Source organism: Periophthalmus magnuspinnatus, chromosome 7 (assembly GCF_009829125.3).
Source record: "Periophthalmus magnuspinnatus isolate fPerMag1 chromosome 7, fPerMag1.2.pri, whole genome shotgun sequence".
NCBI lineage: Eukaryota > Metazoa > Chordata > Actinopteri > Gobiiformes > Gobiidae > Periophthalmus > Periophthalmus magnuspinnatus.
In genome coordinates this window covers 20,671,889-20,732,836 of record NC_047132.1, presented here as the reverse complement: position 1 = coordinate 20,732,836, position 60,948 = coordinate 20,671,889, and the positions used below count along the sequence as shown (strand labels likewise).

At 37.9% G+C, this 60,948-nt stretch overlaps 2 protein-coding genes across 2 annotated transcripts; both read right to left on the bottom strand.

Annotated features, from left to right (window-relative positions):
* Positions 1-393: 393 nt before the first annotated feature.
* ctnnbl1 (catenin, beta like 1) lies at positions 394-49,463 on the bottom strand. Its single transcript, XM_033969870.2, has 16 exons — positions 49,338-49,463; positions 46,987-47,193; positions 45,875-45,981; positions 45,237-45,376; positions 44,410-44,507; positions 41,190-41,283; positions 39,201-39,292; positions 38,816-38,888; positions 37,687-37,745; positions 36,581-36,729; positions 33,688-33,869; positions 23,317-23,414; positions 21,960-22,040; positions 8,108-8,245; positions 7,810-7,882; positions 394-1,714 (listed from the first exon to the last, which is right to left on the bottom strand). Exons 1-16 carry the CDS (start codon positions 49,365-49,367, stop codon positions 1,626-1,628), a joined length of 1,710 nt encoding a protein of 569 aa, XP_033825761.1. The 5' UTR covers positions 49,368-49,463; the 3' UTR covers positions 394-1,625.
* Positions 49,464-50,062: 599 nt separating this feature from the next.
* Positions 50,063-52,400, bottom strand: LOC129456351 (uncharacterized). The gene is made up of 5 exons (XM_055222756.1): positions 52,236-52,400; positions 51,692-51,898; positions 51,336-51,571; positions 50,943-51,190; positions 50,063-50,266 (listed from the first exon to the last, which is right to left on the bottom strand). The coding sequence occupies exons 1-5, from the start codon at positions 52,385-52,387 to the stop codon at positions 50,063-50,065; spliced, it is 1,047 nt and encodes a 348-aa protein (XP_055078731.1). The 5' UTR covers positions 52,388-52,400.
* Positions 52,401-60,948: the final 8,548 nt, after the last annotated feature.

The window sequence follows — 60,948 nt, the reverse complement described above, 5'->3', positions numbered from 1 at the left end:
TCCAGGTATGTTTTTGATGAGGAAACATTCTAAAATAGATCAGAAAACTGCATAATATGGGCCCTTTAAACATCTTGATACAGCACATACCCCTGTGTTTTTGTCCAAAATAGTTCCTTTATATAGAGGTGCCAGACTGCCATATTATTACAGTGCAGACTTGTTTGTGTATCCCTCCTCCACAGTGCGAGCCTCAGCACAGAGCCAGCAGCAGTGGGTTTATACTGTGTGTGTGGCTCCAGCCGTGAGCAGGTTCACTCCAATCATCAACAAGTCTCCATCTGTGCAACAGTAACCAAGAGAATCCACTGGTAATGACACTCATATGCACCAGTGCTTACCAACAAGCCCAGGCAATCCCCATAAACCGCGGCATTAATCAAACACGCCCAACACGAGCGCACGACTTTATTAGCAAATGTTTTTATTGGAAAATATCTTACACGCAAATTCAAAACAAACAGGTGAAGAGAGGGCAACGATGTTTACACAATATGTTGGAGATTACGAAAGCAAATCTACCGGCACAGTCGCTTAGCATTTTGTTATATTTTCGAATTTGACAGCACACATTTACAAGCATCAGCGCCTTAGAATGTATCCAGACTCTATTCTCCAAACTGCAGCAGAAGCTAATGAGTTATCTCAGGTCAAGACAACAATGTGGCTCTGTTCAATCTACGGCCATTAACACTGGCTTTAACAGCAGATAATGAGATTCTTAGTAGACTGCAAAGATAATAGCTTTTGACGGATTCAAGGTGGAAGGATTAGTTTGTGCAGGAAGGCTTTTTTGGATGTTGAAAGAATAACTTGAAAGTTATTAATCATAAAAATTATTATCGTTGCCTGTACTTTTGAAAGTTCAAAGGTTACTTATCATATAGAAAGTAGAAAACACTTGGACTGTCTCGTAATGTGGTAAATGTCTGTGCCGTCTAACTTTTAATTGCATACAACTTGTTCTGTGTCCCGGTGTAAGAGTTTTTAACTGGGGTTGGACATTTTTATTTTATCTAACAAGGGTTTATTGTCCAGTGTTTTATATAATAATATAAAGAGATGATATTTGCTCTTCAAAGACTTTTTCTTAATAAAACTAGCTCACCAAAACACTTTTTAATGGGTTGTTAAACAAAGTACTTTATGGAGTTAATGAACTATATGTACTTCTATTAAGCTTTGATAACGTTTCAGCAACTTTTAGCACTCAGGGTACAATTATTCATTGTGATTCTCATAAAATGAAGATAAATGCCCTTTTGCATCTAAAGTCTATGTATTAATTAATTGAACATGATTCATAATCATAATTTATTTTTATTCCCAACAGAAAAGCAACATTATTTTGCCATGTCTGTAAATGTGCTGCTGTAAATGTGCTGCCGTTTTGTATTTATTTGTGAGGGTTTTTTTTTTTAACGAGTTGTACAAAAAAAGACAGATATAATAAACAAAAAAATAATAAAACTAATTGAACAATTCCGGCATGCTAGTCCATTAACGAGCATGTGGTCTAGAGGAATGTCTGTCAAGGAAAAGCATTCCAGACAAAACATGAAAGAGCTACTGTCCAAATTCAAAAGTTGCTGCATGGTGCCGGTAAAAAAGTACTAAAAATAATATTAGAAAGAGTCCAGGAGGTCCATGATCCTCTTCCGCTCAGCTTCTTTGAACTCCTCAGTCTTTCCATCGCCAATGCTCTCTGCATACTCTGGAAAACACCAAGAGATAGACTTTTCACTAGACTGTATGGCTTGCATAAAAATGCCAGAGAAAGGCAATATTTTACTAAGAAGACAGCAAGACTCTACAAAAGGAGATTGCAAAATCCACAATTGGCTCTGTGCACAACTCACTGTTAATGTCACTACTTCCAATTGAATTGGTATAATAAATACTTCAGGAAGTGGCAGAGAATTGCGGGTGGATGTCACTGACAACATGCTAAAGACTCAAATTAGGTGAAATCATCATTGCAGAACACTTCTGAGTCTCAATACTAATGCTAATGCTAATGCTAATTTGGAGACATAATAAATATAATAACGCTACAAACTGAAGTAATCTACATACAAAACAATCTACTAGTTTTGACTTGAAATTTTAATAGGTTGTTTGTTTTATGTTTTCAGTTTGAATAAGTTAGCATTAGCTTTGAGACACAGTGAGCTCCCCAGTGTGGTGTGCTGCTGTGCACAGAGCCTATTCTCAGACCCAGCCAATCAACCAATTTAAATCTTTGTAAAACACATACCTACATAAATATTCATGTTGTTATTTGACAGTTCTCCTGAGTCAAGTGCATCTTTAAGGACAACAAGTTAACTTTCTGCTATATATTTCACACACTGAGTTAATAAAGAAGACATTAAGTGGAACACCAAATCCCAGTCAGTGGTTTTATTGCTTTGCCTTGTAGAAGAGGAAAAAGTAGCTCTGTTCAATATGTGTTGTTGTATAAAGCTTAATACAACCCTGTAGGTCTCAGAAGAGCGGTGGCTCCACAGTCTGGTACAGTATGTCTTGTGTCTACAAACACAGTGCAGGCAGAGCGTACTGCAGAGCAGAGAGGACACTTGATTGTGCCGTTTCCTTCATATTCTCTGGTTCCTCCCACACAAGGCCTTCTGAGAGACGCTGCTCCATTTGTGAGTCTAATGTAGAGCAGGAGAAGGTGCAGCAGCCTCACAAGGGAGGGCCTCTCGAGCAGGATTACACACAGAACAGGGATGTTCATAATCATACAAGACGGTCAGGAGCAATACAAGACCATGTAGAAATACAGGCTATAATGGAGGATACATCATCTGGTGTCAAAGGAAAACAGTAGCACAAAAGGATGGGCATCTGGTGTAAAAAGGAAGACAAAAAAAAAAAACTATATTCCATAATAACATATTTATGCAATTAAGTGTTTTCATTACTCAAAAATACCTTGAGAAATGCATATTATTACTGTGTGCAGAGCTGCCTCTTCAAAGACTTTACCTGAAACTTGGCCTAGTTCCGTCCCCTGTTTGTCTTCCCAGAAATAGAAAAGTTTAATGCCATATTGTGGAACATTTCATTTCATCTCCATGAAGATAAAGCATACAGTAATTACATGGTAGCTTTGATATTATTGTTGTGTATGTGACAGGTTAGACTACTCATTTCACTAAAACATCATCATACTTAAGATTTTGTTTAGAATTTTACCTGTAGTCTTTTCTAGTTTGGTTGGTGAAGTTTATAATTTTACTTCCTGGTTGGACATAAACAGTGATATGACATATGAAGAGGTAATTCCAAAACTGTTAACTAGCAACCATAATGTAAACAAGTGACAAAACCTTTTATAAATTACACAAAAGTTATGATTTGACAAATACAAATAAATAACAACACCTCCTTTCTTATTTTCTTAAATCAATGTTTAAACTGTCAGAAAAGTCCCTGCCTTGTGCCTAAGTTGGCTCTGCATTTTGGATGAAATTAATACAACTCATAATTAGAAAAATATACAAATCTGCCAAATAGTTCCCAACATTGACCCACAACGTGGGAAATATATATACATGAGTTTAACAAGGAAAGATGCAGACATGTAAAGGTACTTGGTCTGAAGAGGACCACAGAATCCAAGGTCTGCTTTATATAAAAGATTCTATGTAGGGCCCTCATGTGTGGTACAGTGAGGATGCTACAGAGGCAGAAGTGACAGGATGTTGAGCGGTGCGGCAGGTCTGCAGACACATACAGGGACATGAAAAACCCTGGCCTCTCTCTGACAGCCCTCTGCCTGCTCCCACTCTATAAATGGAGAGGCGATGTGCACGGTTCACACGGGTCAGACATCACTGACTCTTAACTCTGTGTAAAGCTGTCTGGTGGCAGCCTGCTGTCACCACGGCAACCGCACAGGACCCTACAGGACAGTAGTGAAAGGGGCATTACTGAGGTCAGGGACAGGTCTAGAGAAAAGAGGAGAGAGGAGCAGACAGGACCAGTGCTGCAGGTGGAATGACATTGTGTCAAGGGTTGGCAATAACCATTTTAAAGAAAGTCAATTTCCACATTGTCAAGATCCAGTTGTTTTATGACTCTGTATGAACTGCAGAAACTTCACTGCATATGCTGGAGTTTTGGAACATTTTGGTGAAACATGTATTACTGCTTATTAAACTGCTTTTCTGGGAGACCTTTTATGAGCATCAAGACAAGACAAAAAAAGCTTTACCTGAAGATTGCTGGAACAACAATTCTGATATAATTGTTTTTTATATATATTGTGTGTATGAAACAATTTGGTTAAAATATATTTAAAAAGTAAACAGGAATCAGTGCTGAAGCAGAAGCAGCTGTCCTTTAACTGAAGCCAGAAAATGAAGTAAATAGAGCCAAAACTTGCATGTGCACTAATTGAAAACTGTCAAAGCAGCGGCCGAGGCTGAGCACTTAATTTGAGTGCCTACATTTATGGACCATCTCCTGAGAAGTTTTATAGATAATTACTGAGACAATGGATTTTCCCCAAAATCAGCCCATTTAACAGAACTCTTTCACTTCATGACATCTTCTACCATTAGTGATTAACTTCAGGATGCCTCAAACTGACAAATCTTAGACCATTTTGTCCATCTCGGCACACTGGAAGCACTATTAGATGAAGTTACAAAAAGAACATCATAATTGTGCAGAAATGTGGTGCTAAGTAGATGCCAAGTTGAAATGTGCCAATTAAAAACAGTGTATGCTCACTTGGTGGAACAAAGCCAGCCACTAGCTATTTTCACAGCAAACACATCAGTGGTGGCAATCTAGTGTGTGACGTTTTCCAAATTAAAATGCCAAGAGATTTTCAATTTTCAGAAAATAGCAAAAACTTTATGACACTTTGGCTATGAAGTTTTTTTATTTGCTAAACCATGGCAAAAAGTGGTAATGCATTATTTTACTATACCTCAGTATAAACTACATACGACAGTGGCTCAGTGGTTAGAGTGTTGGTCCCCCAACCCGAAGGTCGGAGGATCGAGTCCTGCTCGGACCATGTTCTGTCGTTGTGTCCTTAGGCAAGACACTTCACCCACAAGTGGTGTGTGCTGGAATGATAGGTGGTGGTCGGAGGGGCCGATGACGCAGATTGGCAGCCTCGCTTCCGTCAGTCTGCCCCAGGGCAGCTGTGGCTACAATAGTAGCTTACCATCACCAAGTGTGGAAATGAATGAATAATGACTATAGTGTAGCGCTTTGAGAGGCTTTGACAAGCTTGTAAAGCGCATTACAAGTGTAAGCCATTATTATTATTATTACCTTAACCCTTACAACTGTGTAACTCATCCTAGTATACCCGACCCTACTAATATGATAACCTCAAATATAAATGCATGGCCCGAAAGGTTTTCAAGGTAAAATTAAATACAATGCAGAACATAATCATATAAAAAATACATTAAGTGCGTGATGGAAAGGGTTTTTTTTTTTAGTGTTGAATCAGTATCACCAAATATATGATATATTTAATAAGACCTCTAATGTAAGCTATACACACAAATGTGTTCAAAATCATAAAAAAACATGTATTTTGCATGAGGTCACAATATCCCTGACCTATTCAAATACAACATACTCATATTGCAGAACAAGGGAATGCATGCCTGTTTTATCTGTTAATATTCTCACTAGCTACAATACAAACATACATAAATAATTTGTAATGAATAAACAATAAATGCTAAAATCAGTATTCACATCCTCAAGAGCACCTCACTTATTCACATGCTAATGCCATTAGGAGCAGGACGCCGGGTCAATGGCATTCTGTATGCAATTAACCTTTGAGTACAGTTTCACATTAACTGGGGAAATTCAAACAAGGACCAACCAGTAGAGGTGAATGCAAGGCCAAATGCACCGGCAGCAGACAGACAGCTGTGGAGCGCCACCAGGGCTGTGCCATAGCTAGGGCTGGGTTCCATAAGTGTTCAATTGGTATCAACTGTGGTGTTTTAAGAAAGTTTATATTCTACAAGCATCAAAATAATTTAGTTCTTTTAAGAACGGGTTTTGATACATGCCATGTTTCCAAGACTGAGAATTAAACACACATTGTTTTCTGTTTAAATCCATTTTAATATTATTATTTATATATATATATATATATATATATATATATATATATATATATATATATATATATATTATATATATATATATATATATATATATATATATATATATATATATATATATAAATAAATAATATTTTATATGCTATAGTATATAGTTTTATAGTTGGATAATGACTTAACCTTGCATAAATATTAGGTTACAGTGTCAAGCCAAAAAAAAAATAAGGAATGCCATTGGTTGTCTCAGTGTAATACACCCCAAAGGCCACTGACATTTGAATTTAAATATGGCAGCAGATTGCTAGCATCATTTAGACAATTTTTATGCTATTTGCCTGCTCCTGCTTTGCACTAGAACATGTTTGATCGACCTTGATACAACCTTGTTTCTCATACTATAAAAACCTCAGGTGTAAAACCTAAATGTATTGTAACTTTCACATTGTAAAGAGTCACAACAATATACATCTATTCAAACTGCCATTGTTATTGAAAGAAAACCACGTCCAAATGGTGACTATTGAATGTATGCAAATGTGAAGATGGAGGAGACAAAAGCTTCACCGTGAGTCAGACGTCCCCAGACAGAAGAGGACAGTAGTGACTGCAGTAAAGCCCTGTACTGACACACTGTATAGAGCATGACTGATGGCTCTATCTGTACTGCTGCATGCCACACAGAGCCAGAGCCTAAGAACTGCCTCATAATACAAACATACACAGTAAGGGTGGTACAATGCAACATGGGTGGAAGATATAAAGGAAAACAAACAGTATATAGCGGCAGGGAGACTTTGCCGAAAGACATACCCACACAAAGATTGCTGACAAAGTTCACTTGAAATGTGCTGATGGTTTGAACTCTATCATTTGAAATCAAACATAGAGCAGAAACTTAGAATTTTCTCAAAGTCGTTGTTTTGGCAAAAAATATTTGTATTGTTCCAACATAACCACTCTGCAATACAAACAGCAAATGCCTCCTATCCAACCAGCACATCCAAACACAGTGATTATGCCAGCACTCCCAAATCACTGCCAGAATAGAAAGCAAGTGGAAATTAGAGTTTGTGAATATAGTGTTTTATAATAAGTAAATACGGTTTGACTTATTCAGTTTTGCTAAGCCTATAAGAAGTAGGCAGTACTGAGAGGAGAATCACTGCCTCTGAATGAACAGGCCAGTAAAAAGCGGTCCATCAGCTGTAACTAAGCAGCTTTAGACGGCTCACGGCCCAGCAGTGATCACTGAGCTGTGAGAGTCTCACACCACAGCAAAGTCAGAGTCCACACCAACACTGCTTTAGCCAAAGGACTACTGGACAAATATACTTGGAAAAAAACTCAAAATTTGGTTTGGTGTGTTGCTTTGACTACAAATGTGTATGACTTAACTTAAACTGCAACACTGAATTGAATGTATTCCTTAGTCCTTTTTTTTTTTACTAAGAAGGGATGTCAAAAGTATTGATACCCAGTTACAAATTAATACTAAAACTAAAACTAGTATCAACAATAATTTATAGAAACTTAATGTATATCTGAACCCCACATGGTATTATTATCATATTAAAGAAAGTCTGTTTATATATATATAAAAAAAGAGAGAATATTGAGTTTGAAAGTTAAGTATAGGGAGAACACTAGTAGAACAGCTCATTAGAGCAAAGTAATGCTAACATGAAGTACTAACCTCTCATAATATGTCGTATCACTTTGACAGAGCCTCCTCTGACGTTCAGAATCTGCTGGACTCTTTGTTGCAACTAAAGAAAAGAGAAAGAATTTTAGATTTACTAGACAAGCCAAACATACAAAGCATAGAAAAACACATTGTTATGATTTTAGATCATTTAACCACATAAATCTGTCACAATTTTTTGAGTGTACTTGCATTACTTTCATGTGACAGTACTTTTTATTGATTGAGTTGCTTAACTAACTTTCTTCATTCCTACATGCAACTTTTCAAAGTATATATTTGTAAGTACTTGTGCTATTCCCGAGTTGCTGATCTCCACCATAATGTAGCAGATGAGCTGTAAAACAAACAGCCCAGCGTCCAGCCTTCTGAGGTAGAACTCGTCCTCCATGCTGTCGTCCAGGATCTCCCCTCGCCGCACCATCTCCTGCGAGAACAAATAAATAAAAATGAATTAATAAAAAGCAGGCTGGAACAATGGAAACATGCTGTTCTGCATGACTACACCCAATAAATCACAATTTATCCTCCACAACTGCAAAGTGATTCAACTAACACACAAACGCAGGTGCTTAAGTTTCGTTTAAGTGTTGTTTTTCAGCTTTCCCACAAATCTATTTTTCCCATTCAGCAGACACGCAGATCAATTGAATTCTCTGCTAAAGTGTGGGGTCCCCTCGCTGCTGCTGCTCCGGGGCCGGCACGTACACGCTAGGCCCGTTGTAGTTATCCATCTTAACAGGCTTGTCAGTATGCCAATAACGCAGCGCTGCCAATAGGAGCCCCGTCCACATTAATCATCATTAGTGATCAGTGAGCAGAGCTGGGGGGAGACGCAAACTCAACTGGAATCCATTGGAGTGGTGCAGAACTACAGAGCTAAGGTGCATTGTGAAAAAGACTGCCAAGACTGTAGTCGTAATTTTCAATAGTATATTAAAGGCATTATTAGCAATATGCAGGTTTCATATGATGTTATTGCATTCTATATAATTGACTAATAATTGAGAGATTACGGTGGAAATAAGTAAACAATGTAAAGATGAATTTGTTGTTGAATGGCAATAATCAAGTGTATTTGCATATATCTCAATATCTCACCAATTTCAACCATTTCAATGAGTACAATAATTAATTACAATCAAAGTGAAATTGCAATTTTGATGGCCCCAATAAGCAATTTTCCCCAAAACAACAAAATCTCCTGTCTTATTCTGAAAAAACAAAAAAACTGTTAACCCTGAACAAACATGTTCTGAAATGTGATTTTTTGTATTCACTTTCAGTTCATATATTCTTTTTTGGCATTTCTTCAACAAGCGTTTAAAATGTAAACTTTGAACAGAATCATTATATTATTAAATATAATGCAAATTTACTCGTAATTGCAATGCTGGTAAAAAAAACTCCAATTATATATTTTCACAAATCGTTCAGCCTAATTCCAACAATCAAATCAAAGAAGAGAAATATCAATTATTGGGTGGATGTAATCGCTGACAAGAGAAGTTCTTTAATATGTGTGTTGTCTGCCCATAAAATTTTTTAGATGATTTTCATTTGAGTATCTATAGCAACCACTAAATTGAATAGTCACTAAATGGAAACAATGTCGTTTCTTTTTTGAAGTTTTGAAGCAAGATACCTCATCAAACCAGTTTATAGAGTAAATGCAATCAGTGAGGGTGGCACAAGATGTTCTCTTTGCCTAGGCCAATAGAATGTTTCTTCTTTTCTATGCAGATTTGGAAACACATTATTCAATATGTAACCATGATTTAGTTGAAAAGTTATCGGCCTGAAATCAAAATAATGTATGGCTGAAACGAAAAATGACTATGCAAATAGTTTTCTCATTTAGCATGATAAAGTAGCTTGCCATTTGCCTGATACCTCTGTTCCATGTATATTTATCTGCGGTGTAGCACCTGTGGATTTATGCATTTTTCTAAATCACAAGCATTAGCAAAAATGTATTAAAATGGCTACAGCATATTGCATGTATGTGTGTGGCTGAACTGCACCAAATAGTGTAGGCAGAAGGCTCATCTTCATTTGAATAATACATGATATATGCTAAATCTGGCTTATAGAAGTATAAGCTCTATACCCTACAGCTTGAGACAGTAAATCAACAAAAAGGGCAGCATTTCAAAGTGTTGCTAATGAAAACAAATAGCTCAGAGTGCTGAGGTAAAGGCTACTACACATGGCATTTGCGCTGTGATGATCTAATCGGAGAGAAAATTAAAACTTTCAAAAGGCCTTGTCCTTAAAAGATCAATTACATTGTAGCAACCAATTATAGACGCTAAGTTCAGGCCATTAACAAGCTTCCATCAAAGGCCAACGTAATGGAGACTACAGTACACAGTGTTAAAACTAAAATGCAGCAGCACAAATGTAGACGCATGTACTCAAAATGCCAAACTACACAATGGCAGATTTTTTTTTTTTTTTTCAAAGTTCATTGTTAGGATAAGTATTATTAGTGTAGTCCATAATTTAGGGCTGGACGATGTGACTAAGGTTGTATTTGAAATATTTCTAAATTCTTGGTTGACAAAAGGCATGCATGATCCGACCAAATATTTGAACCAAAGTGCACTCACAAGGCAAGAAAAGTACTAATAAATTGTATATTTGTTTGTAAAAAGACTGCATAAATACCCAATTCATTGTCAAACTGCCGCTAACTCATTCATCCCGCTACTTTCTGCTTTGGTCCTTGTAAATTCTAATTCCAATAAAATAATCTGTCAACTAATTAAAATATTGGCTGACTAAGAAGCCACTGACGGCTTAATCAATTTAACAACTGAAGGCTTACAGCACTAGATGGGACAATAAAAATTGCAATGTTATTGCTAGATTGTAATTTTGTGCTTTTCCGTTTAATGCAGTTCTGTGCTCAAACAGACAGTTCATCCACTCCTTCTACTGGTCAACTTCCAACATGCTGTGAGTCAGTGGCGGGCCGTAAGTAAAGTAAACAGATCATTTGTATTTATTATTATTATTTTTTTGTATTTTGTATTGCTCATCTGGAAATGACGGACAAACCCTTTTCCTTACTGGGACATGTTAGCTAGCGCAAGAATTGGCCAACCTCTTCTCATAATATCCAGCTTTTCATGAAATGCCCATCTTGAAAATGACATGGAAAGTATATCTGCAACCAGATTGATTTCAAGCTATTGCTGAGATCAGCAATAGCTGTTGGATCTCCAGGTTTAGTTTGCCATTATGCAAACTGCCGCCTTTCACGCTGTAACAGTGTGTATGCGTATCCAATCACAGGACATGAAAGCATGATTTTTACTCTTAAACCTTGTGTTGATTATTTTGTGTCTTAGCATAAAGGTGAACTTGTTTCTCTGTAGGAATGTGACACAAAATTTATTTTAGGATGTCTCCACTAGAAACAGTCGCTTCGGTCACTGGATACTAGTATTCCTCTTCAGGTTGACAAGAGGCCTAGCAATACATCTTTTCAGTGACTGCGGGCATCTCTTAGTGACGCATTCTACCTCTCTGTAAACAGCTAACCATACATTTCTTTGTGACCTTGTACGGACAGTATGTAAAATTAGTTAAGTCCTTATAAGACCTGCCTTCTATAGATAGTACCTTGAAAAGGCTTTAAGTACTGGAAAACTCCTCTGAAACGCAACGCATGTGCCTGCTGTCTGTAACTTCATTCATCTGATCAGATAAACTTCTTTCAACTCTCTACCTGGTCTACAATCTCTTCCTTCACGATTTCAGGACACATACATGTCCGGTTCAGCGTAGGACCTTCTAGCTAGCCCTGAAATGCAGAATCGAGATCTGATTGGCCATTAAAACTGACTGTGTCTGTGTGCACTTACAGTGGACGGGACCTGCTGTGTTTGCTCTGAAGGCCCCAGGAAAATTAAATTTGCCTGATAACACAAGCTAGCTGAAATATAATTGGATAAAAACTCTACCACAATAAACAACATTGGAAGCCACTCAACGAAGTGGATATAAGATGACATAAAGAGAACAGAGAATAGAGAATTTACATATTTTCATCACAAACTTTACTGATGCATCAATGTTCTTGATCAAGAAGCAAAGCATTAAAGACGATCTATTAAGTAAAAAATCAACTGTTTAGACCTTTAAACCATGTTACTTCCCCTTATCATTCCGCCTCTCAAAGTTGTATTTGGAGTGATTTGTGTATCTTTATACTCCTTATTCAAGCTCTCACTGAAAACTCCCATTTTCACTGCCACACCCACTGCTCTGTACTTATTTTTATTTTGTTCAGTGTTACACTGAATTTAGCAACATCACGTAGCGATTTTGGCACAAATGGCTAGCTACTCACTAGTGTAATGTGATGCTATCCATAGGAAAGGTGGACAACTTTGCAACTTTTCTAATGCAGAAGTCTGCAGACATTTCCTTTTATTAAGTCATTTAAGAATAAGTAATTTGGGATTTAAAATGTCCAAATTAAACATAATGATCCACAGATGTCATAGATTATAACTATATAGGAGACACAAGCACAGTATGTCTTCTTTAACAACAGGAAAAACAACATTCTATTCTGGCACAGGGTTAGCATTATTTTAAAATACTGCATTCCTAAATTTTGAAAGTTACAAAACAAACTGACAGTATGAACACATAAGCTGAAGTGAGGTTAGGATACAAAGCATTGCAAACTTCACATGTTTATTCTGTCTAATCCCTCAGTCATCCAGGTATGATCCATAACAAAAGAAAATTCAATTCTGCCAACTTGACAAAAGTTCATCCAAGTGGCGGCTTCGGTTCTAGTGAGATTGCTGGTGGACACTACCTTATATTATTATTATTGTTATTATTGTTCTTATTATGACTATATGTCATAAAGGCAGTGTCCACCAGCAATCTGTTCAGGACTAAAGAAGCCACTTGGATGAGAGACAAAACATCTTCACTCTAAAACTTTTACCCAGTTGACAGAATAGAATTTTCTTTTGCCATGTAAGGTTTAATAAATCCTGTGAATGTAGGTCGTTTGTCTTGTTACTGGCCTCGAGGTGGAATTCTTGCCTGGAATAGTGTGTTGCTGCAAAACAGAAACTTATCGCTACTATAAAACACTCCCTAAGTCTGGCCCTGCCGCTGTCAACATGTGCTCATTAAAGATGCAGAAGAAAACGGAACAAAGCGATGTGAATGTAAACCACTCTGCCTCCTGTAGGAAAAACAGATTATCCCAGTTTCCAGAAGGGCTTTGGATGTTGGGAGTCTACAAGCTTGTGGCCAAGTTTTACAATATGCACAAAAAACATTCTTTAAAATAGGGAAAAACAGGACGCCAGCTGTGAGGATGACAGAAATATCTACAGCCTTGGGGTTAAAAAGCCAGAAAAACAAAACAAGGGCTGCACCAATTTCCTTTCAATGTACAGAGAATGTTTTTTTGATTTACCAGTATTCAGATCTTTTATGTTATGATTTTTGCCTTTTATCACTACAGAAGAAAATTATTATTTTGTAGTGATTTTTACAATCTTAAAACATGAAAAAGAGAACTAGTTCATTTTAAATGGTCTGCAATGGTTAGCAATTATTCCTCACTTACCTTATGCATTCTGAACTTCCAAATTATTCACTGCACCTTTTCAAATTTTGCCATAATGGTAAAGCTAACAACTACTAGCACTTCCTGATTGTTAGACAATTGAATGCCTTCTAATCAGATACAGACAGCACACAGCAGACTTATTTTGACCTCATTATATAATAAATCTGCCCTAGGATAAATCTAATTTTGCTCAGATATAAGGGGAAAAAATCAGTGTCAGTGTGTTACCAGGGCTTTTATACAGTACTGACAAAAATACCTTGAAAGAAATGGACAAAATTAAGTAAACTACAGTTTTTGACATTCCTTGTATTGAGCTTTGGCTAACATGGACTAAAAGCTAAAAGCACTAAAAGCTGTGTTTTTATGTCCCTAAAAGGTATACAAGTGAATCAAGGTAGCACTTCTGTTCTTTTTACGATCTTACTAATTAAATGTTCTGTTTGTTTTGTACAGTTGTAGGAACAGCAGCCGGGAGATTAATCAGGGATTTGGGAGTCTCTAGATGACAAAAACATGGCTTGTACAAAAGGATTAATTCGCTCGAGAAAAGTCTTATTAGGTTTTCTCTCTCTCTTCAAGTTGTCCTTTTGAAAATTAACTGCAAGTAGCTGCCCAGAGCGGTGTAATTGCAACGTTTGTTATGTCTGAAGTGGAACCTTTGAGACCTGTGGTCAAGAATGTCAGAATTGAGTTGTCAACATATTTTATGAATTTAAGAGTTAATTACCAACATTGCAAACTTATAGAGTGGCTACTGTGTAAAACCCGACTATTTGGAGCTTTCTACCCATGTTATAACATTGTTCATTTATCAAAAACATCCCTGAAGTGGTTTTATACGTCATCCATGCATCTCTCCCAGGCCGTAGTCAAACCTTTCTCTAGCAGTACAAGCCCCACCCCTATGTGCAAGACTCAGCCCACAAGCCTACGTTACCAAGAAGCTCTCTACAGCACTCCTGTCCATGCTTTCTCACGGCCTTTATTTCATAAATATACAAGAGCAGGATACAAAGCAGAGGGGGGAGTGACTTAGCGCAGGGAAGCAAAAGGAGGGGGACTTATTACCTTTATATAATCCAAACTTGTTTTTGTTTTTTTTATAGTACATTAAATACAAACAAGCAACGGTATTGATGTGTCATATGGAAAATATGAATACAAATATAGCAAAAAAATTGAAAAACTAGCAGGATCGGGGGCAATAGTCTCACTCTCTACTACTGCTAATACAACAGGTACTCTTACAGCTGCCATTGTGCCTAGTTCAGTTCCACTTCTGTCATAATTTGAAAGTTGTTGCCCCTAAGCTTACACAGCCAAAGTCTATATTTATGCCCAGTGTATAAATGTCTCTTATTTGATGTTGGGAGTAAATAGGATTTTCTAGCCCAGAGTCAGAGGCCATTTAGTTTATTTGCTGCATAAAGAAAGGAGCAGACGGGAGAGAGAATGGGGACAATCCTCTGCCAGTTTGAAGTTGGCAGCAGTATTATAGTGCCTTATCAGCTCTGTTTCTAAAGCCTTTAGAGCTCCAGATACAGACACAGAGAGTACATTTAGGAAAGTGCCAGGATAGGCTGGGACAGTCTTAAAGTCAATGTAACAAAGTAACAATGAATATGAGTGCTTTAAGCTAGGCTACGTTGGTCACAATATATCAAGGATTCCAAATTTTGCAACCTATTCAACAGGTTTCAGCTTCCTGGTATAGGGAACATTTTGAGGACTTTTGGCCACTCAAAAGATAGGATATTTAGTTTTAAATTTATAAAATCATGTTGCTCATGCTCATATTTTTTAAGGAACAACAGGTTTACAACACTCTTTGAATTTGTGGTCATAGTTTCAGATAAAGGCCATGGGTCAATAACTCATTCAAAAGGAAAAGAAAATCTGATGTGTTGAACTTAGTATAGAGATGGGGTCCACAAACTTGACCCATTTAATCCTACTGGCCTACTTTCAACTTAAAAGTCAGGCTTATATGTAATTGGATAATGCCACTACATATTTAAGCTAAAGTAAAAGTATAATTTGACTTAAAAAGGTTGATGCTGACTGGGAAGATGTTAAACTTTGAGCCAGTTTTGGTACAGTAATAGATAAAGTAATCATAAACCAGGTCAAAACCATCTGCATTTTGAGAGTTAAAAGCCAATTCAACAATAGAATTCTGACCAACATATTTCCCTTCATCTGAACATTGACCCAATATTCTCGAACATAACTAGCTCACTCCCACATGCGGCCCAACTCTACCACCTGTACTGCAGCCGCTTATGGCGTTTGAACAATGACAAGTCTATTAAATATTCACAATGTTCTGTGTGCAAGTGGACGCCTGGGATATTAAAGCAGAAGTCAGCGGGAGAGGCATGCCAGTATTTATGATGACGCTCGAGTTTTGTCCACTCCTAAGTTTTCTGACACCAAAGCCGATACGTTCAGCACGCCAGGCATGGTCCCTCCGGCGAACGGCAAAGGGAAAGAAGAAAGAATAACGTGTTGAAAGGAGGGATTGGACAAGTCAATTACTGCAACCTCGGGGGAGCCCGGCAGCCCTGCTACACCACAGACAAAGTAATAAGCAGTGATTTTCGCTCTCTGGCTTTTCTGTAACCAGGCTGCAATACAGGAGAGTCATTTATAAAATAATCAAATCCGAATAAGGATAGACAGTAATAAGGGGGAGCAGATAAAAAAAACAACAACAAAACATTAGCTACATTTTAAATGCTTTTCAATGTAAATCTCATCAAAATATGAAAGGCAGACTCAATGCATATGGAATTATTTGTCGACAATGTAGTTTTTCATTTAGTGTGAGTGAAGAAATTCATGTCAGCAGTTTGTTATTATGCGACTATGAGTTTGTGCAACACTTAAGAAGATTAAGTAAACAATGGAAGAAGAGGGGTTCTCATTAAAAACAGAGATAAGGAGGATGGCAATGAGGCAAAGTTTAAGAGAAACTGGAAACTTGAAGCAATAAAATGTAGAATTTATCTTCTGGTAATCATAGACTGAAAACACATAGGCTTTAGGTATGCTTTGGTCTACTCTAACAGTAGGGTGACAGCATCAAATCACTGACCTGGAACACTACCCCACCATCCGCAGTTTGTAGAAACAATACAATTTGAAAAAAAAAATCAAGTTTAACTGAACTGATAATGGAGATTAGATGAAATGCAAATATTCAGTGCAAGTGTGTGCTAAGCTTCATTGTGATAATAGAATTCCAGACAGTACAGTATGTAGATGTGGCTGTGCTTATTTAATTTAACACAGTGGATAACTAGTAATTAGAAAAAAATTGGTTGGATTGACAAAAAAATACTCCTAATAAACGGGGTAAACAGTGGTAATAGTGGTAAAGTGGTTGACATTTAAACGTCTATTAAACTGTTGGCAAACCTATTCATCCACATTTATTCTTTGGGTTAGTGATTAATGACACCTAGAGTAAGTGTAAGTGAATGAGCTAATGTGCCATAACCGTACAGTAAATTACCTAAAAAATAATATAACATTAAAAAAAATACTCAGAGAAAGTCTTCACAGAAAGGCAATATTACAAATTAGCTCTTAAGAATTATACACTTTTAAAAAGATTCGAACAGTAACCTCACAAAAGGTGCTGAGAACTTTGGGTGTTTAGACAACTAAATATATCACATGCAGGTGCAAAGCCAATTTCAACTTAACACAGACATTTTGGGGTTAGAAAATGTCTGGTGTCAGCAGAGCCTAAGCTGCTCATTTCTGCTATACTTCAAATAACAGCCACAATCTGAGAAGTACACACAGATTGCTGCTTTAGAAAGTGCACTCAAGCATTTTACCGTATTGAGGTCGGTCTCGGACGCCCTTCTGCTAAGCTTCATCAATCTCCAGAGCTGTTAGCTGTTAGCCATAAACTAGAGCACCGGGAAGGCTTGGAACACAGCGGGAGAGTGAGAACACAGGAAGGATGTGAGGAAGGAAATTTATGAACAACAGAGAGCTCCAATTTGTTGGCATTTTAGCTGTAGGACTTTGCAACTTTGCAACAGGACTTTACTGTATGAGTCATAAAAGTTGACTGATTTAGTCAAAAATGCATTTCCACTGCAGATACTTCTGGTTTGTTTGTAGCCCAGTTTAATAATAAGTTATCAAAGGAATATATTTCTATAAAGAGTTTGCACAAATTAGATGCGTTTACAAATGCATTTTATTCAATGATGGTATAGTTCAGGGGTGGCGAACACGCGGCTCTCAAGCCGCATGCGGCTCTCAGCCAATAGGAATGCGGCTCTTAGCCTCTTATCATATTTTCTATATACTATGGCTCTTTGCATCGTTTCATGTTTCACTTATTTTTTTCTCTCTTAAAACACATTCAAATCCACCAGGGCTTATTAAAACAAACAATAAACAATATATAAAAACTGATTTATCAGCTTTTTTTACGCTGCGTCTGACATGTGACCGCTATTCATCTGTGCGGGTCACGTCTAATGCCGTGAAAATAAGTAAACATTTCATGCGCGTGCAGACTGTTACCGTCGTCGTCAAAATGGCAAAATGCAAAACTAAACGAAAATATGAGGATGAACAGCAGAAAGAATGGGAAGATGCTTACTTTTTATTGAACGGAATGGCAAATCAATCTGCAATACTACAATATCACATTTCAAGGCTTCAAATCTTCTTCGTCATTTTAGCGCTCTCCAGGCTAATATGGACAAGCAATTCCCCAAAGGTTCTGAACTACGCAAGCACAAACTGAGCACCTTGAAAAGCCAGGTAAAAAGACAGTCAAGCATGGAGAAACTGTGACACTTGCATCCTATAATGTGACGTGGAAGCCGTGCTAAAAAAAACGTACAACGAAGGAGAGTTTTTAAAACAGTGTTTTGTGGATGTAATTGAAACCTTGGTTCCAGATAATAAAAAATCCCACTGAGATTATCATCCCATCACTCCAACAAGGTAAGAAAATCTGTGATGTAGTTTGGAAATAACACCTGACTTATGCTTGTGTTAATATTTTAATAAGATAAGATAAGATAAGCCTTTATTAGTCCCACAGTGGGGAAATTCCAGTATTGCACCGCACAATTAAAGAACAGAAGGAAAATGGTACATGCAATGAAACAAAAATAATAGATAAATATCTTAGAATAATAAAAAAAATAGACTTAAATAAACTAAAAATGTTCCATCAGCTTACATTATACAGGCCCTACATGTGTTTCTGAAGTGTCTTCAGTAATTGTGTGTGTCAGAGAGAGACAGAGATGAAGATAAAGAGATGCCTGTGTGTGTGTATGTGGGGGGGTATCTGACCTCTGGGGTAGGTGCTGTGTTAACTCTGGCTAAGCTGCATTTGGTGTGTGTGTTGAGGGTGGACACTTATCTTGAAATGAACAGAAGTACAATGCTTGCTGTTGTTTTGTAAGTGAGTGTTTTATGGGAAGTAATGTGTGTGTGTGTGTGTGTCTGTCTTGGCAGGTCAGTGTGTTGTGTGGCTCTTTGACTCTTACGGTTGAAAATTTTAGCTCTTTGTACCTAACTTGTTTGCCACCCCTGGTATAGTTCAACATTTTAGACGAATGTTCACTACAGTATCCTCCATTACCCTTGGCAAATGTGAACAGAGAGAGGAGTACGCAGCCTCAAAACACCACCACAGGATAGAGTCGGAGCTTGCATTTTCTTCCCAGTTCTCTGGAGGAATCAAGGCAAAGACGGCTGCACCATAAACATTTAGCTCAGCGCTTTTACAAACAGGCTCAACTAGGGGAAGCTAAATGCAGATAAACCGAGTGTGCTCATAAACACATGCTCAGCTCCTGAGTAAGATACAGCTCTATCACCTGCTCCCATACAAAATATGACATATGCAGCCACTTGGTGGAGAACAGACGCCAACAGTGGTAAAGGTAAAGCAAAATATCAGATTTAAGAATATACAACTTATATGGTATATCTGCTTATTCAGACAATGATATAGCTTAATTCTCATAACAAATACTAACTTTTGCATTATACATAATTTGGCTCATTTTTCATAGTGAATGATTTGAGCTCACATATGCATACTATCACTAAAGCCTCTGAGAATCTGCACCTGCTTGACAGAAGGCCTCTGAACTGTGACTTCAAAAGCGAGTGTTACGCCTCTTTATCAGTTACTTATCACAAAGTCATACCTCTGCCATCTCTGTGGAAGAGACGGCACGGCGCACAGACAAGGGCAGAACGATGGTGAGGAGAAGAGAGAGAGAAATGTCAAACTGTCTGGCCTTTTTCTGCCGATCCCGCCTCGCTGTCTGTCAGGAAATTCATCTTCACTCATGGTTTGACTATCTGTCTCCACTCACATTTCCTCCTCTCAATCGCCTCGGTTAGTCACATTGTAAAAGACACATTCTACTGGAGCCATACAATAGAGTTCAGTGTATGACATGAAGGACAATCTGAGGTCAATTTGATGTCACACAGATACTGCTATACATTGTATGCAGTCTTATAGGTGCACGTTGTGATTGTGACACCAAGGCATGACAAGGATCACAAACGAGTCATGGAATTCATTATTTTAAAAAAATGCAAGTATTAAAAAGGCAATGCATGTGTATCTAATTTAAGAAAGCTTTGGATGAACAAGCTTTTGACAATGTCAGCAGAGAGGGTCAACATTATTTGGTTAACCAATAGTTGAGTGAATTTTCAGGTCAATATATAACTGTAATGACTAAAAAATATCATCTTAGCAATTATAGAAGCAAACAAATCATTTTAATGGAATTTGATCTCAAAAAGCTGTTCATCTATTAGAGAAATGGCAATCTACTAGAGAATGTGAATGAAAGAAAATTAGATGGGTCATTGTAAAAAAAATGAGGTGACCCAGAAATATACACTAGTACCCAAAGAGAACCTACAGTAGCACAAAAAATAGGAGAGGCATTTGACAAATTGTAGTCTTTGCTGCTAATGGTGATGTATGTTTCTGTAGCCCTGCCATTACATACTGTTGTGTCCTATAACAGTACGAATCCCTGCCTACTCAGAGTAGTGTAAACAAATGATGCAATGTGAAATGTACAAAAAGCACAGTATACACCAATTCATTATTATCATTATTCATTCTGTCTCCTAACCCTTGCACTTGCTAAACACTATCCATGAGTAGCTGTCACATGTCCGCTCATGAGGCTAGACCACTTTCCTCTCTGTGTTGAAGCCATTATCCTGGCCCTGTCCACTTATCTGCTATCAGCCTATCAGAGCCCTCCGTGACTGTGGCTCTCCAGTCTGTGACACCCGACGACAGCTCAATAGGATCCTGCCACATATCTCCACTGTCATATTCTTATCAGAGGAGCTGCCATGTTGTTTCTGGTCACTTCCTGCTCACAGCTTTGGATGTGTGAATGCCTTATCTGCCCGAGCATTCGGACCATATCGCTGGCCTTTCTACTGCAGATTATCAAGAACAAGCATAGAGCAGTTTGGATAATTTTATTTGCAGATAACAAAAGCAGTGGGGCAGAATAAAAGGGTTATCGCTATTGGTTAATCAGTTTATTATTAAATTCTATGCTGGTGTGGGAATGAGGTTGAAGAGATAAGGGCTATATCAAGGCCTCACGTGTATGTGTATAACAGAACAAACTATAAGAAAGGATTTTAATTCAATCATATTCAATAGGTGAATAGTTGTATTGTTGGATTTATACTGTCTATTTCGTAAAGCTTTTCAAAGTTGAATGTTGATGTTGTTATAAACGACAGTCCACCATAAATCATGTTCTCTATCAGGAAATAAACGTCCCATGAATTATGAATGGTATGAGTAGTATTGGCTATAGTTACAATATTTTGTTAGTAAGTTTCAGTCAAATCTGAAAATTTTAATATTTGCACTTTTTAGTGTATTGGCTATTAGTCTTAAATCTCCAGCACAGTCCAATATTTAGTTTTGCCCAACCGGCTGCCTAAAGAACACACATATAACTGTATTCGAACACTTTAGTGTGAAGAGATAAGTGCACAAAATGCAACTATACAGTGTTTTTATAGGTTTGTGGTAAAAATAACTGCAGGTGAAATTGTAAATTACATAATTTGGGGGCAATTATCAAAATCTTCCCAGATATTGACAAATTCTAAAAACAGCATTGGCCATGAAAAAACCCATATAAGTCGATCTCTAAAGAATATTGCGCACCAATTGAACACGTCACGCGCATATCAAAATGATTGAAAGTGTCCATCAACTGACAAGAGAAACATCATTGGTAAATATGTCACCTCAGATATTAAGAAATGTCACGTCAAACTATTGTCTCTTTCAAGTCAAATGTGAAGAAAATGTCTGGAGCTGCTTTTGTTTGGTTCTGAACATCTTCTGTCATCTCCATATGACCAATTAGAGCTGGAGGTGTATATTCTGACAGTGATATGTGATGACAGAAGGCAAACAGTGAAAGAGGAAGGTGAGGGCACAGAATGGGGAAAATCTTACATGTTTCTCTCCTTCGATTCTCTTGTCGGCCTGTTGAACAGCCTCCAGGTATTTAAAGTACAGCTCCATTAGCCGATCAACCTGGAGAGGAGTGAGTCAGAGTAAGAGACAGAGTGGAAAATACGGAGCACAAGCAGCTGACTAAAATATACTACAAGTCATTATTTATTTGTCTTTTAAAATCAGGGACAGCACCTACATGACCCAAAGTGGAATAGTGCCTCTTCTATTCTGTAGAAATTTAGGACAATCAATACCTGTAGACTAAAAAGACCAGATAAGGGATGTAAGAAGCACTAATATGAACTGCAGCCTGCACATTAAGCAAAGGCTATCAGATGGCCTTAAGCAAATATGAGAGCAATTCAGGTATGTGCCACAGTAGTGGGTAAATAGGAGAAACTAGAAGTACACCATGAGGTCTGATAATTCTCTTTATGAAGTTGAGAAGCATCAGTTGTGAGCCCACACAATGAATCTGCTGCATATATACAAGAAAGTGAATGAGGTTAGAGCCACCTTGGCCAGTAGATAATGCTCAGACATACAGTCAAGCAAAAAAGTTTGAAGCATTTAGTACATTTCTGCAAATTCTTCAGAATTTTCCCACTTAACAGGTTTACTTTAGTACGCAGACCCCTGTGATAAAAAAGAGACGCATACAGTTTAAGTATAGATTAGCTGTGATAAAGTAAAAGGGAAAGGGTTAGGGAGCCATTTTTTAACTTTACTACACCAGAGTTATCCAGAAATTGTGAAGCTAGGTATTGAATTCAAAGCTTAATCTTTTAATACATTTAGGTTTCAGTATTTATTTTCAATGCATTATTTTAGTAGTGACAATTTAAAACAAATGAAATTCTTGGAATTCTTACCCTACCCAATTTTCCTGCCTCTAACACATACAGTTTTAAGTACAATATTACAAACAGCAGCCTGTTATATCATTCATAAACATCCATCCATCCACTTTCTTCCACTTATCCGGGGCCGGGTCGTGGGGGCAGCAGAGACTCCCAGACTTCCCCCCACCCCAGACACGTCCTCCAGCTCCTCCGGTGGGACCCCAAGGCGTTCCCTGGCCAGCCGAGAGACATAGTCCCTCCAGCGTGTCCTGGGTTTTCCCCGGGGCCTCCTCCCGGTGGGACATGCCCAGAACGCCTCCCTAGGGAGCCGATGAGAGCCAATGCCCGAGCCACCTCAGCTGGCTCAGCATTCATAAACAGGTTCATTTTAAGTAAGTTCAGTTTTTCATTTAAGTCAATTTTCATTTTAATTGAATAAGTTTATTATCTACGGAGGCCATTCAATTAAAAATATAATAATGTGAATAAATCATATAGAAACAGATACACACCTTCTCACAGTCATTCTCAGTGAACTTGGTGAGCAGTCTGCTTCTCTGTTGAGACTTGAGGTTCCGCAGCATAGAGGCAATGATGGAGCACACATGCTCTGTGGAAAAATAAACAAAAATCAAGGTACAATTCCTGATCCAAAAACATTAGGCTTTGGACACTAGTGGAATTGTTCATAGAGGTCCAACACTCTGTGAAAGAACGGATCGATTAGCACTGGAACATTTGTAATTACAGCACGCAGGCTGCAGATCCTTTTACAGTCAGTGCACACAACAAACCAGAGAGATACTAATGAAATTTAGAAATCAATTACACTTTAAGTGCTGCAGCTAAATGTGTAGATAAATATATGCAGGCTGTGGTTACATTTCTGTAGGTATGAGGAGATTGGCTGTCGCAGCACCAGTGGAATTAGTGAGGAGAAACATTAATTATCAGCATTAGGAATCAGAGCTGGCCATCTCCATCCAGTGATCTATCCTTATTAGCCTTCTGTAAAATACAATTATTATATCAAAAATGACAGTAGAAAAGTTTCAAATTTGTGAAAATAAATAAATTAATAGTAATAATGATAAATTAGTTCATAGTAATCCAGCGTTTCCCCAAGGTTTGCTGGTTTGGCAGAGAGGTTTGGCCATGTACGTGCACGCGTACAATCATGTACTTGTGCACATTGGCTGGAGAAAAGAATATACCTGAGTATTAAATAGATTCATAATTAATTATCATTTATTTTACTGTTACATTTACATTTATTTATATTAGGTTAAAAACAGTTTAATGGCTGAAAAACACCTTATAAGGATACTTTCAGAAATTCATTAAATTATCTTATAGTTTGTTTACTTTCATATTATGGCCTTAATCATTTGCAGTAATGTTTTCAGAAATTATAATAATAACGGCTTACACTTGTAATGCGCTTTACAGGCTTGTCAAAGCCTCTCAAAGCCTATCATTCGAGCACACACCACTTTCATACTAGGCAATGTGGGTGAAGTGTCTTGCCTAAGAACACAACTTGGTCCAAGTGGGACTCGATCCTCCGACCTTCGGGTTGGGGGACCAACACTCTAACCACTGAGCCACAAATTATGACCTAATACAGTTATTTGTGGTGTGATTCTGAATAAAAGTCACAGGAGCAAGCCTCACTCTTTATCCTTTCAGTGCTTTATAACCCGTGCACAGACAGTATCATTTGTTTGACAGATAAATTGATTGCTCTAACAGGCTTATTTAAACTAGTAGGTTTGGCTAGCATTTTGGTTACTTACGATGTGCCACTAAGCATTAATATACATTTTATTATCATCTACAAACTGTAGTATAACTTACTCCTGAGCTGGGACAGTTTCTGCATCTGTCTCTGTCAAGTTTACAGTGCAGTCTGTGGCCAGGGCAGAACAGACCACGACATAGCACAAAACGCAGACCGGGCCACTGAAGAATGGATTGCAATGGACAGGCAATGTATGACAGAAAATACGGACTGGATTTATATTAATGCAGTAGTTTCTTATGGAGCAGCGGAACGAGTTTGGACGCTCATTTTGATGATACGTGTTAGCCCCGTATGATTTGGTTGACAGGACGGGGGCACTGTTGGCGGGGCAAGGTGCCCTGCTAATATAATAGTAGGGTAAACACTGCAATTAAAAGAAGTAGACCATCATTAGTACTGTTTTATAGCTAGACCTGATAGACCTTATGGTTAGTTTAAAAATGATCTCACAGCAGTGGTACAATTAATAACAAAAACAAGTTAGTCAAAGCTAAACTGTATTTTAGAAAAGTATCTGTTACAACTCCATAGTCTCTCTCGTATTGTCTTGTGTAGAACAAGGCTCGTTGCTTTCACTGAGGTAACCTTGTTAAACCTTTTCTGCCTGAGTGAAATTCATAGTCCCCTCTCAATAGCACAAGGCCACTGTAAAGTCCAATATTTATTTTTCTGTGATTCCGAGGAGACAATGGACTGCACACACAGGAAGCACAATATGACATTGTAAAATCTCAGGATAGACACAGTCAGGGAAAATGTAATTGGGCTTTATCAACAACAGGTCAATATTCTCTCTCAACAAGGCTTTGCAGTTGCTAGGCAACAGGCATAGAGGAATCAATCCCATTTCTGCTTTTTAAAAGGGGTCGTGTTTGCTGTCAGCTGCTTTTGTGTGATCCCATACGACCCACAGAGTCCTTCCTCAGCACTCGAGAGCAAAAGGAATCGACGCTAAAGCACCTGCTAAACCGTCTGCTAAACCTCCACACACTCTGCAAATATACACCAACACAACAGAATAAAGGGTATCGTTCTGAGTGCAAACATGTACAGCAAGACAAGACGTGAGGGACCCTGAGCTGTCAAAGCAGGCAAGAAGTCTGAAAATATTGGGCTGTTTTAATCAACAGAGGGCCTCTCTTAGAAAATTCAGACAGACAAGGCCCTTTACCCATTATAAGTTTCAGTATTCAGCACCAGCTATCTTTCCAATCTCAGACAATGCGCCACATGTCAAATAAGGACAGTTTATAATATTTCCTGTGTTGGACAATTCCAAAATTCCTTGTGAACCACAGTATTTCCCATACACTTTGACACAAGACTAACTGCCATTTCCAAAAGGATGCTACTTTATCATCCTCATCGGGCAGTAATTGATGTCACCAACTCACCGGTCTGTAGGGGTCTATTGATCTGCAGGGACTGTTTTGTGCACAGAGCAGAAAATGGAACAGTATCTGCTCTGACCACATTTGTGACGCTGGACTATAGAGCATTTATCAGCACAAAATGAAGAGACAGCGCCAAATGTTGTTACATTCCTTAGAAACACATATGACCTTTAGAACTTAATAAGAGAAAATATACTATACAGTGGTCCCTCGTTTATCGTGGGGGTTATGTTCCAAACATAACCTGCAATAAGCGAAATCCGCTTTATAATTATTATATACTTTAAGGCTGTAAAACCCCTCTCCACACACTTTATACACGTTTCTCAGTCAGGCATTAACATTTTCTCATATTTCTCTCTTGTTTGCTTTTTTTTTTTTTTTTTTTTTTTATCGACAAAGGTTTGAACTTTGAGAGTGTTTACAGTACAGTATAGTATTTGCTTTTGTTCTATAAATAAAAATGAGAGCTTTTAGAAATACTGTAACAAATTTATTTTTTTACAGTACAATGGTTACAACCGTTCTTGCGTCCTTGTTAAAACTTATTGCTGCTATCGTCCTTATGTTATTTTTCCCATTCTCTATGTCGAGTTTACATTCAAAGTCTCTAGTGGACACGCATCTTGGCCACGCTGCATTTCTGTGGCGCGTTTTAAAGCGTCAGAGTGGCTCAAATCTGGCGTTGAACCAGCCCGTCTTGAGCCTTCAGGCACCACACGCTCTGTTCGCGTGTCCAAAAGCTGAAAAAGCTGAACTTCTTGGCGTTTGATTGGTTGACGCCGCACATCGGAGACTACGCTCCAGTGACAAGGCGACGCCACTATCCAGAACAAGTGGAAAGACATCAGCCACAAACTAGCAGCAACTTAATTATGCTGGGCGCACCGGCTAGTTTAAAGGCTCGTCACAGACCCAGACACGCCGCTGCAGAGCTGATCACCTCTTTTGATGGGTTTTATGTAATAATAAATACACTAAATTCACTCTCTCAACCTGGTCTGCAGCATTCACAAAGACACAGGGAAACAAAACATCGAAAGGCACTCGCAGACCGCAACGCACGCCCTGGACACGCGTCAAGATGACGTGCGTCCACAGTGTCCATGATGCGCATCTGAGGCGTTTGTCCTCAAATGTAAAGACGTCCAACTAGTGGCATCCAACTAGTGGCTTCCAACGTGTTCTTGATGCCCCGGTGTTTCAGAGTCACACTGCTAGCATCAAACATTTATGTAAATTTGGCTGAACGCATTCTGTACTGTACAGGAGACACGGTACGTCCCTTAGCCAATCAGGACACAATGTGCCTTGATACACTGTAAAAAAAAAAAAAAGCATGCAAAATTGCACAAAAAAAGATCTGTGAAATAGCGAGACCGCAAAAAGTGAACCGTGATATAGCGAGGGACGACTGTATATGTATTGATTTTACTATAATCACACTCGAGATTTCACTGCTCAAACCTTGACTATGACCACCATCATAAATCCAGTGTAATGCAAGGCCGGTCTACGTGATATGTGAGGAGTCACATATTATTTCAATTCCACATTTATCATTAATAATTATTAATCTCATTCTTGTAAAGAGGGGACTTGGTTTCAATCTCCCTCACAGCAGAGGTTGGAATTGGGTCCTTGGACCTAACATCAGACTTGTGTGTTATGTCAAGTCAGAAAACAAGCACCAAGGGCAAAAACACCTTAGTCACAGTAATAGTTATAACATTAAGAAAAATGTGAAATAATTTAAACCTGGATATTGCAGTTATAGTGCTTTTACATTTTTATTATTATTGGGGAGCAACAGTTGCTCTTTATCTGTGGTTCAAGCACTAGACATTGTGTCCGTTTAAAGGCCAATCTGTGACCATATTGCATGTCATCATTTATACTGTATTAATTTTTGCCAGTTCCACAGAGGAGCAAATAGTGTTAAGAAGAAAGCCCCAAGTTAACATGTAAGTCAAATAGAAAGCACTGAGCTCAGCACCTAGGACAACACAAAACATGAGCTGACTCACACTCCATTTTCTGTAACAATCCATTTTCTGTACATCATGTTTTAACAAGGTTCAGCTTCCAACACGGCTGTATTGGAAGCTGAATCTCTCACAGCCGCTCTCATCTGCATTAGCCTTTAGCATTCAGCTAACTGTTTACAAATGTTAGCCTTCAATCATCCTCTATGATCAACCATTTGCCTCGTCTCTGCCTCAAGGGGATCCATAGAACCCAGTTAACATGCAAATGACTGGCCTGGGATATTGACAGCTGAAGAAAGCAGGGGAACAGTAGGTAGTGGAGAGAGTGACAGATAGGCCCTCTGTGAGCAATCAGCCGCAAAGACATCTAGGAATGTGAGAAACAGCGAAATGTCACTGAATTATAAGTATGTATTAATGTTGCAGATGAGTTTAATAATTGTATGTTTTTAAAATGGAGAAAAAAATTGACAATTCTCGCCCAACCCTATTTTATAATCATTAAAAAGGGTTATCATTTTGTTAATTTACCTCAAACGTAGCTATTTCTGTATCTTCTAAATGTATCAGAATTATTTCAACCATTATTAATCATTATACAAATGTTATATGTTATACAAGTTAGATCATTAGATCTGAAATAAAGTACTCCAGTGAATGCTACGAAATGTTCAACTTGTTTTATAACTTAGCATTCTGCGTTTTCAACCACCGCAATATTAAAATTTGTCGATAAAATCCTCTCCATACATCAGAAGGCCTGCAGCATATTTCATTAGAGCCTTGTCTTAACAGAGAAAAGAACATGATCAATCCCTGGCAAAGGGAGATGCCAAACGTGAACGCCATGTTAATTAGATGCTTCTTTACACAGGGATCTCACAGCAAATCTCTTGCCTCCCAAAAAACCCACCAATATAGGATTATGCAGCATGACTCTGACAATGCAGATTGCAATCAATCTTGAGTGTTGTAAAATGTTACTGATCTGAAGTTGTGCCACTGGGGTTACTGGCTTTGATCAAATGTTTTTTACATGTTTCTTGCCCTCAGCTCAGACCCAGGCATTAATGTTTCATCCTTTGTAAAGATATAGGCATATTTTATATTCCATAGGAGTGCAAAACACAAACCCCTTTATTACTGTTAATGATATACAGAATTGAGCAGGAGGGGTGTACTGAACTGGAGCAACTTTGGTATTGAGATGCAGTGGTATATTGACTATGTAAATGTAATACATAAATTATAAAAATGTTTTAAAAAATGAATTTACATATGCCAAATTTAAATAATAGTCATGAACGTCAGCATTGTATGTTATTGGAACTTGTAGGGCCTTGACCCATGGGACGGCCTTTGATCAAATACAAGAATGTGGTTTGATTTTGCGCTTCCCGCTCAGATATGGACATAACATTTCATCATTAATTTCAGATAAGTACTCTTCTCAAATGCTTCACTCATTTCACGCTCCGTGGTCATGCTTTGTAACTGTCTATTAAATCTTATCAGAGAGAGGTGGGGACAAAGTAATGAAAAACGTAGAATGAAAAAGTAAATCAAAGCACTTAATATAATGAGATCTTGCATCAGAAATTATAGATCTGGAGTGAAAACTAATCTCAACTGTATCCATTAACAAAATAGTTTTATGAAAGCTTGCCAGGTTAAATCTACTTTTGCAGCCTTTATTTAGTCTAGTTGCCTGGCAAGTCCAGAATGATATCTTTGTATTTTTTTATACAAGGCATATGAGTCTCCCACTCCCACTCCCCTCCATCACACCTTGAGCTAGGATCAAATATGAATCACAACCATGAAGTCAGATTTTTTTGTTTTTTTCAGTGACACATGTAACACAAAGAAGCTCACCTGTTACATATCATTTTTAATAAAATTACATTTTTCTCACTTCAGATTAACAGAATGTAGTGCTTTTCTCATTGATTCTGTAGAAATCTGCAATGTTTTTCAGTCTCCTGTGATATATTTTTCTTTCTTTCTTTTTTATCATAAGCAGAGCAGAGTGACCATGTGTGTCCCTGATTGGTTAATACAACTGTCAATCACGTCCATCTGAACTTGGGAGATTCAGCGGTGACCAAACACATCTTTGTAAAGCATTGGCGTTGGAGAAGTATGTACTTGGGTACCCGGGATACAATAATATACTGAATCTCTTGCTGCTTTTACTAGATAAAGTACACAGGTGCATTGTTGACCTAGACCATAAAGTAAGTAAATTAAAACTGCAAACTACTCCTAAATGATTATTGTGGTGTAATGTGAGAGCATATGGCACCACTACTGTGCAAGATCTGCCTTAAAAGGGTTTCATACCACTAGAGACCAATGCGGTATTTTCACAGGCTACTTCAGCTTCCAATTCGCTTTTGCAAGTCTAATTTCCCCCTTTAGGCAAAAACACAAAGTTCCAGCAGCATTACAAGACTCTGAGCAGAATTTCAAGGTTTAGCATTCATCCTTGATAAGGCCAAGCACTACACCCAGAGCTGTTAGTGTAGTGCCAAAATAAACTAATAGGAAAGTCTCCATGTTTGATCCCTGTGCATACTCTGCTCCCAGTCTCCTTGCTGGATAAACAAACAAACACGGCGCACTTATCAAGGAGGTAGGACACGTGACTACTGCCTTGCCTTGTAAATCAAATGTTGACTTCTGCTCCCTCCTGCATCATTAACTTCCTAAATATAACCACCAACTGCAAACACAGTATTTCCATCAATCACGCACAATTTGGTAAGAGAAGAGACCAATGTGATTTAGATGACTTAGATTTAGGGGTGGGAAATATTGACAAAAATTTACATCTCAATGTTTATTTTGGCAACACTAGCCACAAAGTGATCTTGTCTGTGCATGTTTGGGAGATTAAACTGCAAGATTCTGTTATTTTTATTCCATCAGCCATTTTTTTGATTTTTAAATAGTTTGTTGTGCTACACCAATTGTAGTTGGCACTTTGATTTAGGAATAATCCCATTAATTTTAATGGAGAAACAGAACAATGCTGCATTTAAAATATATAAAATAGGTTGATTTGTGTAAAATGTTCAATGTTCATGTGTACCAACAAGTCAACAATGCACAGTTTCTCCGTGCACATTGAAAATGGCATCGTAGTCTGTATACAACATATTTGCTGTTGAGATCACAACTGCAGTGATATTGGCAGCGTTCGTGGCAACTTTCTGAATAAGTTCAATATCACATTTACCTTTGTCACCTCTACTTGGATTGCCTAGATACATTTTGGTATCAATACTGCAAAATTAACATACAGAAAAGACGCTGCTGAAACTTGGTTTCTCAATATGAACTGTGAAGAACAAATAAAGTTACTAAAAATTTTCTTGTATTTCAAAAGACTGTTACCCAACAACTGGAATGTATCAAGAGAATCTTTACAGACATAAATCTAAAACAATAACAAATACCAGTTTCTAATTTTGTCAATTTTGGCAAGAGCATAACCCAATGAAGTAGCAAGGTGAACATCAGAATATCTATCAGATGATAATATGCTAGGTATATTAGATTCCCTTACTTATGCCCACTGCAAATGTCTATTAGTTAGAATGAGTTTTGAATGCTAATGTGCTCTAGCAATTCTGGCCTATTTGTGCTGCATCAGTTACAGAAAGGATTTAGAAGACACAAAGACAAAATGTATGAGGAGGAGGACAGAGGAAGAGGAGGATGGAGGAGTCTCTGAAGCCTAATTACTTATGTTTGAAGCGCCTGATAGTTAATTAATCTACAGTGCTATTGTGTTATTGTAGAGGAGCACTTGATTGGCTGAGTTTTCAATTAGCGGGCTAACGGAGTGGGAGGGACCGCTCAATGTATTATGACACACATCTCAATCCGCCAATAGCACTGAGGCCAATCAATGCATGATAATGGAAAATCCTGTACAGACTGGCTGAATAAGAAGAAAGACATTTTTAAATTACGGATGTTTAAGAATTCAACAATTTTCATACACTGAATAGCATATGAAAAACCTGGGTAGCTTGGTATCTAATGGGATTTCTTTTTGGGTCAACAAATAACATGATTAATTGATTATAAGTGATTACTGAACAGCTGTACAATTTGAAGTGTAACTGAGGATGCTTATTAGAATATGTGTGATTCCATAAAAAAACAAAAAACTTTTCTAAAACATTATTCATTATATGATTTTGGCGTAAAACATATTACTTTATAAATAGAACAGGGATAAAATTTGGTTTAAAACACCCATGTATTTGACCAAAGAATATTGTATGTAATCAGCTCGTGAGGTCAAAATAAGTCAGCTGTGTGCTCTCTGCATCTTGTTAGAAAGCACTTTAGATAGCACTTAGTTGCTGATAGCTTTACTGCCACAACTTTATCTCTGAAAGTTGTGAAAAGCACTTAAATTGTGAATACCGGTAATTAGGATGCTTGGAATGCATAAGGTAAGTGAGAAATAATTTGGACCACTGCAAGCCATTTAAAATGAACTAGACCTGCTTTTCAACATTTTAAGACAGTGAAAATCAGGTACAGCCCCTTTAAAATAATGTTACAAATCAATGATGTTGCTTATTCAAATGCTTTGCTTGTTCACAGATAGTGATATTTCAAAAGGTCATTGTTGGACCATATGCATCTGTAAGGCAAGTAACATATGATATTGAAAAATTCCAGGCCGTTTCATCGCGTAAACATTTTTCACTGGCTTCTCAGTATCAGAATTTTTGAAACTTCACTAACATCTGCCTTCCTTACGTCCAATAGCATTATTCCAAACAGGGACTCTCTACTCTCTCTGTATGTCGGTGTTAATTAAAGGCTGTCCGGTTCCAGTGGACTCCTCATGCATGCTGTGGAGAACAAATTGTCCTCCATTGTGCTGTGGCTCTCCCAGGGACAGGACAAATTAACCTTTGACCTCTTCCAGCAGCAGCAGGAAGGCACTTCCAGATAAGCTGTCCCAACAGTTAAACCAGGACATAGAACAAGACAGGATTTGGACACTTATCCAGAGCTGTCCATATCTGTGGTATCAGCCAACTACAGCCTTGTACTGGCGCTATTTCTGCATATTTCATTGTTAGAATCATGTTGTTTTGAGAAAGACAACATGGATCCCCATCACTTTAACTCATTTTATATTATTCTAAGATATGTTTAGCCTACTTTTACTTCAAAAGGTTGATGGGCAACAATGGTACAGGTACTGCTCATCCAAAAGGAAGATTGACATTTTGAATCCCACTGTAGTGTAAATGAGTTACTAGTGAAAGATCAAGATGCCATTGGTACAAAAAGGCAAGCATATCTCGGTTATTCTGTCCCAGGGCAGCTGTGACTACAGAAGTCTTGCCATCTACATAATGGCAATATTTTTGAGCTTTTCTAAAATAAACATTTTAAAATGTGCTTCAGCCCAAAAAAATAAGAGGTTCTGGAACTGAGCCCACAAAATCAATCAAGATGAGACTGATAGTATAAACTGACAGGACACGGAGGCAGCAAACCGTGATACAAGCAGATTAGAGCGTGTCTGAGAGAGGAGAGCTTGACTCTACTGCGTGAAAGAAGGTGGGAGAGCCAGGAGTGACCCCTCGGTAACAGTTATAATAATCACATTGATTAGACCGGCCCTCTGAGCAATCTGATATCAAAATTATGGCTGACCTTCATGCTCCTTCTCTGACGTCCCAGTTTTCTTCATCTTTTTGGGGGTTTTCATGAAAAGAGGGAAGATGGTTCTCAGGCCCAGGATGTCCACAAACTTATGGCAGTTATCAGCACCCTCTGGTCCTATCATACCGTGGTCTAGGACTTTCAGAGCACTGGTCCGGGACATTTTCTTTTCTCTGAGGATTGAGAAATACAAATATGATGAAACTTTCTTTTTTTTTTTTTTATTAAACCAAAATATAGCAATTATAGCAATGATTTTAGTAGCCAACAAGTCTGTGATTAATATTTTCCATTAGTTAACCAAACAATTATTTTAATTAAATATTTTGTTGTTTTTATTTTTTTCCTTTGTTTTAGCAAGACCCACCTTTACTGATTTAGCTATGATTTACTGTTTTAGGGGTTAATTAGTATAATTTTATGAACACTGGTAAGGCATTATTATTTGGTTGTTTTTAATGGTTTTCCCTGCAGCACTTTGGAAACATTTTAGTTTATAAAATGTGCCATATAAATAAACTGGATTGGATTATTGTACATTGGAAAATTTTACAAATGCAATTTAACCAGTTTAATGGGTAAAATATGCTTAAAAGAAGCTTCTTGGTAGAAAATATTTACAAATTAAGAAAAACATCACACACACACACACACACACACACACACAATACAAACAGTTAAAGAGGGGATATTTTGTTAATTTTTTTTTTTTTAGCTTTCTACTATGTTATAATGTTGTTTCCTCATTAAAAACATGCCTGAAGAGGTTTTATATGTCATCCATGCACAATTATTTATACATATAAAAGAAGTCATACAAAACTTTGTAAACCTGATATGATGTGCAGTTTCATTAACAAGATGCACAGCAATTGTGTTGTGATAGTGCTATGAAGGGGGAGTGACTTAACGCAGGGAGCAAAGGGAGGGGGGACTCAGAGCATCAGAAAAGAAAGTGCAACTTGTTAATGACTTGTTTTTGGTTACTATAGCATTTTTAAAACAATAAAAGGTAACATGGCAATCTAAATGTTATGTGTTATAAGTTAAAACCCCATAGAAGTAAAATACCCCCTCCTTAAAACTGATATTAATGTAAAGATACGGATGCTAAACTACATTTGAATCAATTCGCTGCATTGGCATAGGTACAGTATAAAATATATGAAATTGTCTGATTGTAGACATGTTTCAAATGATTGACTTAGTTTAGGAAAGTAAATACAGAAGCAGCTGTGGTACCACAAATAATTGAATATAGTCCATTTGGGGAAAGACGGGGCACTTATTATAGATTCCATTAAAATGTGTTTTTGCAGTTTCTCGTTTCTAAACAAGTGACAAATGACTATTAATGAATCCAACTGTTACAATTAGTCTACACTATCCAAAAAGGCAGAGATATTTTGTATCAGTCTGCAAGCTGGCTCATTATTATCAACCAAATCTGACCATGTGTTGTGCAAATCTGATCTTCATCTGTTTATTGTCATTAAACGATGGCATGATGAGAGACGCCAACTGTTCCTCCTCCTCCTCCTCCTCTTCCTCCTTCCTCTTCCTCTTGTCTAGGTTCAGGAAATGTAGCCGTCTGTGCCGTGTCACTTCCTCTGTTCCCACCAATGACAGATGACAGTGTTTATGTGGGAGGAGGGACACATATTTCAGCTGCTGAGTGTGCCTGTCTGGACGGATGTATTAAAGATGATGGATGGCTGAAAGGGCCACAAGAAGCAATGCGCTGTGTGTTTTGTGAAGGCAAACCAGACATCTGATGTACTGCACACTCAGGTGGTCAATGTCATGGAGCAGGGCATGAAATATGTTTGTGAATTACAGTGCCAGTTAAGCGAACACTTGTACTAAACCAGTGTTTGAAATGGGTTTGTCAACACTTGGCTTTCTGAATTTATTTTTATTTAAAGCAGGCCCATTATGCAAAATCTACTTTTTAGAGCTTTTGAACATGTTATAGATGTGTTTAGAGTAATTTGTGCATGTTTGAACAATGTTTAATCGGTTATTTTCAAGAGGCCATATTGCCGAGCAATCTGAGTTTTCACCACCACCGACATACGCCCACTGCTCTCTACTTACTTCATTCTCCAATTTTATTTTCTTAATCGGTGATATGCCTAGGATTCGGCAGCGCTGTGTAGTCATTTTGGTACAAATGAAAAAAGATCTGCTGCCCGTTCGATCTGCAGCTATCCATCTGAGGTGCAGATTCTTTGTTGTTGTTACGCCGTTCCAATCGGGCACCGCAGTTTTCTAACACAGTTTCTTTTATCAAGTCATCTTTGATAAATGTTGCCCAAATTATAACATACTGATCCATGGGTGTCATAGATTATACCACTACAGTAGACACAAACACAATAGGTCTTCATTGAGTTTGGATAGTGAGTTTGTATGGAAGAGAACAGATAGTTTAGATCAGGGGTGCCCAAACTCTTTTCACCGAGAGCCATATCTTGAAAAATATTCTACACGGAGGGTCACAGACCTGCGGTCAATACAGTGGATAATTCACATGGGTGAAAATACTTTAAATAAGGCTTGAAATCTTATTATTGATTGATGACAATGCAATGTGATGTTATTTAGGTTATTATTATTCAAATTTGCAGTAAAAAAGTGCTGATTATGATCAATTAGGCCAGTCTAACTGAAGGCCTGCTGGCCAATAAAAATTGGTCTGAGGGCCGCATTTGTCCCCCGGGCCGTAGATTGGACACCCCTGGTTTAGATAGTTTGACCTCTTGCGCTTTTTTGTGAATTTTCAAATTGAAGGTCTTGTTTTTAAAGATGAATAAATACTATACAGATGAAAATAGTATGACACCTTACATTGCTTTATCCATAGTTTAAGTGTTGGCCTCACCTGAGCATAAGATTCATAAGCTGGAGCCCCTCCCCTTTGAGGAAACGGTCTCTGTTATTCGGCAACATTAAACATGAGCATAGAGCATCAAACAGGTTTTCCATCATCTCCTGCTCCTCCGCTGTGGACGGGTTGTGGCGCTTGAATACCTGAACAAACACATTCAGTGTTGTCAATATACAAACTTAGGTTTTTCAATGCTTTTTGTTAGACACTTTTATAGCAGAAATGCATAATGCAACATTAGAGTGCACAGATATTAGCAATATAGGCTGTTGGACAAAGTTGACATGAGCTCCCTTTTATTTTTATTCATTCATTTGCAAAAAAGAAGCTGTTGCTGTTGGTTACGGTAGGGTAGTAAATAGAATACAATTCTTGTGTGTTTTGTATAAGTTTTGTTAACTAAAGTCCATCATAATTTCCTAAAATACAAATTTTATTCCACCCCATAATTTCAACCTGTTGCAAATGCAATAATTTCAGTAGTTACAAAATTAAAACACGATTAATACATGACCACATAATTATCATGTGCCACTTAATTACTGTTGCTATAATGACGGTTTCCAGGGAAAGAGTAGTGATTAGACAAATATGTCTTTAAAAGGCACTTTCTATCACTCTTATCAAAAATATGCCTGAAGAGGTTATATATGTCATCCATGCATGTTTGAGTAATCTGGCCGCCTATCCCAGGCACTATTCGAACCCTTCTTACAGTTAGCAGTACGATTCTGTACAAGGCTTTTTTCCACAAAGGTTTGCTCCAAAACAATAACCTACAACTTCACAAACCTGATGTTATGTGCATTAATTTCATTACCCTGATTTGCTGCGATAAAATTCTGAAGGAGGTGCGACTTAGCACACGGAGCAAGAGGAATGGGGACTCAGAGCATCAAAAACTAAACAAATTAAACATTTTAATACATTTTATTGTTTTGAAAATGCTATACTCACCAAAAACAAAGTAACATGGTGATCTAAATATGTTATGTGTTAGCCACTGTTTAAAGAGGAGGTATTAATTGCTGAGTACTTCAACAGTAACACCGGAGTAAAACTAAATATAGCCCGATCATCTAAACCACACAAGGACTTACGGACAGTTGCTGCAGTAGCACATCGATGCCGTCCATCTCCCCCAGCAGCTCTCTGGTGTCTGGTTTGAGACAAGAGAAGAAGCAGAGCGGGAGTGTGAGCTATAAAAACTGAATAACAGGACAACAGGGAGATTCAGAGGAGACGGCTGCCTACATTTCAGCCATTTACAGAACAGCGGAAACTGCAGAGGGGGCATTATCAGGATACATGACGAGAAATGTAAAAAAACACAAAGTAAGAGTTTAAACAGTGACAAATGCATTGGTCATAAGGGAGAAACAGAAGATGAGGGGAGATGAGGACACAAACATTTCTTCAAGTATCCCATAAAAACAGAAGGAAATACATTAGAGAAAGATGTTTTTGCACCCAAGGGAAACTTTCAAATGTATTGTGATCTTACTATGTAATGTGTTATGGGGTGTTAGCTTCCCAAGATAGCTAGTAAGATTGACAACATAATTTTTCGAGAAATAATATCTAGCAATACAAAAGGCAGTAAACCATGAAGTACAGCTAGTACTAAGCATGGAATGGTTGCTTGGTTGGTCCTATCAAAATTATAGCAACGCTGTTATCTGACACATTCTTCCTAACTACAGACTGGGGAACACAGAATATTGTGGAGTAAAACTGGCTACATATTTTAAAACTAAAGCCACGATTCAACCAAAAGGAAAATCTCATGAACTACCTGTGTCCTGTTTATTATTATATGAATATATTTCATATGAGTTATTTTAATAATGATTTCAATTTTTATTAGATCAAGGACAGTATATGTGGATGGACAAAGGCAGAAAAAAGAACCAGTCAAATGAGGGTTAGGCAGCATGCCTTCACTGAATATCAATGCGGCTTGCAGCATTAATGAGAGCTTGTCCAAGGCCCTGACAGCCCTGTGGCTTTGCTAGAATTTACAAGCTTTATTTAGGCATCCACCTGAGAAAAAGACAGGGAAACAGCAGAAAAGACGTCCAAAATAAGCAATAGGTAATGGGAATAGAGTAAAAGCCAAAGAATATACCAAAGGCGATGGATTCTTAACACAGGGACAAAATGGAGGTAAGAAGAATAAGCTAGCCATGTTTTATTAGCCCCTCAGTGGGAAGCCCAAAGCACACTTACCATCATTGTTTTGTAGCAGAATGGCCAAGATTTCACTGCAGTACAGCTTGTTAGCGTCAAACGGCATCTTGGCCTGGAGGAAGAGTAAAACAGACCAAGTTCCAATTACCACATGTGTGTGCTATAAATAGAACAAAATTTTTTTGTCTTCATAAGGTAAGGCGTTCAAATATATTTTGGTGAAATTACTGTTAACACGTTTCTGCATACAGCACGTTTTCAGAAAAACATAATATGCCTTTTTTCACCTTAGACTGTATATAGCCATATTAAATACAAAAATATAAAATAAATAAGTACTTTAAAGGTTCTTTCAAATGCCCTCGTGACCATCAGACCTCCTCTACACAAGCTCTTGTACAGAACGTGCAGCTCGGAGCCTCACCTTGATTCTTTTGAGCAGCCACTGCATGAGTCCCTGCTGAGCTGCCTCCGTGCACAGTCCTGGTCTGAACTCTGCCATGTTTTCGATGATTGCTGAAGGGAAAAAACAACATGACTTTTACAACAGCAATAAGTCAGATGTGGACTCACTGTAAGCATTTTTAAGATTTTGAGATACTTACACCTGTCAGTCACAGTTTTATTTAAAGATCAGCAATGTACTTGATTCACATATGTATACAATGTGAGTGCTGCTGTGTGTAAACCAAGTTTCCTTGTTTATTTACATAAAATGTCTAAAAAGGACTCAGATATGTGACAACATAAATGTATATGGAATTCAGTTTGTTTGTCATAATTTATTTGCTTTTCCTAATTTGTTTCATCAAGGTTAAAGGTCCTATATTAAGATAAATTGACTATTGTGCTTTAAGCCATGTTAGAACCTCCTCAAAAACATACCTGGAGTTGTGTTTTGTTTCATTCACACATGTTTGAGTAACCCTTTATTTCTACTCTGTGTACATCTCCAAAGCTCAAAATGCTCTGTTCCACCTTGTGATGTCATGATATGGCAATTTTCAAGTTAACAGCTACCTTTTACCTTTTGTTCGGTAGAGACTGGCAATTTCAGGGCTAAAATTATCCAAATGATTCTAGTGAAGATGTATAGAGTTCAAAAAACACAGTGGAGCACTTCCTGGAATGTGTGGAACAGAGTGTTTTTAGTTTGAGAGAAACATTACAACAGAAATGGTGTAATAATAATGTAATATGGGCCCTTTATCCTTTATACTCAAGCACCTTATACTCCAACAGCATTACTTTTAGTTCCTGTTGCCTTCTCGTCAAAACAGACAGGACTTTCATGAACACAGACCACCTGCCAAAGTCTTGGGAAAGTGAAAAAACAACTGAAGCAAAACTTATTGAAAAAATGAAAGAGTAAAACAAAAGAGTGACATCTGGAGTGAGGCTGAGGGAAGCATTGGGGGAGCTGAGCTGTAGACGAGTGTTGAGGGAAGGCCTTTATCGGCGCTTCACCGGGAGCGGGCCGACAGCAGCTCAGAGCAGGGAGCAGCAGAACAGCACAAAAGGCTTATTCAGGCTTGTTGAGCTCCCTCGATAACGCTCTCAAACTCAAACGGCTGAATAAGGAATGCGCCACTCTCTCGATATATAAGCGCACACCTAAAGAGCCCTCCCGATGCCAAGCTTCAATCTGCTAATAATAAAAAAGAAGAATCAGCTCAGTGGAGTCGATGAACACAAAAGGATGGGACAAATACCAGAGAACATCACTTATGGCTCACCTATGTCCTTGAACAGACTTTTGCATTCACACTTTATTTCATTTTAAATCAAAAACAGCTTTATGTAAAATAGTAATATAATTCTTTTGAAAAGGGAGTGAAATGTGTAGACTGCATCTGGGCATTGTAGTTTGTCAAAAAGACTAAACTTTAAAGTAGCTGATTCCACTTTGTAGTTTAAAGCAAAAGTGCCTTGTAGCTATCTTTTCAATGATGTAATTGACCAACTACATAATTTTGTTTATCAAAATGTAATTAATTGCAGAGCTCTATATAAGACTACAAAAACAATAGATTTTGACTTAGTATTAAACGATTTGGTTTATTTTCCCTCGCCACTCCCAATAGGATTTCTAGTGACAATCCACTGTTGGTTGTTGAGCAGTGACAGGGTAGTTTTTCACTGGTGGCTATGCTTTGTTGTCCCGCTCAGTGGTCTGGGACTCGGTTCAAAATGCGATGCATGTTTGAACGCTGCCTGCCAACTACTCATCAGTGTAACTCGGCAGTACTTCAACGACTCTGGACTGCTCTGTCGGCCATTGTTCCCTCATGTTCGTATTCCAGACACTGCCTTGTTTTGATGAATAAGCTGTGCGTGTACAATGCCAGTATAGAGTATTCAGATGAAGCAGTTAGAAGCCATTTTGGTGAATTTTAGACCATCTTAAGCTTACCCAGTGTGTTGTAGACACCGTCGGCCTCCTCCTTCACAGACTCATCCAGACGCTCCATATTCTGCACCAGCAAAGCCACCACCTGACCCTCCAACTGCAGACACAAGCACCATAAAAATGCTTAGAAAATATGACTGTAACTGAAGGAACAAACAATGTTTCCCAGCAAATTTGCGGTGCGGAATATATTATTGCTACTTTTACTTCTACCAATATGTGAAAGAGGGGTAATTTACTTCTATGGGGTATTAACTGCTCATACATATGTTGATCACCATGTTACATTTTATTGTATCGAAAATGCTATATTTGCCGAAAACAACGTATTAACATATTTTTAAAGTTTCAGTTTTGTTTTTGATGCTCCAAGTCTCCCCTCCCTGCGTTAAATAACTCCCCCTTCAGAGCACTATCTCAACACAATCGCGTGCATTGTGCTAATGAAACTACTGCACATCGCATCAGGTTTGTCAAGTTGCTGTGTACAGTTTTGCATCATGTTTTTGTATAGTTATGAAGAACTGCTATATGGGAGCATGAATGATGTGAGCTTGTGGGCTGAGCATTGTACAGAATCTTCCAGTTAATCATAAGGAGGGTTCAAATAGGACCTGGGAGAGATTGCTAAATTACTGAAACATGCATGGGTGACATCTAAAACCTCTTCAGGCAAACTTTTGACGAGGGAACAACTTTATAAAATGGTAGAAAGCTGAAAAATAAATGCATAATACCTCCTATTTAAGTGTTTACCTTGTTATGTTGTGTGTGTTTTTTTTTAGGAATTACATAACTTAACCGAAGGTGTCAAGACACAAAAGTTAAGTTTTAGCGGTATCATGGTGAACTATTTCTGATCAAGAAAACAGATGAATGTATACGCCAAAACAATTAGGAAGTTAAAAATCATTAAACAGAAAATTCTAATAAAATGCCCAAAGCAAATAGTAATTTAGAAAAATAGTTGTGATGGATTGTGTCATTTGAGGTTAACAAAATGGTAAAGTTTGTGCATTTGTTTCTTTACCATCTTTCCTCTGTGGAGCTCTCTGTGAATTTCTAAAGCACTATTGTAAATGGTCACAAGTCCATTTCACTCTCGTGCTCCCTTCTCTTTACTTTTGTTTTCCTCTCCTAACCTACACTATTCAACCACTCAATACATTCTGATCCTACCATTAGGCCTGTATAAAACAAATGAAAGTGGTTTCTCTTGCAGATGTCCATGTTGGCACAAGACAAGTCAAAGTGTTATCAGTCAAGTGGAGATTGGGCTCTCTTAACCTATCAGAGGTGGCTGGGAGCTGGCTGTCGGGATAAAAGTCCCATTACAGATGAGAGAACAGTCGGACCGTCGGCGCAGATTTATGAGGCACAGAGAGAGCGTCCCGGATCATTTGATTCATCTTATCAAGGAGACCACCTGGCCTTCTGGCAACAGGGACTGACAGCTGGAAGCATTACAGCGCACTGCAGAGACAAATGGATTCAGCCGGGCCTTGCAGCCTGTGAGCGTGGCCACCAAAAACCGTGGCTTACAACAATGTATTTACAGGTAATTTACTGAATTTAATGTTGGGTAGAATGACATGTCAAAGTGGAACAAAACTGTGTATATAGTGTTTTAATACAAAAAAATACAACAGTAGACAGTGGTAATGTTTGTACAAACTATGTTAAATTGCAGCTTTCTGTTAAAAAAACTATTTTTGATAACTTAGGTGTTATCAAAACCATGGCTGCAGGAGGGGAATTTGAAATGTTAGTACAATCTTACCGTTTCTTACACCTCCCGACCCCACCCCTCCTTACCACTGACTTTCTTCTCCAGGTACTTCCTAGTTTATCAGCACTATTTGAAATGTGGTGGTGGGTGGAGTTTAGGTGTTTAATCCCACTTTAAACTGTCAATGTCACCACATTGTAAGGAAATTCGTGAACCAGTTCGGTGAGGGGGAAAAATAAAACATTTTAGAACACAAGTCACAAGAATCTTTTGTGCTCTAAGCTGAGCAACAGATTTCACCAATCTTATTTTTAGATTGGTTTATTTAGATACCTATTCAACATGGTTACTATTTTGTAAATAATAACCATGTTGTTGAATCCAAGTTCTGCTTGAACACAGTGATGAACAGCAACATGCATGTTTAATAGGTTGATCATCTGTGTTTTGGTGATTAAGACAGTAAACAACTCCAAGGACAGGATTGCAGCTTGCCTTCCCAGTTGTATTTGTTGTGAGTGCTCCTCTTAACCAGATAAAATGCACTGGAGTGTGTGGCCCGCTGTACAAGTGGTCTCTAAGAGCAGCCACTTTTCATCAACCTCCAGGCATCACCCTTTCTCTGCATTTATCACTCGCTCACAGTTTGTTTGTCCCACTGAACACACAAGCCTTGTTTTGGATTTACAACATGACCTCTCTTCAAGTTAAAGACTCTCCAACTTTGGATAATGCTAGTAACAAAGATAATAGGTCAGAGTAAATTGTTGGTGGTCGGTGAGAGAATGGCGGAGATTGGTGCCAAGAGTACCCCAAGGTAGCTGTGCCAACAGGAGTAGCTTACCACACCCAGGGTGGGAGTAAATGAATAATGATAGCGTAGCACTTTGAAAGGCTTGTCAAGTTTGTAAAGTGCACCACAAATATAAGACTTTATTAAAGTAATAATGGTGCATCACTCTTATATAACCTTGTCAGTATACTTAAATCTAATATAGAGCAAAAGACACATTACCCACAATGCCTGTCTGCATCAATAGATACTGAAGCATTTAGCACCCAGAATCCAGAGCACGTTGCACAAACTTAGACAAGCACAAACTTTATGATTAGACACCAATCTTGCAGCAGTGAGAGACCAATAGAAAGCAGTTCCTTTCTCTATTATACGTATACATCTCCACATCACTGTAGTCTGACCTTTGTCTGTGTTGCTCGAAATGTCAGCAAACACAACTGGGCATTAGAAATCAGTGAATCAGACAGGCCACCATGGCAGACTGGGGAGATCAACTAGACAATGAGGAAGAATATAAAATAAGGGACTTTGCAAATGTGTGAATTTTATGAAAAGGGCAAACAAAGGTTGCCATCTTTGTTGATTGGTTAGAGACATTTTTAATCCCGTCGGTCTGTGTAATATGAGACTTTATAATTCCAGAATGAGTTTCCCTAAGTGCTACCAGATCAATGAAATGCAAATGCTGGACTTACCAGAGAATCAATGAGCACCTCCGCCCCCTCCTCACTCTCGTGGAGGGTGTCGATATCTGTCAGCTCTTGCAGCAGGTCCACCACCGCTATGGCCACATGTGACAAAGGTCAAGGAGTAACAGGCAGGGCACATTCCATAGCAAAAGATGAAAAATGGGAAGAGGCAATGTGAAAACTTGCTTCACTAAAACACTTACCTAATATACCAGTGTGTGACGAGATTCTGTTTTTAGAGAGCTAAATGGCAACATGCAGGGCTGCACAATTAAGAGAAATCAAATTGAAATGGAAAAGGTTGGAATTATTTTTAGATACCTAATAGAATGTCTTCACGTAAATACAAATTTCCTTTTTTTAAAGAAAGACATGTTGTATTTTTAGTTTAGACCTCTATACACATGTTCTGAAATGCATGGGATTGTCATCTCAATGTTCATCTTTTAGTCTTCTCTGAAAGGTTAGTGCTCCAAGACTTGAACACAATGTGCACTCTGAACATAAGCCTACTTTTTAAACATATACATCGCAAATCTAATCGCTCTTGCAAATAGGTCGGTACAATTTAGGAAAGAAATTTGATTTCATGTGTTCAAACATTTAAAAACAACATGCGTACATTATTTGGTGTAGCTGATTAGTTAGCCTGATTCTTAAGTTTAAACAACAGGACTAAAAGCGAAGTAGTGCTAATAGATGATTTTGAGCACAAGTGATACTAGTAAGTCAGTTTCATTAGTCACATCTTTTACAACATGCTTGAATTCAAATACAGCCATCAGGGAAAGAAAACTTGCCAATCCCTGTGATCAAGTACAGAAAAAGGATATCAGTGTTTTCATGGCTGAGCAGGCCCAGCAGTGAGTGGACAGCATTCAGCTCGACAAGCAGATGGTACAAGTCTGGCATAGTGGCAATCACATGCATCTCCTGGATAATGTCATTTAGATCCAACTCTGACTCCATGAACCTGGGCAAGAAAAAAAACTCAAAAATGTATGACATTAGCAGAAAGACAGTAGTCTATTTTAATATAAACTGCAATTATTTATCTCACAGTCGTACAAAGGACAGCGACACCACAGACCTGCTGTTTTCAGGAAAAATATGCCACCTCATGAGACTTATCAGGCTAAATATGTTAACTTGGGTGTGCCCAGCCTTACTTTGGCATTGATTTGGAAAAGCTAAGTGGACTCCTTAATGTTTAACAAGTAAAAAAAAAGCAAGCGACAGTTCACTGTTCAACATATTTAGCAGTCAAACAAAAGTTATTGAAGGTGATCACCAGTATATTGTAATAAATATATATTCCCACTTTTGAGCCAGTGCACGATGGTGGTTCTAAAGCTCTTATTTTAAGGTCACATAGTGTTCCTTTAATTATACGGCAGAAATGGACAGAAACTTTTAGTGTGTGTGACCCTGGTGGACTCAGAGTGCTCAGGGGAATGGTTAATGGCCCTACTTCTCTGGGTTGTCCGGAAACTTAATCCTCAGCTCCTGGTTTTTGTAGGACCTCTTCTCAAAGGTCAGAATCATTTTCTTCACTGAACTCTCGTCCACTGGCTCAGCCTGTTTGATTGAACCAGACAAAGAGATAAAGATACAGTTAGAAAAGTTACAAAATAGTGTTGTCACTACTAAAAACAATAAACCTACTACTTAATAAGGACCAATTTATTAAATTTATATTGATATCAAAGTGACGTTAAATTAAGTAGATAAATTAAGTAATGGCAGATTTATATGACCATGTGGTCTTATACTAGTTCTGTTATCAAGACCATTTTAAAACCATTCAGGAAAAACAACTGTCCTATTTTCCATATTGATAGCTCCTCAAATCAGTAACAAATTTAAAATTACAATTTTTGATAGACATTTTGTAATGTATGTTAATTGGTGTTGGTTACTTGGACTAAAATGACTTCAGCAAGATTTCTGATATCATGGAGAATCATCTGGACTCTTCAGTATTTAGTTTTACATGCCAAAATAGTAAAATGATAAAAGACAAAAAGGAAGTGGCATGAAATGCCACATTCAGCCATGAAAGACACATCCTAGCCAGTCTAACAGACTCCTACAGCCTTAATAAGAGTGCATTACTGAGCAGAGAAAGTGGGTTTGACCTCCCGTTGGGTTAAAAGCCTGAGGAGAGTGGCACAGATAATGGCAGGTTAGGAAATGACATTATAGAATAGTACTGCACTTTGCTTGGAGTGGCTCTTGACACTGAAAGGGCTGTGGGTGGGGTATAAAGCAGGGTGATAGATCTGCTCACTTTTATAATGCATTAACGAACAACTCAACAATGTCACCAAGGACAAGTCAGTGAACATAGAATAAAAATGTACATCTTTAGCAGGCTCTAAAATAGAAGTTCAAGGGGAAGGATGTGTCTAACATATGGCAACAGTTGGAGTCGTCTGTTACACAAAGCTCTTCAGAGGTAATGTTACCAGGATGTGAACATATGGGGGTCACACATTTTTGGCTTAACATAATTTAAGTTTAAGAGGAAAAGTAAAATATTTCTTTTAGATGTAGTGATTCAGTGAAAACATTTTGGCATACCTCTGGATCATCTTCATCCTGGTCCAGAAGTTTTTCTAAGATCTTGTTCCTGTGTCCAGTGTCCTCCTCAGACTCCTCCTCTGTCTCCATCTGTTCTCTGTGTCTGTGCAGCTCTCTACTCAGGGTCTTTTGGTGCTTCACTCTGATCTCATCTCCTCCTGTAGCCCCTCCATCTTGGTTCCTGGGACGCTTTGCTCCTCTGTCAGGCTACATTAAAATTAGTCAGATTAATTATTGCCCCTTTTTAGGTAATTCTATTTCATGTTCCAATTAGGGCAGTAATCAACTAAAGAAATTCTTGGTCAACTAAAGACATGTCCTTTGGATCCATTAGTTGACAATAAAAGAGTGTGACAAAATATCAAAACTATGTATCAGACCCAAACTGCAATCACAAGACTACACCTGCGCAAGTTCATGTAAAACACCTATAAAGGAAAAAGTACTAACAATGTATTTATAAAAATACATACTAAACTTGCAAATCATCAGTTTAATCTGCCTTTTTACATATACATACCAAAAGTACCAAATCTTCAGCGAATAATAATAATAATAATAACAATGCCTTGAATTTGCACTGCATTTTACAGGCTTGTCGAATCCTTTCAAGGCACTACACTGTAATAATTATTCATTCACTCCACATTCGGTGGTGGTAAGCTACTACTGCAAGCCACAGCTGCCCTGGGCAGACTGACGAAAGCGAAGCTGCCAATCTGCACCATCAACCTGACCACCACCAATTATTCATGTACACACCACTTCTATACTAGGTAAGGTGCATTCAAAGCTAACTCACTCACTAAAATAAAAATGATTAGTCAATTAAGACCCATTAATCGACTAAACAACTACTGCTAATACTAATATTAATATTAATAATAATACACTGAAAGCACTACACTGCATACACTGTAGTCATTCATTCACTCAAAACTCCACACTCAGTGATGGTAAGCTCTGAAACAGCCAAAAGTGATAGAAGTGAGGCTAAAAATCTGTGCCATCTGGCCCTCCAACCGCCACCAATCAGTCTCACACCACATTCTCACAAGCTAGATGGGTGAAATGCTTTACCGAAGGATAGCCAAAACTGTTCACACACCCAAACACAAAAGAAGAATGTGAGCCTGGTACTGTAATTGCATTTGCATATAGATGGCTGTAAATAGATTATGCTGTGTGCAGTGTGAGTGAGTGAAAATGAGACCTATATTTACTTGCAATCCTAATGTTGTAAAATTGTATCTCTGTGTACAAGTGTTAAATGTCACATGCCTTTGAAATATTTTATGAACTGTGTGACTTGCCTTGCTTCAGCAGGGAACCAAGCATGGAAATCACTTAGCTACAATCCCACATATTTAAATGTTTTTGCATTTCCGTTTTTAATTTGCATGGTAACTTTAATACGTAAATACAAATATACAGTGCATCTTAGTTCACCGTTATACAATGCATCAAAGAGAAACATCAGAGAGAAGCAAAAATATTTTTAAAATATATAAAATTTGTGCAAAGAGAAACAAAAATGTAAAAATGTAGCTACTACACTCTGCTTTCATATGCTCCATATTTACCTATAATGAGGAGCACATTATAAAGGAATGATCATGGTGTGATTTCTAAATATAGGCAATATGTACATGTATAATTATTCTCCAACTGTCTTTTCGTTGTTGTAATAGAAGAGCAGCGGGTCTGGAAGGGTTGGGGAATATTGACAAAAAACAAATACCTCTAGATATTGAGACCATATTTTTACAATACATCAGAAGTGTGTCTGTAAATGTCAGGATTGTTTTTGGGTTTTTTAAATCAGCTCTTTTAGTTGCTTTTAGACACTTTTTATTCTATCACCATATCTTAAGATCAACAAGGCTTATTTTGAAAAATATCTTATAGACTCTTAGACGATATATCTCTCAACAAGGAGTATATACAAAAACGTAATTAGTATTAATAAGAAAATTAGTTAACGTCATTGTAATTGCAGAAGTAATAGTAAAGGCAATTGTTTGAAGCCGTTATGGACACAGTATGTTCATGACAAAATATAACACGTTGGTGCAACTTTAAAAAAAAAACATGTGTCGCTAAAATAATTTCATACTGTTTGTCATAATGCCTGCCAATGTGAATGTTACAACAGCATGACAGTATGGCACAAGGTTATTTCTCAGTCCATCATGTTAAATGATTAGAATAAAAACATTCAGATAGTATAGATTGTGCAAATCAGTATCTAGTCTGTCCAGCAGCAACTGCTAACAGGGGTTTTGAATGAGACTCACGAGCTGGCGAAGACCATGCTTTTAGTTAGCTTTCCGTCCGTGAAAATCACTTACCTGGTAATTTAGGAGCTCTCCGACATCCATGCTGTAAGGCAGTAAATTTAAAATGCCAAAATTGACTAAATACGAGAAAGACCGCAGACTTGAGTTGCTTCGCGGCTAACAACAACCGTGCACATGAGCGCCGTAAAGCGCATTGTTTACTGTCGTAATAACACACTGTCGCAAATGTGAAGGCAAGATTTTTTGCTTTTCAATTATCCAACAAACGCTTTTTATTATCATTATTAATATCAAACACTCCAAAGAAGAAAATAAAAGTATTTTTTTTCCCAAATTTGGTGATGTGTTTTTAATTCCAAGTAGGTTTGCAGCAGGCCCATAGCTACTTAGAAATAGTTAGGAATAATTAGGAAACCATAGCCTAATCCAAAGACAGTATACAAAATAGTTATTAAGAAAAGTGTTAATTGCCTTACTTTCTAGGCTGAGTTAAAGTTACCATCTATAATTCAATTCAATTAAATTTTCTGGGAAACCTGGCCTTTGTTCAGGCTCACCTGCACTGACTAGTCTTTTTCACCAGGCCAAAGCTGGCACACTATCAGACTGCAGCAATGTAGATAACATCTAGGGTGGTGATATGTGAGAATACAACAGTGGCAGGTCAGACAATCTAATTACAAATGGTAGCTTTGAAGCTGAACTCAATAAAAGAATACATTTTCATTTTCAAAGAGAGACAAAATGGGTTATTGTAGAACATTTAGGATGAGAGCTCAGAGTCCATAGCAGAGCAGGTTGAGCGTCTCGCTACAGTCGCTTGGTTCTATGATTGGCTTGGAGATGGAGGACTTTCTGTTTACCACCAGGGCTCCACAGTGAAGATGCGGCTCGGGGCAGGAGGGGAGATCAGGCAGAGAGTATATTTCACCATTAGACCAAAACCAGAACCCGTTCATGAAGCGCAGACCCAGCCACACCTGATAAGCAAAATCACAAACTTCATCAACCAATTTTCCCAATACTGAATGTTTTGTTGAATAACTGACCAAATGAATTGCATGTTTAATAGCTTATACAAAGGCTATTAAATAAATTAAATAATTGATTATTGTTATTGTTATGATCTTGTTCCCAAAAAATTATCAAAAACATTCCTGAAGAGGTTTTAGATGTCATCCATGCATGTTTATTTTTGTAATTTTGTGATCTCTCCCAGACCCTATTCAAACTCTCCTTACAGTTACCTGCAAGCTTCAGTCCAATGAGAATAGCATTATTCAAACAAACATGGCAAGAAGTGTGGAGTTTACATGTTCTCCCTCTGCTTGGCTGTATTTCCTCTGGGTACTTCCTTAAACATGCACAAGAGGAAAACAACTATAAAGCCAAATATCATGGGCGCTGTATGTGCTTTGGTTACCCAATGACAGATTGCCTCAGTGATATTGAAGGATGGGTTAAATGAAGAGGACACATTTTGCTACAGGGATGAAGTAATTTGTTTTATAACTGTTGTGCTCAGGTGCCTATGGGCAATGACACATTTGTCTCCAGAAGCCAACCTTTAAAAATAAAGGATTCATAAAGTGTTCCTTTACCTGAAACACACAACTTTCTTCATATTCTCTTTCACTGGACATGTTTTAGACTTGCCTTATCCGTGGTGGCATTGCGGGCTAGGAACTGAATAAACTGCAGGTGAAATGCATCCCCACCGAGAAGCTGGTAAGAGCTGAAGTGAGTGTGTGGGATGTGAATCTTGCAGCGGTCGTAGGACTGTTCCCAAGTGAGGAGCTCCTGGACCAGTAGTAGGTTGTTAACAGAGCACAAGTAGGGGAAGGTCTCAGAACAGCTCTGGTCTGAAAAAGTCTTATTCTGGGACCACACAGTGCCACAGTAATCTGGACCAGAAACCATCAGAATATCAGATTAGAGATCTCTATGTCAAGATTAAGATTTTTTTAATCTTCATGATTAGGTTGAATTAGAATCTTCAAATTAAAATCAGGTTTTAACATTTTCCACAAGACTACAAAAACAACTCACCATAGTGGTACAGTCCAATCCAAACTGGAAAGTTTCTGGCGACATAGAATGGTGAAGATGACCATTGCAGATCTTTATCGCTGGTAACTGTAATGAATTCAAAATTATGTTCCACACAGTATTGTTTTGCCTCTTCCCATGTTTTAGTTTTGGGAATAAATATGTCCAGGACACCAAGAAGTCCTTGCATTCTGCAGAAGAAGAAGTGGATGTTTTCACAGTCATCATCAAGAGGTCTAAAGAGAATAGATAGTTAAAAAATAAAAATAAAAAATCAAATGTAGTTGGATTATAAATTATAACAACCCTAAGAAGTCGCAAAACTTGTAATGGATATAGATAAAAGATAGACTTACATATGAGTAGAATACAAGGCCTGCCCACACTCCCTGTTGCCAACTGGTAGGACAAAATTGTCCTGAACTGCCTGAGTATCCCCATTGCCTTTGTCCCAGTACCACTGAGAACCACTTTTTCTGAGTCCGATCCAGGAGTAGAAGATGCTCATGTCTATCACGTTCACATCATTCTCTGTCACTGTAGCAAGATCTGCATTATGTTCACTGCAAGACCATACACAATTCAACAAGTAGCATAAGAAAAAACTCCAAAATATTTAAGGAAAGCAGAAGGGTATGTCCTGGACCTATGCAATTACTTTCAGGGGGACACATGAGCCTTGTACAACCTCATTATGTAATAATGTAATAATATGTATATATATATATATATATATATATATATATATATATATATATATATATATATATATATATATATATATATATATATATATATATATATATATATATATATATATATATATATATATATATATATATATATATATATATATATATATTCTGAATCAGTGATTAGTAAATTAACACACACACCAACCTTTTGCAGTATGCTTGTGCATCCATCCATGTTCTGGGATAAGGCTTGTACCAAATTATTTGTTTAATAGTAAAAGTCTGTACTGGTCCAGAGCTGAACCACAGCAGGAGAATCATCTTCATTATCATCATCTCAGAACAAGCAGGACCCATTCTGTAAAACCAAATCTCATAATCTCATCAGTTCGTCTGCATATGGAGACCAGAAAAAGATACTTAATAATGCTCCGGCTAATTTCCAGAATTGCTTGAGCCTTTTTACTCTTTCACCATTACACTAGTGGTTTTAAATGGTTCGGGATGACTGTTGCAAATATATGTAAAACACTGTACAACAATTTGTATGCACCATGCAAATTTTGTTGATAAAAATAACACAAAATCACATTTACAATTGAGGATTAAATCAGAAAAAAACATCTCAGCCAGGTTTGAACTGGGACTTAAGTGTGTTTAAAGATGTCTGAACAATGACCAGAACATTAACCAGTCTTGCCTGGCCAGCCAAGATCACACGCTCTTGCAATACTTTACAAAGTATATTGTTGAACCAGATCCCATCTCCTTGCATGCATGCACATTTGACTAAGTAAAGACATGGAAAACATTTTGTTGGACAAAGGCCGGCCCTAATAGGGTGTGTTCACAGTCCTGGTTTAGTCCTGGTCTTGTCCAGGTTTTATTCTAGGTTCAGTGACAAGATGACTGAGTGACACTGGCACTCACGCCTCACAGCAAGAAGGTTCCAGTTCAATCCCGGAGTCACTTGTGAAGAGTTTCTCCCTTTGTCTGGTTGGGACAATAAAGTGTACCTTGAGCGCGCTCCCTCCCTACCCCTGCTTGGACATTTTGTGTAAGGTTTACATTATGCTTCAAATTATTATTATTATTGCTTGCTTTTTATCAGTCATACAGAATATTCTATTAAAAATAAAAATCACAAGAAGAAAAAATAGACAACATTTTGCTATATTGTCCCAGAGAGACCCTTTGTGATCATCTCTCAGAACTGTGCTGCACCTCCATTGTCAGTGCAGCCCCAGTCAGCGATGTGTGACGAGAGACAGGCTCACTATAAGAGCACATGAACACAGAGGCCAGAGCTGAGCGGTCAAGCCTGACTTGCTGCAAACATGAGGGGAAGTGCTCAGATCAAAGCAGGGCAAAGGCAAGGATACAGCAAAATGAGACATTTATATGGAAATCCCACTGTCTCACCACAACACTGAGGATGAATGCTAAACCATGACTTCAACTTTTTTTTATATACATTTCTAATACAAAGTAAGAAAGGGAAATGAAAGGATTTGAGCACTAAATATAATGACAGTAATTCTTTACAGTGAAGATGTATTTAAGACTATGAAACTAAGTTGTGCAGCTCTGTATATATTTATATATTTATTTATTTATTTCCATATGTTAAAAATAAAATAAACTTTCTACATCTGAATTTAGTTTCCATTGTTTCTGCACTGCACAATGATTACCACACATTGTAGGACCCAACTGTCTGTTTAATAATGTGGCCTCATCACTTCCCTGTAGATTCTCTTCTATTTCCTTCAGTGCACTCTCGTCAGGGCTCTCACTGTGAGCCTGATTACATTAAATCACTGTAGGTTAGTGTGGTTGGATCATGCAGAGCCGAGCGACACAAGTGTGCTCAAAACGCAGCAGAGGAGCTATTATTAACAACAAGAGAGATGTGATCACAACAAGCCATTGCCAAGTCAAGTACCGCAATCAAGTCTTTCTAAATAGGTTCCTGATATGATTGAGTTTTGTAACACATCAGACTCACAACAGGAATAATACTTTCTACCTTACCACCTCTATGGTTACTGTATGCAATATTACTTCCATAGAGTTCCTCCTTTTTTCTATCCTGAATGTTTCACCGAAAATAAAGGAAAAAAAGAACATACCAGATAAGATGCCATTCAAACAATAATCATTACAGTTCTCTTAAAGTACACAGACCATTCCAAAGGTTGTAAAGGACACAATCTGCATTTAAGAGAGGGAAACAGAAATCCAATTTTGCTCAAGCATGGCACTTGCATTTTATTGTTGTCCAGCAGCAAACTGTGTGGTAAATGTGAGTTAATGAAATAGCATGCAGCATTGTGTAACTTCTGTAGAGCTTTGATAAACTTACAATATGAGACGTCACACTAACAGTCTACATACAGCACTGTGTACATACTTTGTCATTCATATCAGATTTGTGGCCATATTTGCTGATTAATGCCCCATCTGGAAAGCTAAACAAGGCCAGTCCTGATGAGTTCTTGGATGGAAGACCAAGCGCCACAGTAGGGCAGCAGAAGCTCTATTGCATACGGTTGTTGTGTCATTAGGCCAGACGCAAGATATTCTACATTTTGGGCATTCCTAATACTTACATACTGAGTCTTGATTGCCTGTTCTTCTTAATCTCTCAAGGATATTACCATGAACAAAGAATTAATACATAATGAACAAGCATTCTAATAAGAATGATTCAGACTTAGTAACTACTTCATTAAGGGGTATTAGAGAGGGTATTACACTTCTGTGGGGTATTTACATCACCATGCTATCTTTGATTGTTTTGAAATACTATTGCCGAAAACAACATATTAACATGTTTTATAAATTTTACTTTTATTTGCTTTCCGCGCAACGTTACATTACAATCACCGTGCACTTCTCTGATGAAACTATTCCACATTGCATCAGGTTTGTGAAGTTATAATGTATTGTTTTGTATTGTATTTGTAGCTTTTTTATATTTATGGAAAATTGCAGAATAGGGCCTGGCAGAGATTGCTACATTACTGAAACATGTGTGGATGACATATAAAACCTCTTCAGGCATCATAACATAATGTTATAACAACATTATAACACAGTAGAAAGCTCCAAAAAGTCAATTTACCTCTTGTTTAAGTAGTTACTAAGCCTGAATCATTCTTAGTACTTGCTTATTACTAATATAGTCATTGTTCATGCTTTATGAAGTCTAATTAAAGTGTAGTTATAAAAAAAAGTACCAAAATGTTTTTTATTATTACACTAACAGCTTTATTCATTTCCTTTCCCTCTTGGACACATTTTCAATCATAACCATAATACCTTATTTATAGTAATTTACTTGCCAGATGTGTAGGGCAGCTGTTAAAAAAGCCTCAGACAGCATGAGAGGAGATGTTGGCTTTTCTCTTCGGGGACATCTTTAATTCTGGGTGACATTTTCCAGATTTAAGATTTGTTTACGTACAGAAAAAAGCGTTGATCGTGGAGAAATGTGTGCGCTCTCTGGCCCACTGATGAAGTGAGCAGATTGGAAATGGGAAGGTTAATGAGATTTTCACACAGTGTCCGTCGAGTGGTTTGAACCCAGATTAAATTGACACACTCTGATTAAAATTAATTGACCTGTGAAATGAGTGTGTCCCTCAACAGTTAAGGATTGATGGGCATCGCAGAAGGGTCATTGGAGAAATGTGAGATAAGAGGTGAAATGGCCAAGATATATCAAAGGGAAACAGCTATTCTATTATAGGAAATCTCAAAAGCATACATTTATACATAAAAAGGTTTATAGATAAAATTAGGTTAAGTAGTTCTTTTTTTTGCATCAGAATTCCTTAGGCTGGACAGGTTGATGTAGAAGATTTTCAAAGTTTCAAAGATTTTGACATGTCAGTCTAGCAAAAGCGGGGTAAGGGTTTAGCGTCAGTGTGTGGATGAGTGAAAATATGTGCCAACAGTGGAGATCACAATTGTACAAACGAAGGACATCTGTATAGACAGAGGCTCAGTGGTTATAGCACTCGTCCACCAAAGGTTGGAAGATCAATGTTCTGTTGTTGTGCCCTTAGGCAAGACACTATAACCAACCTTTCCTTGTGTGGAACTTTAAGAGACTTCAACCAACCAAAGAGCATTACAAGTGCAAGGCATGATGATGATGATGATGATGATGATGATAATAATAATAATAATAATAATAATAATAATAATAATAATAATAATAATAATAATAATAATAATAATAATATATATATATTTTTTTTTTACTATAAAGTGGGGTTTGGGTGTGATTGGTGATGGTTGGAGGGGCAGATGTTGCAGACTGCCCAGTGAATGAATAGTGACTACAGTCAGAGACAGTACTTGAGTTCAGACTTGGAACACAATGACCAAAGACTTGAGACAAAGGGCAGTTACTTTTGACTTGATTTCTAGAGGACTAGGAGTCAGATTTATGGACCAAGAACTTGGACATGACAAGTTACATTTCTCACATCCTTATACTGCCAACCTTTGTTTATCTTCTTTTACAAACATGTTTATAAATGATGGTTTTTCAGCTCTAAGTGACTCAGGCATGAAAAATCGACAGTAAAGTGTACAGTGAATACAGTGAAGTAGGCATTATTATTATCAAACTTGGAGAGGAAGATCAGTATATCTTAAAATTCAGCATATAGGTTTAACTTCTTTTCATAGATTAGGCCTTTTTTACACATTTCCCCAGTCTAAAATGAAATTATAACAAAAGAGTATACACAGTTATTTTGACCCAAAAAGGTATCATGTTTTCACCTTAACTCATCCTTTTCCCTCTCCTCCACGGCCATCAGACAGATTTGGTGTTGATCCGGGTCAGATGAGCGCCACGTTGAGGGATTGCCCTTGCCAGCCTCTGACACTGGGTCCCATTCACATCGAGGAAATGATCGATGTTAAATCTCATTTTGAACCTCTGCGCTCCTCTTTTGGTCAGGCAGACAGAAAGAGACCAATGCTGGCGTCTGGCTCCACAGCTGGGCCTTGCGATAAGTCTGCAAAACATCCAACCATCTGTCCTGGGCTTTAAGAAGTCTTAGAGGGCACTACTTCAACTACCAGCCATGGGAATTCACTTCACTCTAGACCCAATCCACCAATTTTGTCCTATCATTGTACACAGAAAAGCAATAAAAGCAATCAATAACAGCTGGGCACTGCCAAGAGTTGGGGGATGTTGGTGAAACTGTTATCAATATTTTATCAGGATGACTGCAAAACTTTATGAAGCTCCAAGCAGCGAAGAAGCGAATGTCGACCTTATAGCTACACATCTTGTCGGAATTGTGTCTTTCTTATTCTCTTCAAAATGCTCATATAAATTGTTCTCTCAGTCATAAAGTTAAGAACTAGATTTGATTATTCCAAGTAAACTTTTTTTTTTCCTTTTGGTCCCTGGGTTTGTTGTATTCTCAGCCACTACAGTCTAAACAAAGTAAACATCCATGTTAAGTGTGGAAAAGGTTAAGTGTTAGAGCTCTGTTTTCTTGCTTCTCAGTGCTGTGGACCTGCTCTCCCTTTAGGCCTGTGGAACTCAGCCTGATGATGATTTATGGCTGGCCGGGCAAGCTGATTAAATCACTGAAGAGGACGCCAGCTAGCATTACCCCAGCTATCACCACTCTATACACTGTTGCCAAGCAACCACAATATCATTTATTCCAATGCACTTTACCACTAATGCTGTACTGCTACAAAAACTGTGCGAGGCGCTGGTGGCTCATAACCAACAGTTTGAATTCCACTCTTGCCAGACTAAATTGTCGTTGTGTCCTTCAGCAAGAAAGTTCATCCACCTTGTCTATGTGATTGTGATGTGTGAATGGTTGACTGATGTTTTTCAGAGTCCATTAATAAATGGCAGCCATGTTTCTGTCAATCCCACTGCAGCTGCATACCAGCTCCAGAAGTGACACAGAGTGAATCATGGAAGAAAATCAATGCATATGGTAAACACTTTGGAGGAACCATGTCTTGAGAAGCATATCTGTTTGATCATCATTTTATATGTTTTTGTCTTGAGTTAAAAGCAGCAAGAACATGTTATGTGCCGTACATGCTCCTATAAAACTGCACTAATACACAGATTTAAAGTTATCTCAGTAATGGCTTAATGTCATATTTTTCCCAACTGTGACATTGCTGAAGCAGCCTTACTCTACAGGTTCTGCACATATTATAACATTTTGCAGAAGATATTTGCTTGTTATATTTTGAAAAACAAAGATTTCTGCTGGAGTATTGTACAGCTCTAATAGAGCGACAGTCTCCTTTGTGCTGTTCCAAGCCTGTGTCTGGGCGGCCAAAGACAGTTCCCTGGCTCCATGTCTGATCACAAACAGTGCAGCTGGCAACACGCTGTCACCACACAACAAACCATGGCTCCTCAGCACAAGTGTGAAGATATCATTCTCCTGCGAAGATAGGAAATTAACAAATAGAAAGAAAATAATTAACTCAACAGCAATGAGCAAAACATTATGGTCAACATGCATAGATAATTTAAAAAGTAACAAAAATCTATTTCAAGATCATTTAAGTGGTTAACTGGTGACCTTTGTCTGCTTGTCAAATGAGTTTTTACAGTACACTGCCACATGTAGAAAACAAGCTTCAAAACACAAACTTATCCATGGGTTTCAGAATGATGAAAATCCAGCACTGTTGGTGTAGCAAAACAGTTCGGGACAAATTATGACATCTTCCAATTTGGCTGAAGTCCCCAAAATGTCACCCATGGGTATCAGCTACCTTTCATAGGCAACACCCTGAGGAGTCTCCACCACCCAAAAGATGGGGTACTTTGCCTTAAACTGTCAGTTGCTATTTCACTAAACACACCGCAAGGTAAAGAGAAACGCTACCAGAAAACATTTGACCTAAGCAACATTAAACCAGTCAGATTTCTGTTAGACATTAACGATAGCTTACTGGACACATGGGAGTAATTTTGATTTGGACCAGCAAAGTATTCAGTACTAGGTAGTGTTGTACAATATTTAAATTTCAAACTTGATTTTGATACTAAGGAAAAGACTCAATACTCAATACAGTGATAATAAAAAACACTCTTTATTTAGACAATAGAATGGTCATATTTGCCTGGCAAATCCAGAATGATATTTCTCTGTGTATCAGTCTGGTTCTGACGCCATCCGCCGTGCCAAACCAAACTCAGACAGAACGGCACAATCAATTTGTTTATTTCAGTGAAACATGCAAAACAAAGTAGCTCAATGCTCATCTAACATTTTTAACTTTTTATTTAGACAATTTTGGTTTTAATGCTTCGCTTGTTGATTCTGCAGAAATCTGCTATGTTTTTTCAGTCCCTTGTAATATTTTCCTCGTCAGGAGCCATATTTGTATATTTATTTTGATACGGACAGACCAAGCATGTCTCTGATCGGCTGATCTACCTGTCATTCACAGCTATTTGAAGGCAAAAGTTCTATGGAAACAGTTCAAATTTTAGTCAATGAAACCCATGGATTACATGAATAAACACTTTCTCTCTCTCTCTCCTCTCTCTCTCCCTCTTCTCCCTCTCTCCTCTCTCTCTCTCCCTCTTCTCTCTCCTCTCTCTCTCTCTCCCTCTCTTCTCTCTCTCTTCCCTCTCTCTCCCTCTCTTCTCTCTCTCTCTTCTCTCTCTCTCCCTCCCTCTCTTCACCATCTCTCTCTCTTCTCTCTCTCTTCTCTCTCTCTCCCTCTCTTCACCCTCTCTCTCTTCTCTCTCTGTCCCTCCCTCTCTCTTCTCTCTCTGTCCCTCCCTCTCTCTTCTCTCTCTGTCCCTCCCTCTCTCTCTCTTCTCTCTCTGTCCCTCCCTCTCTCTCTCTCTCCCTCTCTTCTCTCTCTCTCTCTCTCTCCCTCTCTTCTCTCTCTCTCTCTCTCTCTCTCTCTCTCTCTTCTGCCATGAGAATACCTGCTGTAGCTCGACAAAGAACACATTTTAGGTTAGAATTTTTTTGGTGTACAATCTTTTGCCTATTTCTTTCTCCTTTTTTTTTTCTTTTTTCAAATAGTTTTTACTGAATATTTTTGGAAAGCAGAACATCAGGCATTAAAATCTTTTTTCCAAGCCAATGACAATAAGTCAAATCGCATCCTTTTTTGCTGAGGAAGTGTCCAGATAGTCCAAAAAGGGGTCCAAAGTTTGGTAGAAATTATCAGGTTTGTCCTTCATCTAAGTGGAGAAGGCCTTCATTGGAATAACTCTGATAACAGTTTGTAGCCACTGATGCAGGGAGGGTGCCTCATCAGATATCCACTGCACCTTTATGCACTTTTGAGCACAGTGGAGTACTATGTGCAGCAAGTCCTTCTTTGAAAATTATACAGGCAGTTCATCATTAAGACGCAGGCATGTTCTTGCACCTAATTTCCATTGGCACTTAAATATATACAAAGTTTATCAATAATCGATGCCCGAACCTGCAGAATAACCAGACAGCTCCACAGACAATACAAAAAGGGGTTATGAAAAGCCTATGCAGAATTTTAAACGGTGTCTCCCAAATGGAATTAGATGCCAGGGCTTTAAAAGGTCAGTTACACAGTTCACTCCAGGACTCTGCCGTTACAGGCCCCAAGTCTATTTCCCACAGCCTTTTGACTCTATCAGAGTTGTCAGTGTTAAGACTGCACAGAACACTGTAAACCTTTTCAGAAAAAGAATTTTGTTTTGTGGTTTTCAATATCAGAGTTTCCTCACATTACTTTAATTTACAAACAATGAAATGTTTAGCTTGCACCTATTAAAAAAAAAGAATAATCTCTATTACCAATGTCATATTTGTCTTTCACCTGCTCAAAAGACAGAACTGCATTCCCATCAACCAAGTCACTAACAGTTTTGATACCACTCTGCAAGACAC

What these genes read in the sequence shown, in the direction of transcription:
- ctnnbl1 (XM_033969870.2), bottom strand. Translation starts at nt 49,367, where the DNA reads ATGGATGTCGGAGAGCTCCTAAATTACCAG. An exon ending in GAGAGCTCCTAAATTACCAG is followed by an intron (nt 47,194 to 49,337) that starts GTAAGTGATTTT and finishes ATTTTAATGTAG; the next exon opens with CCTGACAGAGGAGCAAAGCG. An exon ending in GAATCGAAGGAGAGAAACAT is followed by an intron (nt 8,246 to 21,959) that starts GTAAGATTTTCC and finishes TTGTTCTCGCAG; the next exon opens with GAGATGGTGCGGCGAGGGGA.
- LOC129456351 (XM_055222756.1), bottom strand. Translation starts at nt 52,387, where the DNA reads ATGGGTCCTGCTTGTTCTGAGATGATGATAATGAAGATGATTCTCCTG. An exon ending in GCACAAGCATACTGCAAAAG is followed by an intron (nt 51,899 to 52,235) that starts GTTGGTGTGTGT and finishes ATGGTCTTGCAG; the next exon opens with TGAACATAATGCAGATCTTG. An exon ending in GCCTTGTATTCTACTCATAT is followed by an intron (nt 51,572 to 51,691) that starts GTAAGTCTATCT and finishes TATTCTCTTTAG; the next exon opens with ACCTCTTGATGATGACTGTG.